The sequence below is a fragment of the Triticum aestivum genome, chromosome 6B, assembly GCF_018294505.1.
Source record: "Triticum aestivum cultivar Chinese Spring chromosome 6B, IWGSC CS RefSeq v2.1, whole genome shotgun sequence".
NCBI classification, from domain to species: Eukaryota; Viridiplantae; Streptophyta; class Magnoliopsida; order Poales; family Poaceae; genus Triticum; species Triticum aestivum.
Window position 1 is genome coordinate 230,904,018 of NC_057810.1, and position 72,089 is coordinate 230,976,106.

The window sequence follows — 72,089 nt, forward strand, 5'->3', positions numbered from 1 at the left end:
AGGGGTGAGAAGACAGAATAGAAAAGGTCAATGAGAGATTTCACTACCCAGATGCATATGAGGAAAATACATTCAATTCACACCACTCAACATCAAACAAGATTCACACAATGATCTAACTACTATTAAAATCGATCGATTCTAACTACTTGGAAGAATACTACTAGTAACAGGGGGTCGTCTAGAAGTTTTGATCGGTGAAGGACTCCATAATATCAGCTTCAGCTTCATCTTCATAATCATCACTGCCATCATCATCATCACTGTCTGTGTCGGTGTCATCTAATATGATGTAGTCCTCCAAACGAATATCCACTTCAGGTTCTGGTTTTGGTTTCACCACGGGTATTCCTAGTTTCTTCTTCAGATCTTCATTCTGCTCAAGTAGCACAGCAATTTCCTCTTCATATCCATCGTGGATTGACTTGAGTTCCTCTTCTAGCTCGATATTCATGGTCATCACCTTCTTGGTCTTCTTCATTATAGCGCACATCTGATTCTCATATCGACGAATGTGCTAATCCATCTCCTGAATGTACGCTCCAATTGATCCATCCTTCCTGGTGCGAATCATCTCCCATTGCTCATCACAGCGTCCACATATCTTACAGACGGTGTCTCCAAGATCCTTGCGGTACACCTCACAAATGTGTTCAAAGGTGATGTGGGCTGCCATGCTCTTTCCCAAGCTCCAAGTTGGTGCATCCAAGGTAAAATCAATGGGCTCGGTTGTTGGTGCAAATGTGAAATGTCCTTCCAGCTACACGAACTTTGATCCTCCAGCGCTCCTCATTTCGTAAAGTTGCAGTGAAGGTTCCAGTGAAGCTTGGTACGCCAATGTTCAGGTACTTGGTGACTTCCTTCAAGTGTCGTCCGAAAGGGGTGTCGTCATCCGGCTGAGTGAACTTATTCCTGGGGTCTGACATCTATAGAGTAGAAATAGAGGAGGATTAGAAACGGGTAGAGAAGAGTATCTTGTGGCTTTTCCTAATGGTCGCGTCCTACAGTCAACATGTGCTCTGATACCATCTTGTAGCAACCACGATCCCAATGGACCGAAGTCTCTGTGCTTAAGTGTCATCCCTGGATCAGTATGCTGACACACACGGTACTCGAGGAATTATAACAGAGTTCAATCACACACTTATTACATCAAGGTCCTCATAAAGAGTATTTATTACAAAAATAATATGGCTGAGGGCCATCTAACTAGAGTAGCTGCGGAAGTTTCGAAGATAAATGAGTCCATCAACTCCAACGGCATAGCTGAGTGCATGACAACGACCTAGCGCACCTTATTCTTCGTTGGTAAAGTCTGCAACATGAGACGTTGCAGCCGTGTAGATCAGCACATGGAATATGCTGGCAAAGTTACACTATAGAGCAAATGAATGAAAGAGACTATATCTACATGCATATTTGGCTGGTGGAGGCTCTAAGTTTAATTTTTGCATAAAGCTAATTTTTTCCTACAACAAAGGAATAAATTTTTATTTACTACAAAGTTTATACCAATATTGAGAATGTTCCTCCAACTCAATCCCACCATTAAAATCAAGTATCATCATTAAACCCAATACATTAATTAAAGAGTGATGAGATCATCATAAATATCCACTTCTAGATACTCAAAATTGTCCATAACCAGGGACATGGCTAACCATGATTAGTTTATACACTCTATAGAGGTTGCGCACTTTTCCCCACAGGACTCGACTGCATCCATGATCGGAAGATCCAAACATTGTCTTTTTGAAGCATTGACTCTCTACTCTGGGTAGACCGGTACACCTACTTTCCCCTACATCTGCTAGTCCACCTCTTCAAGAGCTCACGCAAATTACTCAACTATGCCAGAGCCCATAATGGCTTGTGGCTGCACACGGAAGTTTCTAGGCATGAAATATCATATGATCCCTTTGAGCCTGGGTGGCGAACCGAGGGAAGATCACACGGGTACTCCGGGATTCCCATGGGAAAGAACTGGTTTCTCTAGGTGCCCCAACCAATCCACCCATATGTGTATTAAAGTTGCCACCTTAAAGTTGTCCAAAATTATTATCTCTCACAACTTTCATGAACCATAAACCAATCCCCGTCTATGAGCATGGCTAAGCAATATATGAACATAACATATATTTCTGGGGTGCTCAAAGGTAATGGGTTCCTACCTCAAGTACTACAACCAAACCACATGTTCCCAATCCTACTCATGCAAATCTTTGAGGGGCAAAACTAAGGCATAGTAAAAATTGGGTATTGAAAAGTATGATCAAAGTGTAACTTGCCATGCTGATGATCGGAAACTCTAGAGATCCGTAGTAACAAGCTTCGCACTACGGAAAATCTAGCGTAGACAAACAATAGCATACATAAGCACTCAAGCAAATGATGCAAAGAGAAAACAAAAAAATCCAAAAAACAAGAAAACAAGAAAAAACTAATATAAATAGAAAACAAATTTAAATAGCATTATATTTATGTGGATTAGATATTAACAGAAGGTACATGAGATTAGCTACGATTTGCAAAAAGAATCAACTAAAACGGAGCTATGAAACTCAAGATACGAACAAAACAAGATCAAATTCAAATCTGAACTAAACTCAAATTTTAAAATGTCAAAAACATGTTCAAGTTGGTTTACTGGATAGATGAGATCGCTCTGAAGATTTTGGCGTTGGTTTCGTCAAATTTGGACAAACTATAAAATCTGGCGTCATTTGTGCTCACCAACGAACACAGGGGCGGAGCTCGTCGAACGCACGGGGAGGTCGTCAAACACCACACCCTCGCAGCGACGAAACAACTGCCCATTTAAATCCACCCGATCAACACAAATATATATGATGTTTTGCATAAAAATCGAAAAATATACAACGTAACTCATAATTCACAAATATATGACCCCGTCGGGGTCGGGGTTTGGGTGTGGTGTCAGGGTGTCGGGGTCGATCCGGGTGTCAGGGTGTCGGGGTCGATCGGGGTGTCAGGGTGTCGGAGTGTCGGGGTCGGGGTGTGGTGTCAGGGTGTCGAGGGTCGGGGTGTCAGGGGTCGGGGTGTCAGGGGTCGGGGTGTCGATGGTCGGGGTGTCAGGTTGTCGGGTTGTTGGGGTCGGGGTGTCGGTGGTCGGGGTCGGGGTCGGGGTGTCGGTTGTCGGGGTGTCGGGGTCGGGGTCGGGGTGTGGTGTCAGGGTGTCGGGGTCAGGGTGTCGTGCCTGGGTGTCGGGTGTCGTGTCGGGGTCGGGGTGTCGGTGTTCGGGGTCAGGGTCGGGGTGTCGGTGGTCGGGGTGTCAGGGTGTCGGGGTGTCGGTGGTCGGGGTCGGGGTCGGAGTGTGGTGTCAGGGTGTGGGGTCGGGGTGTGGGTCGGGGTATGGTATCAGGGTCGGGGTGTCAGGGTGACGGGGTCGGGGTGTTTTTTTCTTCTTCTTCTTTTTCTTCTTCTTCTTCTCCTCCTCCTCTCCTATTTCTTCTTCTTCTTCTTCTTCTTCTTCTTCTTTCTTCACCTCCTCCTCCTCCTCCTCCTCCTCTTCTTCTTCTTCTTATTCTTCTTCTTCTTCTTCTTCATCTTCTTCTTCTTATTCTTCTTCTCCTTTTTCCTCTTCTTCTTCTTCTTTTCTTCTTCTTCTTCTTCTTCTTCTTCTTCTTCCTCTTCTGCTTTTTCCTCTTCTTCTTTTCTTCTTTTTCTTTCCTCTTATTCTACTTTTTTCATCTTTCTTCTTCCTCTTCTATTTATCTAATCCTAAACCTAAACCTAAAAACTAAAAACTAAACCTAAACCTAGCACTAACCTAAAACAAAACAGGAATAAACAGAACAAAACAGGGGAAAAATAGGAAAAAAACTAACCTCCAACTCCGGCGAGGTCGGCCGGTGGGGCCGGGCGGCGTAGGGGCCGCGGGGAGGAGTCCGGCAGCGGGGCGGAGCGGCGCAGGGGCCGCGAGGAGGGGTCCGGCACCGCGGCGGGCCGGCACAGGCCTATACGGTGATGGGGCGCGGCGGGGCGGCCGCTGCGGCCTGGCTCCTGTTGCCGCGGGGGCGGGAGGGCTCGACGGTAACGGGGTGGCGCAGGGGCCGCGGGGAAGGGTCTGGCACCGGGGCAGGCCGGCGCTAGCCTCTCGAACGACGGGGCGCGGCGGGGGGAGGCAGGGGCGGGAGGGATGGACAGCGGCGGGGCTGGCCGGAGGTGGGGGCTGGGGCCGGGGGGCGGGGCTGGCCGACGGCGGTGACTGCAGCGGCGGCGATAGGAGGAGAGATGCGGGCGCACAGGAGGGAGAGAGAAAGAGAGAGAGAGAGAGAGAGAGAGAGAGAGAGAGAGAGAGGGAGACGGCCACGGCCCGTTAAGTGGACCTTCTTTGTCGTCTGCAAGCAGACGGCAAAGAGGGCGACCGTTATGGCTGGCCCACATCTCCTCTTTGCCATCCGCTAGCGGACAGCAAAGGAGGAACATTGTCGTACGCTAGCAGACGGCAAAGTTTTCACCTCTTTGCCGTCTGCTAGCAGACGGCAAAGAAGCTGACCTAGCCACGCCGTGCCCTATGGGGCCCACCTAGCTCTTTGTCATCTGCTACCAGACGGCAAAGAGGGCGACCATTAGGGCTGGCCCATGTCTCCTCTTTGTCGTCCGCTAGCGGACGGCAAAGGAGGAACATTGTCGTCCGCTAGCAGACAGCAAAGTTTTCACCTCTTTGCCGTCTACTAGCAGACGGCAAAGAAGCTGACCTAGCCACGCCGTGCCCTTTGGGCCCCACCTAGCTCTTTGTCATCTGCCTTTTATTTCTTTGCCGTCTGCTAGCAGATGGCAAAGAAGCTGACCTAGCCACGCCGTGCCCTATGGGGTCCACCTAGCTCTTTATCGTCTGCCTTGTATTTCTTTGCCGCTGACGGCAAATACCCTTTTTGCCGTCAGCTCTTTCTTTGCCGTCAGCTTCCTCAAAGCGGATGGCAAAGAACCTCTTTTCCATCAGCTGGCAGACGGCAAAATGCCAGATTCCAGTACTGTATGATCATGCAAAGCAATATGACAATGAATGCTCAAGTCATTAAAACGAGAGTGGTGGAAGTTGCATGGCAATATATCTCAGAATGGCTATGGAAATGCCATAATAGGTAGGTATGGTGGCTGTTTTGTGGAAGATATAATAAGGCTTATGTATGATAGAGCATATCATATCACGGGGTTTGGATGCACCAGCGAAGTTTGCACCGACTCTCGAGGTGAGAAAGGGCAATGCACAGTACCGCAGAGGCTAGCAAATTGCAGAAAGGTAAGAGTGCGTATAATCCATGGACTCACATTAGTCATAAAGAACTCATATACTTATTGCAAAAGTTTATTAGCCCTCGAAGCAAAGTAATACTACGCATGCTCCTAGGGGGGTTGGTAGGAGTTAACCATTGCGCGCCCCCAACCTTCACACAAAGATACACAATCAAGGATAAATTGTGCTCCGACTTCCCGGCATAACGAGACACTATACGTGCATGCTTCAGGAATCACAAACCTTAACACCAATATTCTTACTAACCACAAACGTTTACTAGTACCTCCCACATATTCCATCTCTATATTGCAAAACTATTGCAAGGAATCAAACATCTCATATTCAATGATCCATAAGTTTTATGTAGGATTTCATGACTAATCATGTAATTGACCAATTAATCTTGACTCTCTAAATAGAAATAAGTGAAGCATGAGAGTTTAATTCTTTCTATAAAAGATCATGCTCTAACAAATATAAGTGAAGAAAAAGATCATTATACAAACAACGGTTTTCTATGTGAAGAGAAACAGGCAATCCAAACTTCAAATGATATAAGTGAAGCACATGAAGCATTCTATAAAGCCATATTCAAAATATATAAGTGAAGTGCAATGAGCATTGTATAAATCAACCATGGACTATCTCATACCATCATGGTGCATAAAAGAAAAGTCAAAACTAAGCACAAAAGACGCTCCAAGATTTGCACATATCACATGAAAGAAACGAAGACGAAAACATACCGATACTTGTTGAAGAAAGATGGGATGTCTTCCGGGGCATCCCCAAGCTTAGACGCTTGAGTCTCCTTGAATATTTACTTGGGGTGCCTTGGGGCATTCCCAAGCTTGAGCTCTTGCCTCTCCTCCTTTTCCTCATATCGAGACCTCCTCGATCTTTGATCACTTCATTCACACAAAACTCAACAAAAAACTCGGTAAGATCCATTAGTATAATAAAGCAAATCACTACTCTAAGTACTGTTGAAAACCAATTCATATTTTGTTTTTGCATTGTATCTACTGTAATATAACTTTTCCATGGCTCATACCACCGATAAAAATCGATAGTTTCATCAAAACAAGCAAAGCAATGCATCAAAAAACAGAATCTATTTTAAACAGGACAGTATGTAGCAATCTGAAAATCTACCATACTTTTGGTACTCCAAAAATTCTTAAAAATTTAGGAATAAAGAAACAATTAGTATAGAAATAGTTTGCAAAAAGTTTCAGAACCTTTTGACGTTCCAGTAAAAAATGAAAATTCACGCGCTACAGCCAAAGTTTCTGTTTCTGCACCGCACATACCAACAAGCAATCTACCCATCCTAAAGGCAAATCTGGGCACATTATTTTTATAATACAATGGAATTGTACAAGGGGATAATTACTTTTGTGAGAATCTTCATGAAAAATTCTACATTGTTTCCATGAGCATGAACAAGTGTTCAAGGTCGACCCTCACTTCTCCAATGCATCACCTTTCAACCGCTTCTCTTTTTATGAAGTTTTAAGTTCCCCTCTATATTTTCCTTTGTTTTTAAACTTGATAAAAGCACTCAACATACATAAATGACTCTCTAAAACTTCCGGGTTGTCTCCCTCGCAGCGCTTTCTTTAAAGCCATTAAGCTCAAGTAATGGATCCACGCGGATCCCAAGGTATATCAAAGCCAATTTTAATTAGCAATGATTTGGCATTTATTAATGAGCACAAAGCAACATATATCATGCAATGACGAAGTCTAACTCTCTTCCTATGCATCGGCATATCATAAAAGAACAATTCATGCACATCAAGTAATGGCCAATACATATCATAAGTAGTTTCTTGCAATTTTATCGTGTTGGAAACATAGAGAGGTGGAGATGTAGTTCCTCTCTCATAATAATTGCAAGTAGGAGAAGCAAGCACATGCATATTATATTCATCAAAATCATCATGTGCAATGGTAAAAAGCAACCCATCAATATAATCCTTAATAAGAGCAAACTTCTCTGATATAGTGTAGTTTGGAGAATTCAAAACGATAATAGGACTATCATGCGTGGGTGCAATAGCAACAATTTCATTCTTAACATAAGGAACTATAGCAAGTTCATATCCATAAGCATCATTCATATTGGCATCATGGCCACAAGCATCAAGTTCATCAAAAAGGGATATTTCAAAGGAATCAATGGGATCATAGCAATTATCATAGCATTCATCCTTCGGTAAGCATGAAGGGACATTAAATATTGTATGAGTTGGAGAGTTACTCAAATTAGAAGGTGGGCACGGGTAGCTAGTCCGCTCTTCCTCCTTTTGTTCTTCGCTCTCCTCATCATCTTTTTCATCCAATGAGCTCATAGTTTCATCAATTCCTTCTGCAAAATATTAGTCTCTTCTTGGACAGCGGAGACTTTCCCAATAAATATATCAATATCGGAATTGTATTTGTAATTATCATAGCAATATTTAAGGATGGCAAAAATTTTAGGTCTATAAACATCATCATTAAAAGCTTCATACTTTAAAAACAAAGATTCAATTTCATAAGCACCCTTAAAAGCAACAAATTCTTCTATTCGTTCCACATCATAGTAATCATATCTACCATAAGCATAAGAATCTAAGGTTTCATTATCATTAAATTTGCATGAAAAGGGAAGGTGTGGAGCATTCATCCTAGAACAACAAGTAAAATCATATCTCTGACATAAACTCCAAGTGTACCAATGCAACATATCAATTTGATCCCATAATAATTTCCCTTTTTGTGTCAAGCGATAATCCCTAAAGTATTCACGTTGATCCAACGTTACTCCCATTATCATGTTGAATGGGGTTTTCTCGGGATTATCAAAGTAGTGCATATTTTTCACATAATGATCATCGAGGGTTTTAGGAGGTTCCCCATCTCCATGAGTAGCAAGTACAACAAATTTTTTTGGTGTTTCATGTTCCATATCCACAACTAAAGATAGAGAACAACTTAAAACAGGAAATAAAAACTACTTAGTGATAAAGCAAACAAGCACACACGAGAATATTCACCCCTCGATGTTGCTCCCCAGCAACGGCGCCAGAAAAAGGTCTTGATAACCCACAAGTATAGGGGATTGTTTGTAGCCTTCTTCGATAAATAAGAGTGTCGAACCCAACGAGGAGCTAAAGGTAGAACAAATATTCCCTCAAGTTCTATCGACCATTGATACAACTCTACGCACACTTTCACGTTTGCTTTACCTAAAACAAGTATGAAACTATTTTACAAGAATAAAACTATGAGTTCTTTGCGAGAATAAAACTACGGATAAATTGTGAGTTAATAAAGGTAGGTACCTTTTGTCAACAAGAAAGTCATTGGTCCCTAGGTAATCGATAACAACTACCGGTAATCATTCTTGTAATTTTATATGAGGGAGAGGCATGATAACATACTTCCTCTACTTGGATCATTTACACTTATGATTGGACCCCTAGCAAGGATCGGCAACTACTAAAGATCATTAAGGTCGTGAAACCCAACCATAGCATTAAGTATCAAGTCCTCTTTACTCCCATACGCCATAACCCACTTATCCGCGTTTAGGCTGCTGTCACCCCCGCAACACTAACAATAAGCAAACCATGAATATATTGCAACACTCTACAGCGGGGGGCCCTCACGTTTGCGCGAGACAGAGGGCACCGTAGGACAGCACCAAAAATAAAATATACAGTCATACCAACCAAGATCACGATTAACCCACGGGACAAAATGGATCTACTCAAACATCATAGGATAGCCAAATATCATTGATAAATAATATATGGAGTTGAGCACCATGTTTAAGTAGAGATTACAGCAGGGAGAAGGGGTGTTACACCGCTGCGTAGAGGGGGAGAGAGTTGGTGTTGAGGGTAGCAAGATTGTTGATGTAGATCTTCATCACGATCCTAACCGGGGGAGAGAGCCCCCCTCCTCCTTCTTCTTCTTCCTTGGCCTCCCCCTAGATGGGAGGAGAGTTCCTCCTTTGGTCCATGGCCTCCATGGCGACGGAGGGGCAGGAGCCCCTCCGAGATTTGATCTCCCTCTCTGTTCTCTTCTGTGTCGTGTTCCCCAGATCTGACCTTTCACGGTTTCTTAAATTTCCGGAGATCCGTAACTCTGATTGCGCTGAAATTTTTACATGATTTTTTTCATAAATTATCTTTCTTGCGCCAGAAGAAAGGCTCCAACCGACGTTCTAGGAGGGCACAAGACACCAGGGCGCGCCTGGGGCCTATGGCATGCCCTAGTGGGTTGTGGGCTCTGTGGGCCCCCATTTGCGTTGATTCCACCTCCCAAAAATCACATAAATTCCAAATTAATTCTACGTAAATTTTTATCACGTTTGGACTTCATTTGGTATGAATTTTCTGCGATACAAAAACATGCAAAAAACATGAACTGGCACTGGGCACTGGATCAATAGGTTAGTCCAATAAATCATATAAAAAGTTGCCAAAAGTATGTGAAAGTTGTATAATATTGACATGAAACAATCAAGAATTATAGATACGATGGAGATGTATCACGCACGCACAAAAAACACATTTTTTTCAGCGCGGTGCTTATATAGCGCGGTTGTTGGAGATGCTCTTAGCATGGTAGATGTTGATCTTTTTTCATATAAATAAGGTCAAACTTTATGAAGTTTAACTTTAGACAATTCTTATATGCAGAGTAAAAGGACCGGAGGAAGTATTTAACATGCCTTTCCATTTGATTTAACAATGGCACTGTTTGGATACTCTAACTTAGCTAGAGGTTAGAGTTAGTTTCTAGCTCATGACAGTTAAAAGGGGGGGAAGGGGAGAGAGAGAGAGAGAGAGAGAGAGAGAGAGAGAGAGAGAGAGAGAGATTGGTGGAATAGTTGATTGTATTTCTTGAGCCTCGTTGGCATATATATAGGACTACATGGTCATCTTGGAGTACAAGTCAAGGTAGAATAAATCCTATGCTATCCTACATTTCCTAAATAACAATGATACTCAACAATGACTAACCCTAAACTAACTCTAGACAAAGAGGTGTTTGGATGACCTGACCGAGTTCATGTGTTAAACAACTTGTAGATCTTGTGTCATGGCCGTGGGCTTTAAAATGTTGTTTCCCGTGTCTTTTTGGGTGCCAGTAGCAAGGAGGAATTATGGTAAAGACCTTTGTATTTTTCTTATATGCGTGTTAACAAGGCTGAATTAAAACATCCAGTAATTCCCAAATTGAAGTTATCTGTGCTATTTGATTTAGATATTTCCATGCAGATGTGCATTTGGTTTTGTAGAGGAAAATAAAATTGTAAATATATATTCTTTGCCTGCATCAATTTGTGTGCAATGACAACCCTTTCTTTAGAAGAAAAAGTGAATACATAGGTCATGGCCTTTTAGGTTGTTAATAAATTTCTTCAAAGCTTTTGACAATTGTTGACAAATTACATGTGTTTTTCCTTTTCTATATTAACAATTTCCCGTGTGTGTACCCTCAGTCTGAATCATACCACGATGTACCTTGTCATTAACTTTCTTTACTGAGAACTACTTATATTTCATACTATTGATCATATGAGCAAGATGGGCCATTGAGTGCGGCAACGAGATTGGATTTGATAGATAGAGATGGTGGGCAGAAGAAGAACAAGGAGGGTGATATAATGGTAAAGAAAAAACTTGAACATCTTTCAATACATGTTTAGTATAATTGGTTATGCCCCATTGCAACGCATGGGCAATTACCTAGATCCAAACTTGTTGGTTTGGTATGTGCTTTTGATTCATTTTCCCCATGGAATCAGAATGTTGTAATGGCATAAGTATAGCCCGATGTTTTTGCATCTTTGATTGGTAATATGACTGCATTACAGTGCTTCCCATTGGAACCTGCGATTTATGGTGATGCCATGTACTCCCTCCGTTCCAATTTACTCGTCGTGGTTTTAGTTCAAATTTGAACTAAAACCACGACGAGTAAATCGGAACGGAGGGAGTAGCTGAGTTATGATTTGTTGGTCATGCAATTATTTTTTTTCCTTGTGTTTTGTATAGATTGATGGAAGATCTTTGTACAGAACTGAAGATTAGGAGGAACAGAAACATAAGAAACAGTTCAGCAAGACTTGTGATGAAGGCAACATTACTTTTCTGGTCCATTTTTGTCATATGATTGCTGTAACATCAATTGTACATCCGTTCCAAGAAAAATAGCAAATTGTACATATGCAAATGGTCGAGTGAAATTGTGAATTGATTTTTTCAATGAATAAAAATGTGGGCTTTTCTATACTTATGCATGATTACATCATATTTGTTTTGATCATTTCCACGGATCTGGACAGGGAAGTTGGATTCTTCCTTACTAGAGCCAGAGGACCGATAAAGATGATTGAAAGGCTCTTTCCAAGCACAAGGTAAATCTTGTGCATTTAACTTTTTAGTATAATTTTTCCAGTATGATGTTTATTTTCTGAAAACTATATCGCCGTTGTAGTTTATCTGATGAAAATGACATTCTATGCTTGGTACTGATTTATATCTATACCTTATCTAGACATATTAATTGGAGAAATTCATGCTAAGTTTTGATCTACAGATGTCTAAGCCACTAAACTTAATTGTAAAACTGTCATAACTTAATATTTATGTAGAAGAAGAGCGGAAAGAAATCAGCAGCAGCATGCATGGCTTCTGTAAAAAGGTGATGGCACTTTTAGTTCTTTAGCAAATCGGTCGAGTTTTGCTCATATGTTGTTAGCCCGATGCATCGATCCGTGGTGAGCAAAACTCGACCAATACATAAATCACAAAATAATATACTATGCACCTCTGCCTTACCCAGTGTGTGATCCTGCTGGAATTCTGCCTGAGCGTGCTGCCAAGTAGATTGTTTTTTTCATTCTGATGGGCAGTTGTGGTTTTCAGTAGCAAAGTCTTGGGGTCGGAAATGAAAAGTACTTCTCTTTTTTATTTCATTTGGTTGTGCTGCTTCATCTTCATAGCACAAATGGGCTTGCGCTAATGTCTAAGACAGGAGCAATTATGCATTTGTCACGGGTTGTATTGTATATATTTCTTGGTATTATTTTTGATGAAAATGCATGAGTGAGCTGGATTCATTACTTTTTGAGAAGGAAATAATGGTGCGTTTGGTTGGCGGAAAAATGTGTTCCAGCGGTTATGATGGAAAACTATAGCGAGCGGTTATTTCGGCCACGATGGTTGTTGTAAGAGCGCTTTGTCTATCCTTTTGTAATGCACAGACATGTTTGCTATATATTATTATTGTGGACAACGGAAATTCAAAAAAAATATTTCAGGCAAGATTCCAAAATCAATGAAGTATTTATGGGCTGGTTAGGACGGTGCTCATATTGTTTGAAACTGAACTATTTTAATCTCAAGTTGTGCTACCGATGGGTGCGCTGCTGATCATGCGAGAGAATTAGGACAAAACAAAGTAGCTATTGTTAGCGGTGTGCAAGGGTTGTGGAGCGTCTCTATGAATTATAACAAATCAAACTCTGCCATTGGTGTGCACTATTAGCTAGGCAAGCATGAAGATTAATTACAAAGCCTGACAGTCTATGCGCAATAGTGTTAAAAGCAAGATACTATCCAGATGGTAAACTTGAGGATACCGTTTTCGCCGGAAATGCTTCTTCTTCTTGGCAAGCTATTAGCTACGGTCTTGAACTCTTGAAAGAAGGGTCTGATTTGGAGAGTTGGGAACGGAAGAAATATACGCGTTTGGCACGACAATTGGATACCCAGACCCTTCTCCTATAAACCATTCACTTTACAAGGGAGGTGCAGAATCCGCTCCGTCTCAGATTTGCTTAATGAGAACGGTTCATGGAAGGTTGGCTTGTTACATGAATTCTTTATGCCAGCGGATGTTGTGGAGATTTTGAAAATCAGGGCGTCGCCAAGACAGGAGGATGATACGTTGGCGTGGGGCCCTGGCAAGTTTGGGGCCTTTTCAGTGAGGAGTGCATACCAGTTTGGCTTCGAGGAAGCTCACAGAAGCACTTCGACGGGCTCCAGCTCATGTCCAGATGGGTGTCGGGACTGCTGGAAATTTATATGGTCGACTGATGTTCCTCCCTCAGTTCGTAATTTCGCATGGCGGGTCGCTACAAACTCTCTGCCTACATGGAGTAACAAGCATATAAGAGGGCTGGAAACTAGTGATTTGTGCCATGTGTGTTCGATAGAGTCTGAGGACTGCTTCCATGCACTATGTCGCTGCACCCTTTCGAGAGCTCTCTGGGATGCTATGTCAGAAGTATGGACTCTACCGAATATTACTACCGTGCAGAATACAGGTGTCGAGTGGCTGCTGCATGCTCTTGCTCCTCTGCCAGATATTGAGCGTTCGATGCTTCTCATGACATTGTGGAGGGCGTGGCACATACACAATGAAATTGTCCATAATAAATCCCCGCCACCCATGGAGGCTTCTCGAAGGTTCTTGATGAGCTACTTGGACTCTCTAATTGGCATTAAAACTGATCTAATTGCTGATGCTAGCAAAGGGAAGTCAACCATAACATATATTCCAGTTCGGCCACATGAGGTAATGGTCGTAGCAGACCCCAAGTGGTCTGCTCCTAAGCCCGGCTGGGTTAAGTTGTGTACTGATGGTTCATTTGTTGTTGATGGATCGGCCGGTGCCGGAATGGTGTTAAGAGACGACAAGGGAGCTATCATCTTCTCTTCCTGTAGGCAGTTATTTTTTTGCCGGGATGCACTTGAAGCTGAATTATGTGCATGCATGAAAGGTTTATCTTTCTCCATCCAGAGAAGTGAGTTACCAGTGCAGATCGACATGGATTCTATAATTGCAGTGAATTTGATCCAGGCTTCAGAGGTTGACAGATCGGTATATTCGTCTATCATCAAGGAGATTAGATATCTTATGTCTCTACGTGAAAATTGTATTACTCATGTAAGTCGTAGCCAAAATAAAGTTAGTGATAGCTTAGCTAAATTTGCTCGTAGTGAGGGTAGAACCATAACTTGGTTAGGTTCTGGTCCTCCTGAGGCTTTGGAACTAGCTGCGATTGATTGTAAGGACTTTGGTGGATGAGCAATACAAATTTCTACCCGCAAAAAAAAACTCTGCCATTGGTGAGTAGCATATGTTTTTCTTCAAAGGCATGTGGCAACGCATAGTGTCACATACTCCCTCTGTTTCATAATGTAAGAAGTTTTTTGACACTACACTAGAGTCAAAAAGCGTCTTACATTATGGACCGGAAGGAGTAGTATATAAGATGATCTCAAGAACTTAACTAAAACATAGATTCATACATTAATTTTTCCACCTCCGCGTCTGTCGCAGCAATACCTCTCTGGCCACCGTCAAGGCAATGTCAGACGTCTGCAGTCCCCATCCGCTGTCCTGCCTGCCTTGGACTACGCCACCATTCATCTAGGATTCGTCTGCAGCTAGGTACTCTCCGCCCCCTGTTGACGTCGTCCATGGTAGACAGTGATGGAGGATGAGTTGATGTGTGACGTGTGGAAGGTCTACGGACTTTGTGGGCATGAGGCAAGGGGGCTCTACGTTTTGGCAAAACATGCATGCTTTGTTTCATGCACTTCGCGCCCTACGACTTGCCAGTCATTCATGATCGCAAAGTGAAGTCGCTAACCCATCGATGATACACCATCTTCAACTCGGTCATGAAGTTTTACGATGCGATTGCACAAATGGAGAGAAGGTGGCCACCTGGCTCGCACACCATTGACATCATGAGTTTTGCTTCTTGTTGCTCCACATATTGATCAATTCTTTGATTCACTCAATGTTGCAACCTGATAATCGTCACATTGTATAGCCTGGATGTGCTTGAATTGTGTTATTTTCTATAATTATTTTGAGAGTTTGACTTAATAAAAATAAGGACGGGTGTTTAAGCGGAGATGCCCTAAGTCGTGTGTTCATATGTGTGAATTATATACTTGAGCGGTTGCATCTCTGAAAAAGAAAACTGCGGAGCTATTGTCAATAGCAGCGGCAGCTAGTCCGGACGTGTCCGCCGGGCACGGCTGGCTGTTGAACTCGCGGTCAGGGCTGATGCTAATCCCGTGAACCGGTCCTGTCCAAGTAGTACTTCAACATGCACGTCGCACTTTTCACCGTTCCACGGCGTCGACCCGTAGGAGCCTGGTTGCGAATTGGTCCATAGAGGGGTCTCCGCATACCCTGAGCGAATCACCACCGTCAAAAAGAAGAAAACCCTGGGCAAGAGAGCGGCTCGTGTGACTTGCGCGCCAACGGGACAGCAGCGATGCCGCCCATGCCGCCATGCCGGCGGCTAAGGTTCGACTTGGACCCAGCTCTATATAATAGCACGCACGCCGCTCTCGTGCATCAGCTGCACACATTCGATCCAACGCCCAACCGTCATCGTGCTAGTTGCTTCGCTCTGCTGTATTTGGTGCGCCTGATCTGGCCATGGCAGGGCCGGGCGAGAAGCCGTCGTCCACCTCCGCCAACGGCACGAAAGCCCCGCTGCCTCCGGCCGCTCCCGGCGGCTCCGGTATGTACCACCGCCTCCTCTCTCCTCTCGCTCGCTTCTGGATGGTGAGTTCGTGAAGGTCTCGCGCGTGGTGATCGGCTTTCTTCCCAGAAATTTGACGTCTGGGTACCGCGGTCCCGTTGCCATCTCTGATTCTTTGGCTTATTTCCTTGTTTCTTGTCCACGTTGCACTTTGCTGTAAGAAGAGGCTCTTGCCGCACCGCGTGGTTCTTTGCATTTTTCCTGCCGTCGGCGCCTCGAGATCGACCGTCCGTCAGACAGGGAGACATGGGGATATTGCTAACGGGGGTCCGCCGGTCGAGGCGATTTGTCCTTTTGTTGACTTGGGGCGGCGATCTCGATGCTTTGCGTACTTCCAAATTTTGCGCAATTTGCGTCAGCCACGAAATATACTGTCGGGGGTCGGTTGTCTTCTAGCAGTAACTTCGCAAGGCACGCAGCCACACGAATGTTTTCTTTCCTTTTACACGGTACACACCCATATACAGTCACCTATATGAATATACACATGCATATCCTACCTCTATAAAACACGAGATTGATCCGGTACATAATTTTAAGATTGGCAAAGTCAGAATAGACACCTCATAATCAAGGGAAGCGTCTCCTCTGACTGGACGAACATCACCCAAGGAGTTGAAATAAATTAAGGAGGCTACGACCACCAATGTACAGTTTAGAATTTAAACACGAATGAGCTGATTTCATCCCAATAAAGCTAACCATTTGATCAGGTTCAGTCCGCGTTTTCCTTTTATGAATTACAAGTATGAATTCTGCATCGAGCACCGTACGACAAAACTACTTTAGCAAACGTTTGCGGGTAGCAAGTCTCGGTGGCAATTAGTGTGGACGTTCTAGGACAGTTGACCTTTAGGCTGGGGTAAAAACCCTTTTCGAAAAAAAGGACAGTTGACCGTTATTAATTAGTACGCCTATACTCCATCAGCATGTTTGACTTCCCTATATGGAGGTAAAGAAAACCCCAACTTGTACTTTGAGTTTTGAACAATGCTAGTATATAATTTTGTGATAATATACTTTTCCCAGCATATGTGTATTCTTTTATAAAATTTGTTTAAGATGTTGCTTTCTCTAGACGGATATACATAGGGCTTACTCCATCGATAAGATCAATAGTAATACATAAGATGTATGATACAAAAATTATACCATTGGTAACTCCTTTTTTACCTCTCTTTTTTAAAATTTCTTTTAAATCAAACACATTAACGTGCGGGAGAATGGCGGCCAGCCAGCATGGCCACGTGGTGCATGCTGGTTGGTCGCGGTGGGAAACTTTTTGATTTTTTACTTTGGAGATTATTTTTGAAAAATGAAAGTGAGACTTTTTTTGAGAAAAAAAATTTAGAGATTATTTTTGGAAGTGGCATTTTAATATATATTTTTTAGAAACTTTTTAGGCCTTTATCTTGAGATGGATGTGATGTCCATATTTTTTTAGATTTTTTTGGTAGATGCGAGTGAGACTTCTTTTTCCTTTTTGAGTAAAGTTTTTTAGTTTTTTTTTCCTTTTGAGATGGATGTGATGCCCACGTGATACGAGATTTTTAAAAATAAAAATTGAGATGAAGATGAGTTTATTTTCTGATAACATACATTCAAGTAAGGTCATTTTTTTCTTCTTTTTTTTCCTTTCAGAGGAAGAAATGCGTGCACAACTTCCTCTAAGGCCCGCAATGGCGGGCCCCAACCACTGGTAAACACAATTGTGAACCTTTGTGACGCACATGTCATGTATTATTGGTCTGAGTGATCATCAAAATAAAGTTCAACATACGTGTTAGACTCTATATCAGGCTGGGGACGTATTTGTTATGGAATGATGTTCAATATAATTGGTTTTTAGTTGTAATAATTAATTGTTATTTGTTGTGAAAAACATTATAACTCTTGGGTCCTGAGAAAACAAAAACATTTCAAAACTAAGGTACGAGCAATGACATCAGTGTAATAAATGGTGCCTTTAAAACTTCAAAATGTTTTAATCCTCTGATCGCATATTTGATTTACTATCCATCTTCACGGTCAGCTTTCTCTTGAAGAGCGCTTTGATAATTGAAACTATATACCATATATGTATGTTTCGATGAAGAAAAATCATCTTGAAAGTTGTCACCTAGTGATTAAGGAATTAGCCATTCAATTGGCACGATACAATGACAAACTCATTTACTAGAGAAAAAATGTCTATATATATCCAAGTACTCCCTCCGTTCGGAATTACTTGTCGCGAAAATGAATGTATCTAGACGTATTTTAGTTTTAGATACATCCATTTTCGAGACAAGTAATTCTGAACGGAGGGAGTAGTTTCTAAGTCAACGGCGAAAACAACTTTTAGATGAAAAGACTGACGATTTAGTGTTAATTTGCGGATTTGAAAAAAGTTCACATGGCAAATTCATTTACTACTCCCTCCGTTCCTAAATGTAAGTCTTTGTAGAGATTCCACTATAAAACGCATACGGATGTATATAGATGCATTTTAAGTTTAGATTCATTCATTTTGCTCCGTATATAGTCCATCTAGTGGAATCTCTACAAAGACTTATACTTATTTAGGAACGGAGGGAGTATGGGAACAACGACGGCAACGAAAATCAACACCGTCAGTCTATCTAGTTTTCGGCCACCATGTGGCCCATTCTTGTTCCAGGCCTGATTTATGGGGAAAAACTAATGGATCGAGACTCACCCATAAAAAGGGTCCAGCTCCTATTTGGCGCTACTTTTAGTGTTATTGGTACATGGCGCCCACGTCTAGTTAGGGTCGCTGGTAATGGGCTAGAGACAATCGCCATCGCGTTTCTGGTTTTGTGTATATCCAACGCCGGTTTTTTGGAAGCTTCCAGAAGTTTTTGTTGTTTTTTTCCTTGTTTTATATTTGTTTGTTTTTTCATTTTCCATTTCCCTCCTTTTGTGTATTTTTTAATGTGTGAACTTTGTTTTCCAAATCCATGAACTTCTTCAAATGCATGACTTTTTTCCAAATTTGCATATATATTTTTAATTCATGAACTTTTTCCAAATTTGTGAACCTTCTTTTCAAAATTTATCAACCTTTTTAAACATCCGCATACTCATTTCAAATTCTGTTCACTTTTTCCAAAATTAATATTTTTATTTTCCATAGTCAACTGCCAATGGTCCTAGGTCAACGGTCAATTGGTCAAACGACGGTCGGGTCAACAGCCACCCGATCAACCGGTCCACTAGTTACTTGGGCCGGCCCATAGTGTAGTGATCGTATGAGAAACACCGGGTCTTAGACCTCTCATGATGGGTATTATCATAAGTTATTTTTTGAAAAGGACAAAGGTCATATATTAAATAGTACAAACCCACAAAAACATCCTTATAGAAATTGAAAAATACATCTAAATCCTTGAGGATGTCAAGCTGTTCTTCCTCTTACATCCATAGGCGGCAAACCGTGAGCAAAGCTTATGATGCCTCTGGGGCTCTCTCTTAGCGAACCAATATTCTTTAAGCACTGGAGCTTATAGAAGTAGCGGTTGAAAAGTTGTCGATGTAGATCAGAAGACGGTTGTGATCACGATCTGTGTAGCAAATATCAATGCATATAATGTTAGTGCATGATAACTCTATGGTGCATAGTATCATAGGGTACTTTAGATGATGTAATTGATTACTTTGTTGACTCATACTAACACCTCATTATTATGATATGGTATAATAATCTGATACTAGTACCTTCTCTTTCTTAAATTAGTGTTTTTTCTTTTGCGGGGGTTCTTAACTTAGTGTTACGATCATGCCGACTCTATAGCGAAGTCTTATAAGGCATCGCCGCCTGAAGTCCTTCCGGGGCAGCCAATTTTTTTCTCTCTATTTCCTTTTGTGTTTTCTTTGTTTCTTTTATTCCTTTTTGCGTTTGTGATGTTCTTTTTCTGTTTTCTCCTATTTAATAGGGAAAAATCTAAATAAGTTTTTAAAAATTATGTGAACATATATTAGAACACACATGAACAATTGTTTTCAAATGTATAATATATATGACATTTTTCGTCTGTAGTGGATTGTTTTAAATATGAGATGAGCATCTTTCGAATATACGAACATTATTTTAACGCACATTAAGATTTTCAGTTTTTATGTACATATGTATTTTTTTTCTGTATTTTAAAATTTTACTGATATATATAATTTTAAAAACAAAAAAATACAGTCATCATACAGGAGATCCGACTCTACACAGCTCACTTAATGTTCATTTCTCATAGTCAACCCTTTTTCTATTAAAAAAAGAAAAATCAACTTGCCTTACTATAATCACTACATATAATTCTTTCTGTGGGTTTTTTTTCTGTATATTGTACACATGACTATCACAATTCCGTATATTGAACCAGATGTGTGCCTATTTCCTCAAGTGTTTGTGGCATTCTCCATCTGAAACAAGTTCTGGAGTCTAACAAAATGATATCCTCTCATAGGTATAGCTAAAAGGCTTCCCCGCCTTGCATTTGTGTTCCTGCTTGCACTTCTGTACCGTCAGCTTCAGGCTCCGCCTCCAAAAATCTGCGGATCCCCAGACGGCCCTCCGGTCACCGGGACAAGGATCAGGCTCAGTGACGGCAGACACTTGGCTTACCACGAGTCCGGTGTCCCGAAGGAACATGCCAACCATAAGATCATCTTCGTCCATGGATTCGACTCATGCAGATACGACGCCCTGCGAGTATCACCCGTACGTCAGAATCATCAGTTGAATTGAACCTGAATGCGCTTTTCGTGCACATGGAACAATTGATCATACAGGAGTGTTGCTGCAAACTGTGACATGCAGGAGCTGGCGCAGGAGCTCGGTATCTACATTCTGTCCTTTGATCGACCTGGATACGGCGAGAGTGACCCTCATCCTGCAAGGACCGAGAAGAGCATCGCCCTCGACATCGCGGAGCTAGCTGATAGCCTGCATCTCGGGTCCAGGTTCTACCTCGTCGGGTTCTCCATGGGCGGCGAGATCATGTGGAGCTGCCTCAAGCACATCCCCCACAGGTACCACCCGCCAGACTTCTTCTCTACTTGACCCCACTGCACAGTGACAACTACGTCACTAATTGGAAAGCTTAGGGTTTTTTTTTTAGAATAATTGGAAAGCTTAGTGACAACTGCACTTTCATGACAGGCTTGCTGGGGTGTCTATCCTCGGCCCCGTGGGCAACTACTGGTGGTCAGGCTTCCCGTCGAACGTGTCGTGGGACGCCTGGTACCAGCAGATCCCTCAGGACCAATGGGCCGTCCGTGTTGCGCACCACGCACCCTGGCTGGCCTACTGGTGGAACACCCAGAAGCTCTTCCCGGCCTCGAGCGTCATCTCCTTCAACCCCGCCATCTTCTCCAGAGAAGACATGGCCATGATCCCCAAGTTCGCGTCTCGACCTTGCACGGTAATACTTACAGACCAGCGAACCAACCCCAGCGCTTGCATCTCTGAGAGCCACAGTGTGTGCTCCTTTGTTTGTCTCAATGACACACCCGTTGTTTGCATTTTTATTTTGTGTGTGCATAGAGCCAGGCGAGGCAGCAGGGGGAGCACGAGAGCCTGCACCGGGACATGACCGTCGGGTTCGGGAAGTGGGGCTGGAGCCCGCTGGAGATGGAGAACCCGTTCCCGGCCGGCGAGGCGGATGTGCACCTATGGCACGGCGCGGAGGACCTCATCGTGCCCGTTAGCCTGTCGCGGTACATCGCGGAGAGGCTGCCATGGGTGCGGTACCACGAGCTGCCCACGGCCGGGCACCTCTTCCCCGTCGCGGACGGCATGGGGGATGTCATCCTCAGGACGATGCTGCTGGAGGAAAACTAAAGTGGGTGTAAGCTAGAGGGAGTGACAGCGATGTTGTTCTGCGTTTTCTTGTCTTCTTTGTACTAATGTTGTTGGTGTTTTTTCAACAACGGGACTCTTTTTCATTGAACAACGAGGCTGCTCCTATGTAGAAAGCTCATGACAATAACTCCATGCCTAGTTTCCCCCCAGCAGTTTTTTTTTTTGTTTTGAAGGAAACAGCAGGGCTCAGCTGCGTATTCCCCTGAGCAGCATTACCCTATCTGAATGGCAAGTTAGCAACAAAATCAGCAATACATGAGTTTAATTTTAATGGTATTTTTAGAATCAGGAATGAGCGAGCTGTATCATATCTTATGTTACCATCTTTTGCAATGAACTACTCCCTCCGTTCCTACATATTTGTCTTTCTAGAGATTTCAACAAGTGACTATATATGGAGCAAAATAATCGAATCTACACTGTAAAATATGTCTATGCATCTGTATGTGCTAGTCCATTTAAAATCTCTAAAAAGACAAATATTTAGGAACAAAGGAGTATAAGAATATTTTACAATATAATTGATGTGTGCATCACTCAATGCAGAGGACAACAATTCCTCCTTTCCAGAACAATGATAATCTTGTTTACCAGACTATATTTTATCTACTTCCATAAATAAATAACACAGGCCAATTTTTTTTGTTTACAAGTGCATTTTGTACCAAAATAAATTCAGCATACCATGGTTCAACAACCAGTGTCCATCGCAGAGAAAAAGGTTCAACAACAATAGAGCCGCTGCCCAACCGGATTTGGTTCGATGGACGATGAATGGATTTTAATTGATCATCATGTCAATAAAAAATATAAAGCGAACGAAGTCAAATTGGACCTCCTACACCCGACCAAAAAAAAAAATCTCCTTTGATTGCATTTTTTTGTTGGTAGCTTACCAAGCTGACCGCTTGGTAAAAAGAAAAATCCCCCTTGAGACGACATAAAACGTCAGAACTGAGACGTGCAAATGATGACCGTGGAAAACAATGCACCCTTTCATTTCGCCAAACAGGCACCGCAACTTACAACATCCACGGCAACATCTGGCCACCCAGAGACGACGGCGATGATCCATGGGCGTGCCCGCCCAATGCTCACAGCCCTTCCGTGCGGCCGGATCACACGACCGTGGCACTATAAATTACATACGTAATCACCTAGCGTTAGTTACAGCTCCCTGGGTCTTCGTCAGGATCTTCACGTCAGTCGGAACCGGATCAGTGCTTAGTGTCAGCTATAGTTGCCGTCCAGATGACGATTGGGTTCGCCTGTGACGAGGAGACTGCCCGAGGCACATCCTCAGGCGCTGGGAGAGGCTGTCCCCCATCTCCTCCCTCTCGCGCTTGAGCTTCTTCCACAGGGCATGGATCTTCTTCTCCTTCGTTTTCGGGGGCGATGATTTGGCCAGTTTCCTCTGTTCGTGTCTCCGCGGCGTGGCCAGAGCATTTACCGTCATGTTCTGCGGAGCAAATTACCAGGTCAGGGAGTCTTCCTTTCTCTGAGTGAGTTAGCTAGTCGACATTATTTTGTGAAGTGACTAACGGTTATGGAAATCTTGATTTCTTCTTGTGTCTAACGTGGCTACTTTCGCCTTAGGTAGTGAAGGCAAGAAACTCAAGAAATGTACCTCATGCTTATCACCAACGCCGCGTGAGAATGATCCATCACTTGCCGCACCTAACGATGAACATCTGCCCCAACTTTCTCTGTTTGAGCTTGTGTATGAGCAGGACTCCTCGTTGTGCCTACTGGTTTTATCCTATTAGGAAATGCATAATTATTACCAGCACGGCGCTTACAAAATGATATATTTTGCACAATGGAATTGATCACGATTCAGGAAATGCATGAAATAATGCACGGAGCAGACAATATGGTGTTGATAACCTGTGATGAGTACTGACCACCCATGTCAGTACTCTATTGATCAGAAATACTCACAATGAAGTAACTTAATGCATTTCAAAGCCAATAAATAGAAGGATCACAACGGATGGTCAGAGGATGAGTGGAAGATATGACAATGAACTTGACTGCCAAAAAAGGAGCAGCTAAAGCAATTTATACACTTTACCTGCAAATGCAGTCCAACACTATCACCATCTGCACCAGATAGGTTATGATTCTCATCTAAGAGGAAATCCTGCATTCAATGGAAATGTATCAGGAAAGTATCTTTCAAAATAGATACTAACATATCAGCAACAAACCTACCAAGTCATTGTCATTCTTAATGGACAACTGATTCGCGCTCTCCGATAGTAATTCAACTACCGAAGTTGTAGCTGGAAGAAAAAAGTGAAGGAGTTAGTGAACATTGAACAACACCAAGTTAAAAACTTGCGAGGAAGATGAGAAGGGGCCTGTGCCAGACAATTTCGAAAGCCATGTGCATTTGTTGATGAACTGCCTGCATCGGTTTTAGCTGCCCTCAGACCATTGATGATCTCAAAGAACAAACTCTACAAAAAAAAAACAAGAGTGATTTCCTTGGAAATACTTCATATCAAACGCCCCAAATCAGGTCACAGAGTGATATTTCATGAAAATTACCTCATTGGCCATGGTACCAATTTTTACATGTAGCTTATTTGAGCCTGATGCAGGCAACTGGGGAGGACGCAGAGTATTGTAGAAAAATATCGAAACCGAATCATAGTAAGATTGAGGTCTTGGGGAATTATGGTCACCCTCAAATTTTACCATACTTTTATCCCCCTGTACATAAAAACATGTGTTAAATCTTAAATGTACCATGCTCTTTAGCAAGGAAGATCGTCAACCAGCCCTCCATAAATTATTTTAGTTGTGGTGCGACCGCTCTCCCTCTGTCCCAAATTAGTATGATTTTGTTTAGGTACGGATGTATCTAGACACGTTTTAGTGTTCGATACATCTGCATCTACACAAATCTAAGACAACTAATTTAGGATGGAGGTAATATTTGCCAGTGAAACTTTATAAAGCAAGCCACATATGCATTTACCCCATATGCTTCGTGAATACGATCACAGTGGTGAGGCTGAATAAACATGTCACTCAGACCATGTCCAAATAATGCAGGAATAAATGTCTTGGGAGCAAGCTGGTTAAGAAAAAAGAGAGCATTAAAGTTAGTTGCAGTTTGAAATATGCAGCTAGTTTTGAAGTTGCTGAAATGAAACATAAATCCACAACACTTGAGATGTCAAGGTTGAATAATCTATGCTGGTAAAGGATCAAAGAAGGTATCGCCCTTCAAACCCCAGCAATAACAAGACAATCAGTGTTGGACTGCCGTGAAAATAGAAACTCTGAGCTTTCAAAAACTAGAGAGGAAGAGATCTAATTTAGTTATCTTCGGATCAATTTAAAATAATGTAGAAGAAACTCGTACCAAATCCAGGCAAAGCTGAAAGTTTTAATAAGTGGGCTTCTCTGAGATTTGCTGACATTTGCTTAATTACACTGTATCCACACTAGGACCAGATGGGTTCCTAGAGTTTTGCTTGTATTTGGTTAATCAATAATTACATAGTATCCTTTTTAAGGATAATTATAGTATCCTTGGTGGGAACTGGAAAATGCCAGTTCCAAAATCTAACGCTGGGGCAATGCAACAAATAACAGCAACAACAGAAACAAAGCCTTTAGTCCCAAACAAGTTGGGGTAGGCTAGAGGTGAAACCCATAAGATCTCGCAACCAACTCATGGTTCTGGCACATGGATAGCAAGCTTCCACGCATCCCTGTCCATGGCTAGTTCTCTGTTGATACTCCAGTCCTTCAGATCCCTCTTTACGGACTCCTCCTGGTTACATGATCATTACACCTTATGAGTTACTCCCTCCGTCCGAAAATAAGTGACTCAACTTTACACTAATTTTAGTACAGAGTTAGTGCAAAGTCGAGTCACTTATTTTGGGACGGAGGGAGTACTAAACACACATTGTTGTGCCTGCATGAACCTTGGCCAGGCCTGCCAAATGCACACAACAGTTATAAAGGGCTGTTTGGTTGCCTACACGAGAAGCTCAAGCAAGGCCAGCAGGAACCCTAAAGCACCCACAGCCAGGCTATGAGGAAACAGAATTATTGATATTGAGTATTTCTCCATGGCCAGGCTGAGCTGATTCAACTACCATTGGTCATCTTCCTCCTCTATCTCCACACCCATGGTTGCCATGGTGGCAAGCAAATCCAAAATTCTTCCACCAATCCCAATGACAAAATTGGGATCGTCATTGCCGAGAAGACATCTGATCCTGCGGCTCGCCATATAGGAGTAGCTCAAGCTCACTACCGCAAAAAGCTCCAGCCAGATCCTGGCAAGCCAGGCTACGGCAATACACCATAGCAGGCTACGCGCGCCACCTCCTAGACATCCTATGACCACGCTCAAGCCCAATCCCGCTACTGCATAGGATGGCCATGTCCAAGTCCTCTCCGGTCACTGCGGCCACGTGAGCGGCATGATGCCCTCCCCAACACTCCACACAACCTCCTTGTCCATGACGAGCCGCACAAGCTGTGGCATGAGAGCACCGTGATGGTGAGCTAGGACAAGCCACACCGTGCCTTGGCAAAAGCGCATCAAGCTCAAGTCGACTATTGCGCGTGTCTCGCCAACGTGCTTCAGCTGCATGGTTTTCGACTCGCGCGACTAGTCGTCGACTAGTCGATGAGTCGCACAAAAATGTCGACTCAACTTAGTGTCGACTCATGACTCTAGTCGCAACTAGTCGCAACTGCAGGCTCGACTTTTTCCGAGTCGCTACCCCAGAACGACTCATCGACTTGAAAACCATGTTCAGCTGTTCGACGAAAGGTAACCATATTCAATCCCATGCAGGCAAGTAGACAAGATCTCTCCAAATGAGCCTGTTCAACAAGACCATGTGCCTGGATCTTCTAATGAAGGCAACCGAATACTCACTTATGTATTGTCGTAGCCTGGCTTGCCAGGATCTGGCTGGAGCTCGCCCCATGACAGCCTAGCTCATGGGGCCTGGTAGCCAAAATGATGCAGGCAGCCAAACATGCCCGTATTTGATTGTCGTTTACCAGAACTTATCTAATCTGAGACATAACCCTTTACAGTGAGTCATGGGCAATGTATTGCAAAGTGTACACTGTTGCAAAATGGTTCTCTTATGATCTTTCACGAGTTCAGTCATATCTGGCTATATGTTTGTGACAAGGTATAGTTTATGAAGTGCACCTTTACAACATTAAGGTCCATTATGTCAAACTTCGCTCTTTTCTGAATGGTTCGTCGCATGTACTGTACAGCCATCTTAACCTGAAAAGGCAGAAGACCTCGTTAACACTACGCAATTACGTCAACACTCATTTGAAAACTGTTTACGTTAGTGAGAATGAAATAAGCCACCAAAATCTAAGTATCTAATAAACACATCGTCCTTCTATACATCACAGTGAGCAAACAGATTCCTCAACTAACTCAATGATAGAAATGAAAGCTCAAAATGTAGGAGTCACTTATGTCCTAATATTGAGTGTCTGCAAATTATATTTGTAGCAGAATAAGAGTGCAGTAAGATAAAACTTCACAAACTTTTGCAAGTTGCAACTAGAGGATGTGTGTCCAAGCTAAATTCGGATGGGTATACTCTGAAGGAGGTACTACTTGGCAAATTCTGTTAAAGGTATAACCTTTTGTCTCATACTTATTCCGAAACTAACATCACATCTAAGGAAACTTCAAAATGCAGTATCACGATTTTCTAAAATTAAGGCAATACATTATGCATTTTCTTCCATGATCATTTCACAATGGTGGGGAAGCAACAGACTCTGCAGTAGATGCACCTACCGTGAATTTAGGAACTCGAATTTTGTAAACATCCACAAGTTCCAACATCAAGCCATACAAGTTGGTGAAAGCACTATCCAATACCATGCCAGCAATTGAGGGATCTTCTGCTCCATATAGTAGGCTGTGTTACATTTATACAAAACATGAATTAAAGGCCTGAAGATGTACATAAATATCTCAATCTAAGAATTAAACGGAAGAACCAAGAACCACTTGAACACACACAGTTCTGTTCAGGAACCATCTAGTGCATTGTGATCTAAAAATATTGAATCATGTAAAATGAAATAGAGAGATGCCCCGAAGGAAATGGAGCACGCATTGTATACAAACCAGAAAGTACCTTGTAACAGCACCCATCGATCGCCCCCAAAGGCCTATACGGGAAACTTGCTTGTTGGTGCGCAGGAATGATACTGCACATTTGAGGTCCTCTTTCTAGAAGTAAATTACTGTGAATTTCAGAATACAGTGAACAGCAATATGAATGCAGAAGAACAAAATGTATACTGATTATATACCTCATGCCAACCAAGGCTGACATGATCTCCGTCCGATAGACCTGAACCGGAAAAGTCTAGTGTGAAAACTGTGATGTTTGAAGGAAGAAGTACTACAGCGGCTTCATTTGCGTCTGCTCTGCATCCGCTGCATTGAGTTAGAGCAAAATCCTGTTAAATATTCCAGATGATATTGGTGATTGCTCGAGGTGATAAGCTAAATCATAATTATTAAGTACATTGATTTATAAATTTGTGCTTTTAATCCAGTGCTACAGTTTCCAAAATCTACATGTATGTTATATAAAGCAAGTTATATTAAATAAGAATGCCAAAACTAACAAGTGCCCAATGCATGAACAAACATATGCTAGCAGTGATCACGCAGAGTAAGTACCTATTTCCATGGCAGTAGATCACACACGGGAGGGCAATATTTTCTGGAACGGAAGCAGGAAGATAGTGGCTGCATTTCAAGGTATGGCCCCTTGGATTTGTGAGCTGCCAGGTTAAGGTATACCAATAAGGTTATAAACAAACATGTCCCCAGTTGGGGTCACTTCTCATCAGCAAACTAAAGAAAGAAGAAACCTCGATAATTGGTCTCCTTACTTGCCTCCAAGTCTAGTCGTTTATACCTTCGCCCTGCGAGCATAAACTCTCTCTCCCATAAGTACTGATCTGGGTTATACTCTGACCTGTAAATTAGTCATTCAATCCCATCAGATCAGCTGCAGATGCTTGAAATATTTGAAGTTCAAAACCTTACCAATGGACATGACATTTCTGGTCTAATTAAACATCTATCATAAGACTCGGATTTTATAAGGAATGAAGAGACATGACTTGGTTCGAGTTGATACTGTAAAAAACTATATACATCATCCTATTAACAAAGCTAAACCTTAAACCTAAGTTTGAAAAGGAAGCATGGGCCATAAACATAACAACTAAAACAGAGAAGTGCAACATCAGAGACGGTGCAACAGAGGAACAGCCTACCATTTATCTCAGTCTCTCCTCCATAAGGATCTCAGTTCGAAATTTGAGCAGCATTAAGATTGCCACGAAGGTTAAAGTTACTTCTTAGTGCTATATGGACGGACATCACGTCTGAACAGATACAAGTACAGTTATTCGTAACATGACAACCTTAATTACAATTGCATTGTGGCTAGCTTTAACTGCACATGATAGTACTGATTTGCAACGAGCGAACAACATAATCAAGTCCAAGTACTAACTGAAACAACTGCCCCCATCGTCCTCACAGATTTTAAGTGGAACTTGCAATTTCCAAAAGTACGGTTAACAAGGCAGGCAAAATGACTCGGCATTGTCAACCGTACCACACACAATGAACAGCTATATAGACGAGCATTAAAGCAATATAACTAATCCGGACCTGATGTCGCATGTGTACCGAACTATCGATTTGTCCCACCGACATTGTTCCAATTTACCACAACACGGGCACGGCCACATGCCAATGCAACGTCGTGTCAATTAGCACCAAACAACAAAAGCAACAGCACATCATGCGGGACGTAGGAGGGTACCGAGGCGGCCGGATGACGAAATTGACGAACTGCTCGATCATGGCGTCGGCGGCGTGCCGCTACAACGCGACGCCCGTGCGTCGTATGGGACTGTGGGTGGGTGGGCTCCAAGCGCTCACGGTGAGCACGCCCGCGGCCCGCCCGACTCTCACGGCCCCAGCTCGTCCTCTCCGAATTCCACCCCGCCCACCCGCGAGAACGCACCGGAGCCCACCACAGCCGCAGCAGGAGTCTCCCGGCGAGCGTAGGCGCGCGCGACGGATCTGCGCGAGACGCCGCGGGAGCTCGCTGCCGCGCCGAGTGCCCGCCGGATCCGGCACGGTTGCCGGCGACCCGAGGCTCGAGACTCTCGCCGCGAGCCGCGGAATCCGGCGGGGAGGGCGGCGAGCGGAAGGGGGGAGGTGGGTGGGCTCTGGTTGGCGGAGGTGGTGGGGGTGGGAAGAGGGGACGAGCGAGAGGGAGGGAGCAATAGCCGTGGGAAATGGAGGATGGTAATGAAAGCCGAGGTAATCGGGACAATAAAAATAAGTATTCTTTATTTCTGCAAACAAATGTTGAGAGATACACGTGGGCGTACAAGTTTTCCTTTTTAGGCAGGTACTAGAAGGTAAGTACTTCGAATTATGATCTTGCTCCCGTTTTTGGGAAATAATCGTACATTTAAATATTGAACATCAAAAAACAAAAATCTGATTGTTTGTGACCGCCAAAGCGAAACAAAGAGTCTGGTGGTTATCTTATTTTAGGTCAAGGTCATGGGGATTGAATGTACAATCGCGCAGGGATTTAATCTAAAAGGTTATATTATACAAAACACAAATGTGTTTATGTTATACAGTACATTATATACTCCCTTCGTTTGAAAAATCTTGTCCTTCAAATAAATGTATCTAGCGCCAAGTTAATGCTAGATACATTCATTTGAAAAAAATTGGGACAATTTTTTTCGGACGGGAAGTATCAATGATTGTTCATAAATGTGAAACACTATACTCTCGTGGCTTTATATGAGTTCACTCTAGTTTATCCTCGATTCCTCAAAAATGAATTCATTCTAGTTTATCCTTGATTCCTCAAATATTGATGGTGAATTGATTAGGTTTTACTAGCAAAACATGCCCGTGCGTTGCAAAGGGAGAAAAACAATATCACACATCCCTGACAAGCATTGCTTAAGACCTCACGAATGTGCACCTCTCTATTTCAGCACCACGCCATTTTGAAAATAATATCTGGCTCAATTTTATTGGATCAGATTCTAACTGGTCAATTAGTTTTATGTGTGATAAACAATTTAATACCTCTAGAAATTATTAATAGTTTTTTCATCCTTTTGAATAGTAAGGCTTATTTTTTATGATGCTTGGATTGGAGAACTTTAAAAAGTCGCGTCATCTCTTCTTTCTAACGTCTACCCCTTTTCTAGTTTGATGAAGATGAGATCTTGTTTTAATTACAGATCTAGCACCAGTCGAAAGCACCTATACGCATGCACATGTGCTCACACTTAATAATCTCAGACCACGATTACATCAACATCCAATTGTTTTCAGTCTGCTACACAAATTAACTTTTTTGGAATAGAAATAAATGTCATAAGATAAAAAATTCAAGTCTAAAAATACCCCATCAAACTATTGGATGGGATGAATTGCTGTAAAATCTAGGAGAACTATTCGATTGAAGCTACCAGAAATGATTTGCGCAATGCCCTATGTCAAGTTGGCAAAAAGTGAATAAAATCATCCAGTAGTTCGGCTCACATGAATTAAATCCACATATTTGGCATGTTGCGGACGTTTTCCCTTTGTTAACTAAGAAATTGATATTACCAAATAGTTGTATTCTTTTTGTAAGGAAAAGCAAACAAAATCTTACCACAGGGAGGTTACTTTCTGCAAAGAAAGAGAAATATGAGATTACTTCCTACAGAGAAGGAGAAATTTGTGGTTACTTTCTGCAGAGGAGAAATCTGACCTCAAAAGAACAATGTTGTTTTGCACATACACAGGCTGATTGATCTTTGCAGCCGATTGGAACACACAACCACGCACGCACACGAATACGGCAAATTGATCCTTTCGTTTGCAGGACACACGTAAATCCATCTTTCCTTTAAATGTACAGCGTACACATCCCTTGTGAACTCCATCCTATCTTTCCTATTCCAAATCCATCTGTCCTTTCCTTTAATTTGCAGCGTACACATCCCTTCTGAATATTTAATACCACCTGAAATCAAGCAGCATCCAACATCCCTCCCTGGGATCCATCTTTCTTTCCTATATGATTTGGAGCGTGCACAATTCACTCCTCGTGAATTCATCTTTCCTTTAATATCTTGTCCTTTTTAGGTGTCTTGCTCATATTCTGGGCAACTCTCTATTGTATATAAATTGATGAAAATTGCTCTGAAGGAGCGATGTGGGACTAATAACGTGACGAATCATTGCTCCATTGGTAGTTAATCTATATCTATACCTACTATTAAAGCAAGGTGATATTCTTAGTTTCGTCCCGCAATTGATTTTTTTTTATCATTAGTTTTGGTCACGTGCGAGATGGCGAGGTGGTACTAAAGTCACGTACGAGGTGACGAGGTGGTACTAAAGGGCTGATCTCAATTTTAAGTCCGTTGCTTTAAGTCCGTTGATGGGTGCTGGGCCTCCTGCACAAAGAGCAGGTCAACAAGCCACGGACAAAGCGCCTTCCCGGGCCAGGAGTTCGTTTGGGCCGCTGCACTATGCTGGGTATTTCGGCTCAGTACTCCCTTTCTATACGATTGAAAAAAAAGGCAGGTTTCTCAAAAAAAAGAGGCACGTCTTAACCTTGTCCGACTCTGCATCAAAATAACACCAAAAAGGTATACACGGGAACTGAAAAGTGAACACGCTTATAAAAGAGAGGTACAACAGTCCGAAACCTACTTGAGATAAGGTACAGTTGGTGCTACAAATACACCCATATGTCCACGCTGATTCTCACACAATCCCGTTCTTTGGTTCAATTAACCAGAATCAGTTTCACACGTGCCTTGTGAGCTTCAATTCAAGTAAGCTGTTTGACAAGTCAGGTTTACATCAGGTACTTTTCTTATCTGTTTCCATGCATGACAAATTTGCATCCCGTTTTCATTAAATAGAGCCAAAGGCACATACTTGGCAGCAGTATGTTAATTTGACAGAACATATCACATAGGTCAATGACTCTTACGATGAAGATAGCAGAAACTTTACTTTTAGGCAGTCTGTTTCTTCTATGAGAAAGGAAAAGTAAACTAACACAAATATAGTTTGAACTTCTAGCAGCTAGATTCGCCTATAGCCATACCAAATTCTCCCCTTTTTCAGTCTGGGTTGTTTGCTCTGTCTGTGCGCGCTTCTCAACTCACCTGTATGCCCCTACACCCTGATCAGAACATGTGCAACAGATCATTGGTCAATGATACTGAAAGTAACAATTCAGACTTGTAGGACATTCTATTTCTGCTATGAAAAAGGGAGTGCAAACAATATCAATACAGTCTGAACAGCCTCAAAGATTTCCCCAGAAGAAATATATAATTCCTTTGTTTGCATTGCACTTGCTAATGTCAGTGTTGTTTGAAGAATAAATAAATAATAATTACTTATAATTGAAAAATCTCATGCAGGCAGGCATTTCTGACAATCTCCAGTAATGGATGCTAAGGAACAAAGAAGAAAAAGAGACAGAGAGCGTTATGCACAGATGACCGATGAAAAGAGGCAGGAGCAACTCAAAAAACGCCGTGAAGCCTATCAAAAACAGAAAGAAAAAATAGCAGAGCACAATGCACAGATGACCGATGAAAAAAAAACAGGAAAAACTCAAAAAGCGCCGTGAAGCCTATCAACAAAAGAAAGAAAAAATATGCGCCCAACAAAGGCAGATATATGCAAATATGGAGCCAGCACAAAAGAAAGCTAGAATAGAAAATATAAATGAGTTGAAGCGCAACACGGCAAGCAAAGACTCAATTGCAATGGAGAACCCTGCATATATTGCAACCGAACAGGAAGTTAGTACTTCTAACTTTCCTGTAAAACACAAAAAACATGTGACGCCAGGAGAAAGACAAGCATTGCTACACCGTCGTAACGAAGAATTCATGACAAGACGGCCGAAAACTGCTTCTGAAGACGCTTCCATGACGGAAACCGGCAACGATGACACAGAACCTCTACAGCAACCAGAAGTCATGATTTACGGTAATACTCTAAATTTTATACAATAGACTGTCATTCAAAATAGATATACACATGTCTGGACAACTAATCATCTTTTCTGGACAGACATCCCCTCATCAATGTTTCCAAGCATCAAAGAAGTGGATGCCCCAACACAAACATCTAATGTAGCTTCGTGGGACGACATTCCCTCTTCAATGTTGCCAACAATCAAAGAAGTAAATGCACGAATACAATCATTATATAATGATGATCACGGTAAGATTACCAATATCATATATACTATTATCCAATACAAAGATTATATGTATGTGTGTGTATGACAATAAAAAATTACTACACAGGTAATGATGAAGTAATATGTGAGAGAAATGCAATCATCAAAGTGGTAGATGCACCAACACAATCAATTTACAATGAGGATCACGGTAATGATAAAGTCATATTTGAAGAAGACACAAACGAGTATGAATACATGTTTTCGGGTCAAGGTATGCTCAGTACAATTTAAATATATTTGCATCTTATATTGACCCTATACTAATTTTTTGATGCTACAAAACAAACTAGAATGGGAAAGAGAAGTGGAAACCGAAATCACAGAAGATGATGAATTTCACAACTCCGACCCGTATGATTTCGTCTATAGCAACATACCGAAGAACACACATGTGCTCAAAACGGTACCAAATTGCAGCTTCTGCCATGCAACAAAATTCAAGAATGAAACTAAGGGGCTATGTTGCAGAAAAGGAAAGATAAGACTAGCCAATCCAGATACACCACCTGAGCTCAAGAGACTTTGGACAAGCAACGACTCTGATGCAAGACATTTTCGGAACAATATAAGATTTTTCAATGGACACTTCTCGTTTACTACTTTATACTGCAACCTTGATAAAGAAACAACCGACATACGAACATCTGGTATATACACGTTTCGAGCACATGGTCAAATCTACCATAATATACACTCATTCGGTAACAGTCACTCAGATCCAAAGCATCTGGAGCTATACTTCTACGATGATGATCCAAGCTTGGAGCATCGGTACCGCCGTTGCCGCGAGGAAATGTACGAGCAAGACAAGCAGGTGATTCGAATAATAACCGACATTCTACGCGATAACCCATACTCTCAACAGTTTAGGAGTTTGGGACAAGCCCAGAACCTTGAGGACTATAGACTCATATTGAACCTTGACCAAAGATTGGACCAGAGAACTTACAATGCACCAATCAATTCAGAGGTAGCTGCAGTGTGGATTGAAGGAAATGAAAGAAGAGATACTTATGACAAGAGTGTAATACTACATGGGAACAACAACGAAATAGAGCACATTCGATCATATTATGGGTGTTATGATCCATTGTCGTACCCTTTGTTCTTTCCAAGAGCTGAGCTGGGTTGGCATAGGAAAATCCCAAAGAAGGATACACGAGAGGAAGGTATTGATGCTGATGATATCAATGATGATGATGAACCGGGTAAATTTTCAGACATTGTTCTATCCAAAATTAAATTTACATATACCAAACATTCCTACATATATATGCAACTAACTTTTCATTATTTGCACAGATTCAGTCAATGGCCTGTGGGTAACGATGAAAGAATACTATTGCTATAAATTGCATACACGGCCAAACATATTCAACCCAATATTGCATGGCGGACGACTTTTCCAGCAGTTTGTTGTAGATACATACATCAAGATTGAAAGCTCTAGACTAGATTACATCTGGCATCATCAAAAGGAAATAAGGGCAGATCTATATCAAGGCCTTCTAGACAGCATTCAAGCTGGAGAAGAAAAGGGAAACGCAGTCGGAAAACAGAGGGTACTTGCATCATCATTTATTGGAGGACCACGCGATAAACTTCGCCGGTATCTAGATGCTATGGCTTTGGTTAGAAAATATGGAAAGCCAGACATATTCCTCACAATGACCTGCAACCCCAATTGGGACGAGATCACACGTGAACTACAATCCGGGCAAACACCACAAGATCGCCCAGATATTGTAGTTCGTGTTTTCAGGGCGAAGCTAGAAGAAATGAAGAAGCAACTATTTCAGAAGGCCATTCTCGGAAAGGTTAAGGCATATACATATGTTGTAGAATTCTAAAAGAGGGGATTGCCACATGCTCACTTTTTGCTGATCATGACCGGAAAATATAAGTACACATGTCCAGAACAGTATGACAGAATCATCTCCGCTGAGCTCCCTAACAAACACAAGTACCCAGAACTCTACAAAATGGTAATCAAACATATGATGCATGGTCCTTGTGGTGCATTGAATAAATTATGTCCATGCACAAAGAATCGTTCGTCATGCAAGAAAATTATCCAAGGCCATTTACCGAAACTACGATTCAAGGCAAGGACTCCTACCCAATATATAGGAGACGCAATGACGGTCAGACTAAAACGGTCCGAAATTGCAAACTGGATAACAGGTGGGTGGTTCCTTACAACCCTTATCTATTAAGGATGTTCAACTGCCACATAAATGTTGAGATATGCTCAAGCATTAAAGTCGTTAAGTACCTATTCAAGTACATCTACAAGGGTCATGATCGAGCATCTGTATCTGTAACTGACAAAGCAAATGAAGCCGAAATCGACGAGATTCAACAATACCGAGACGCACGCTGGGTGACGCCACCAGAAGCACTGTGGAGAATATATGGCTTCGAACTAAGCAAAATGCACCCGCCAGTCTTGCAACTACAGCTGCATCTCCCAAATATGCACATGGTTTCATATCATGGCAAAGAAAAAATAAAGAATGTTATCGACCGTGAAGGCACAGATATATCAATGTTGACAGCATACTTTCATGCAAACAGCTTACATGAGAAAGCACGAGGCATACTATACAGAGACTTCCCGGAATATTATACTTGGCAAACACGCGGGAAGTTTTGGCAAGAGAGAAAACGGGCCGCTCTGTTCCAGGTTGGCAGAATCGTCTCAGCACACCCGGCTGAAGGAGAACGATACTATCTTCGAGTTCTCCTAAACCATGTGACAGGCGCCACCAGCTACGAAGACCTAAGAACAATTGAAGGACAACTAATGCCAACCTTCCGTGAAGCTGCAGAAAAACGGGGGCTCATTGAGGCAGACAACACATTGGATGATTGCATGACAGAAGCGGAGTTGTTTCGAATGCCATCATCGCTACGAAGGCTATTCGCGACAATCCTGGTGTTTTGCGAGCCTAGCAACGTCCGTAGCCTCTGGAACAAACACCTTGAGTCAATGTCAGAAGACTACAACAGAAACTGCAAATACAAGCACACGGTCGAACAGATGGTGCTTAGAAATATCAGAGACATGTTGCACTCAATGGGAAAAGACATAAAATCATTTCCTCTTCCAGAGATCGAGAAACAACATGAGACGGCAGACGACGTACCTAGGGAGATCATCGAGGAGACCTCAATCGAGGTGGACCCGGAGGACGCAACTTTACATAGAAACCTAAACAACGAGCAGAGAAAGGCCTATGATGAAATCTTACACGCAATTGACCGCCAAAGAGGAGGCTTATTCTTTGTCGATGGACCGGGAGGCACAGGAAAAACTTTTCTTTACAGGGCACTCTTGGCCACAATACGCGGACAAGGCAAGATTGCTGTGGCGACGGCCACTTCCGGTGTTGCTGCTTCCATAATGCCCGGAGGGAGGACCGCACACTCGAGGTTCAAGATTCCACTAAAAATAGATGATGGAGCTATTTGTGGATTCACAAAACAAAGTGGGACAGCCAAGCTACTCCAAGCAGCATCACTAATAATCTGGGATGAAGCATCTATGACTAAGAGGCAGACAGTGGAGGCGCTAGACAAAAGCATGCGGGACATAATGGACAGACCAGATCTTCCATTCGGTGGAAAAACAGTCGTATTTGGAGGAGACTTTAGGCAAGTGCTCCCCGTTGTTCGAAAGGGAACAAGAGCCCAGATAGTAGATGCATCACTATGCAGGTCCGAGCTCTGGAATTCCATGCGTCAATTGAAGCTTGTGCACAACATGAGGGCTCAAAATGACAAGTGGTTCGCAGAATACCTACTACGCATTGGAAACGGAACCGAGGAGACAAATGATGATAGTGAAATACTTCTACCTGCAAGTATATGCATGCCAAATAAGACGGATGATAATGGCCTGGATAGACTCATCAACAGTGTCTACGAAACGGACAATGCTTCCCTAAAAGATCCAAAATACATCACGTCAAGAGCAATTTTATCCACAAGGAACGACTCTGTAGACAGAATAAACCTAAAAATGATTGATCGCTTCAAAGGAGAGGAGATGGTGTACCACAGCTTCGACTCTGTAGAAGACGACCCACATAACTACTATCCACCAGAATTCCTAAACACCCTCACCCCAAATGGACTGCCTCCACATATGCTAAAGCTGAAAATAAATTGTCCAATCATACTACTGAGGAATATTGACCCCGCTAATGGACTCTGCAATGGCACAAGATTGGTCGTGCGTGGATTCCAGAAAAATGCAATTGATGCAGAGATTGTAGTAGGGCAGCACTCTGGGATGCGAGTTTTCTTGCCACGGATACCATTATGCCCATCTGACGACGACATGTTCCCGTTCAATTTCAAGAGGAAACAATTTCCAGTGAGACTAAGTTTTGCAATGACAATAAACAAATCGCAAGGTCAGACAATACCAAATGTCGGTGTCTACCTGCCTGAACCGGTTTTCTCACATGGTCAACTATATGTCGCTCTTTCTAGAGCGACCTCGACATCAAACATAAAAGTATTAACAGCAACACATGATGAGAACAAGGGGACGGATAAGAAGATCAGTGCAGGAGACACAGACACAAAGGAGAACAAAACGAAGGAGAAGAAGACGGGAAATAATAAGAAGATCGGTACAAAAGGCACAAATACAAAGAAGGACAAAAAGAGGAATAATCAAACAATTAGTACAAACGGGGCATACACAAAAAATATTGTCTACACAGAAGTCCTCACCAAATAGGTAATGCAACCTTTGAAATCTTTTTTCAAAATTTGTAAGTTCATTTACTAACAACTTACGCATTTAAGTTTCACATTACATTGCTAATTTTCTAACCTTACATTCATTATTTCAATTCTACAGAACCATTGATTCTACATAAGAATCCAAAAGTCAACTTCAGAGTTAGAATTTGAAACTACTTCAGCATCTTCAAGGAGCATATCTTCATGTCTGGAACCACTCACTCATTCATAGTTATTTCTTTATGATGTGTCCAATTACTACATGGATTAAATTTTGATCACATTGATGATCTCCATTATGATTGTGCAAACTATGTGTGCAAATTTAGCACCTCTGAGCATGTATACTTGCATTTGCAACTTGCAGTCCTTTTTTCATACTATATTGTGGCTCTGGATTGCTGTATCAACCAGACTGATTTGAACCTACTATGTGAAGACGAGGCTGATGCTTTTGGTTTGCTACTAACATTGGTTTAAAATTTGTTCAAATACTACACGGTGTTATTCAGACCTAGAGCATACAAAGAAGTTAGTGTGCTTGAAACAGGCAGACGGGCCTGCAGAAACTGGTGGCAGAGAAATGTGTACCTCCTTGAGATGTAGCCTCTTAGAAATTAGTATTGTATAGTAAGCACAAACTGGAACTTCACCAAGCGATTGATTTTGGCTCATTGAAGAAGATGCTCAGCAGACATTTGGAGCAGAGACCTGCAGATTTGGAGCAGAGACAGTTGAACTATCATCGATTGAGGTGAGGTTCCCACTAAATCTACCAACTGAGACCAAATCGGTTATAAAACACTAAATTAGATCCATGATGTAATTAATTAATCTCCATTGCAATCAGAATGGGGAAGAGAAGAGAGAAGAGGGTAAATTGCAGGAATTACCTTTGCAATATTGGAGGCCACGTCATGGAAGCAAGGGGAGGCGGAGGGTAGACAGGCGCGACGGAGAATGGAGAGGCCAGCGGCAGCTGTCTGGAGGCTCGCCGGGACGGCGGCAAGGTGGCGGCGTTGGTGTGAAGGGGCAGGCGGCGCACACGCGAGGTCGGCGTGGAGGACGCGCACTACAGAGAACTGGGAGGAGAGGAGGTCGGCAGGAGGGAAGCGAGCGGCGTCGTGGTAGTCGCGCCGCTGTGCGACAGCAGGAGGACGGCGAGCTGAGGCAGATGAGAATAAGTCCGCCGCGTGCAGGAGGCTCTCAGGCAGATCGGGGAGGCAGAAGAGTGCCATTGCTAGGGAAAGAGCAATGGAAGAGGCTGGCGTTGAGAGTGTGCCGACTACGTATAGTGGGCTTAGATAAAGATGGGCCGGGGCTGCCTCTTCAGTGTGTTTCTCTTTTTTACTTTTTTTTCCCTATTTTATCGTTACTCACACAAAAACAATTTTAGTTTCAGCATATAGATTTTTTTCTGACTAGGATTTAACAGAGGTTCAAATATTTCGAAGTTTTACAAACTTTCATGAAAACTGAGTTGGAATTATTACAATATCTCATCATCATAAGTTGTTATTAAATCTTATTATTCTCATCTGTTTCTTGAGAAATATTCACAACTTTTTTTGAGAGTGTGTGTGTTATGTATACCAAGTCCTTATGTTTCGTCCAAGCCCAAACGGTGCAAATTGTCAGTCGTAGTAAAATAAATGGATTTAAAAATATTAAAATTTGAAATAATATTTCTGAAAATGAAAAAGTAGTGTTATTCTAAACTTTTAAAAAATTGAAAGACCATTCCATACACCACTACATTGTCATCGGATGAAAGTGTGGACCTGAAATACATCCCGACAAACGATGTTAGGGAGGCTTTTACTGAAAAGTGATACTTAAGGATACATGTTTACTGACACTCGTCAAAATTGAATATAAAAATTGTTGCAGAATGACACAAGGACTGGGTTTTACTAATTTTATTGCCCGTTGCAACGCACGGGCATTTGTACTAGTAATGAAAACAATTCCTATGTTCATACGTGAAAATTGGATGGATGAGATGGTTGGTGGTTTGAAGCTATGGTTGAGCTAGGAAGGTTCGAGTCCGGGTTCTATTGGCAGTTTATTTTTAAGCTGACTATTTTTTTTGGAAAACCAGGACATGGCTGCCGGCCCAAGGCCCAGTAGCTCAGTTATCGATAGAGTCTCACGTACGACGGACAAAATTTTCTTGATGTACGAAACGGACGAAAATTTAGGAGGAAGAAGCGATCACCCTTTTATTATTATAGGTAAAGATATAGATAACAAGTTAAGTCCTATAATGCCTTGTACAATGTAAGGTGCTTAGGGAAGGTGCTTAGAGAAATAAATCATGTTTTTCTTAAGCACAGATGCTTATTTGTATAAGGTAGACGCTTAACTAGGCATCTATTATGTAGAAATAGGCACCGGTGCTTCAGAAAAACTCAATTTATTTTCCTAAACAGCTCCCTAAGCACCTAGCATTGTACAAGGCCTAAGGACACCAAAGACTCGCCAATTTTACCACACACGTAAAAATCCACTTCTTGCTCAAGCAAATCGCCAGCCAAAGTGAGACACTCAGAACTCAAAAAAAAAACAAGTAGTTCGTTGTGGAAAAGGCATGTGTGTGAGTATGAAATGCCCACATTAACTAGATCAACTAGATGACCCATTACGCTCATGCCGCAAAGGCCAAATGCAACAGAAAAGATGGACAAACTATTGTTGGAAATATGCCTTAGAGGCAATAATAAAATGGTTATTATCATATTTCCCATTCATGATAAATGTTTATTATTCATGTTGGAATTGTATTGACCAAAAACTTAAATACATGTGTGAATACATAAACTACACCGTATCCCTAGCAAGCATCTGTCAGACTAGCTCATTGATCAAAGATGGTTAAGGTTTTCTAACCATAGACATGAGTTGTCATTTGATAGTGGGATCACATCATTAGGAGAATGATGTGATGGACAGACCCAACCATAAGCTTAGCATCAGGTCGTTTAGTTATTTGATATAGCTTTGTTCATATCAAGTATCAGTTTCTTAGACCATGAGATCATGTCACTCCCGGATACCGGAGGAATGCCTTGTGTGCTATCAAACATCACTTCTTAACTTGGTGATCATAAAGGTGCTCTACAGGTATCTCCAAAGGTGTCTGTTGGGTTGCATGGATCGAGACTGGGATTTGTCACTCCGTGTGACGGAGAGATATCTCCGGGCCCTCTCGGTAATACAACATCACAAGAAGCTTGCAAGCATGTGACTAATGAGTTTAGTCACGGGATCTTGTATTACAGAACGAGTAAAGATACTTGTCGGTAACGAGATTGAACTAGGTATGGAGATACCGACGATCGAATCTCGGGCCAGTAACATATCACCGGATAAAGGGAATTGAATACGTGATTGACTGAATCCTTGACATCGTGGTTCAACCGATAAGATCTTCGTTGAATACGTAGGAACCAATACGGACATCCAGGTCCCGCTATTGGTTATTGACCGGAGAGGAGTCTCTGTCATGTCTGCATATTCCCGAACCCGTAAGGTCGCACGCTTAGCGTTCGGTAGCGCTAGGGTAGTATTGAGATATTAATAGTGGAAAATCCGAAGGTTGTTTGGAGTCCCAAATGGGATCCGGGAAATCACGAGGAGCTCCAGAATAGTCCGAAGGTAAAGATTCATATATTGAAAGTTGTTATCGGGGTTCCGAAAAAAGTTTGAGTTTGTCGGTATTATATCGGGAAGGTTCTAGAAGGTTCCGGAGTGGGGCCCACTTGCATGCGGGACCCACAAGAACGTGGGTAGTGGGGAAAGTCCCCATAATCCTGGTCTAGGCGCACCAAGATCCTCCCTTAAAAGGAATATTATCATATCCCGGAGGGATAATATCATGATCCCTAGAAAAGGGGATAGCAATCGGTGGGGAAGGAAAGGAGGAATTTCCTTCCTTCCACTTTGACCAACGACCCTAGGGCCTTGGAGGGCAAGCCATCTGCCCCTCCACGCCAATATAAAGGTGGGGAGGCATTGGTGGCTGCCCCCGTTTGACCCTTGCCCGTTACCTCTCCCAACTCCTCCCACGTTTCACCAGTACGTGCTTGGCGAAGCCCTGCCGGAATTTTGCTGCCACCACCACCACACCATCGTGTTGGTTCAGATCTCATCTAGCTCCTTTCCCTCCCTTGATGGATCAAGACGGAGAGGACACCGCCGAGCCATACGTGTGCTAAACTCAGAGGTGCCGCACGTGCGGTACTTGGATCGGATTGGATCGCGATGCGAGTACAACTATGCCAACCACGATCTCTAGATCGTTAACGCTTTCGGTCTATAAGCACTAAAAAAATACACTTCCGTGATGATACATGTTTGTCACAGTAGGTCACTTTTTTGTCATGCATGTACATCCATGACGATTTTATGACAGAATCGGGATAGGCATACCTGTGCTGTCGTAGAAGTGTTCCATGACAATACCAAAATTATCATTACGGAAGTGTCCACTTACATGACGATAAATGCCGCGTCATGGAAGTGCTTTCGTCGAGGGTAACCGACACGTGGCATCCACCGTAACGGGTCGCCGTTAAGCTATCGGGTTCCGGTTTGGATCTGATAACCCGTTAACAGCCCGGACCAATGGGGATTTTCCACGTGTAAAATCATCATTGGCTGGAGGAAAGACGTGTCGGCTCGTTGGTGGGCCAGATGTCGTCCGTCCAATGGAGGAGACATGCATATGATACGTCGACACATGGCAGGGCCCAACCAGGCCCATATAGGTTAAAAAGGCCGGCCCAGTCAAAGGCATGTAGTATTTACTCAGGTACTAGTGGGCCAACCCAATAACGACATGTTTAAACATGGCCCATTACGGCCCGAAGCCAGATCTGGCCCGTTAATTGTTCTCCAAATATTTCGGCCCAGTTATGGCCCAGTAACATTACGGCCTGTTAGAGGCCCGATGTAGACATGGGCCCATTTCAGCCTGGTGTGTCTTTCGGCCTGGGAATGGCCCGTGCTGCCCATGGGCCATATGTGGTCCGACGCGACATCCGGCCCTCTAACGGCCCGTGATAGAGGTGGCAACAATTCAGCCCAACGTGACTTTGGGCATGTTAAAGGCCTGTCATATAATTCGGCCCGTTGATGCCTCTACTAAGCTTTTGGCCTCTTAAAGGCCCATGATATCGGTGGGCCAACTAAGGCCCGAGATATGTTTCAGCCTAGTAATGGCACGTCATATAACTGGGCTAGAAAAGGCCCGATCTACATTTCAGCCTGCTAAAGGCCCATCGACGACTAGTGAAAATTGAGGTCCAACATGCATTTCGGCCTGCTAAAGGCCCATGATTTCTTCTGGGCCATAACAGGCCAGCAGAATATTCATCCTGTTAATGGCCCAAAGCCACATGGGCCCAACTAAGCGCTGGGTCCACTAAAGGCCCAACTAAACTTTGGGCCGAATATAGGCCCATGTAAGTTGTGGGCCTGGCACAAAGTGTGAAGGCCCCAATGGCCTTTTAGGCCCAAGAAAGTTGCAGGCCGGCCCAATTGTGGCCCGCTAAAAAGCAGGCCAGTTAGAAGCGAATGTTTTGGCACGATCGACTACATCAGATTTTCTTCATTTTTTCCAGATAGTGAATGATGGCAGTAGCTAGTAGGAATTAAGAACAAACACACTCTATACAATAAAGAAATTACGGCATAGTAACTTAGAATAAACCTACACTATACAATAAATTTTTTATGGTATATTACATCCACTGGGCATCGAAGTTCGCCACCAATGATCATAAAGCGCAACGAAGAAGCAGATTATAAAAACTGGGCGCCATTGTAGTGTAACAAAATAATACTGAACTAAGTCCACTTACAAGATAGTTCAAGAAAGGTTAGCCTTGCGCGGGAACTGCTACGCAAGCTGCTGAGCAAGGCTGTGAGACCGACCTAGCATGTCGGTCATAGCTTCCAAGTGTAGCTGTTTAGCAATGAGGTTGTCATTGGTGTTCTCCGCAATCTTTCTTGGAGATAGGACTTCGAGTCGAAGTTGAGTTGTAGAATGCCTTTCTTCTAGAACTTGGGACTGGTGAAGTCGAACTGATTCAGACAGCGAATTATGTGAGCTTGTCTGACTGCTAGTCTCAAGTAACTTGAACACTGCATCAAGACAAGAGGGGTTGTCTCGCTATCTTCAAGATGTTTTGCCTTCTTTGCTGCAATATATGTTGGGTTTGTCTCACAACCTTCAGCAGACTTGTGCATGCCATCAGGCATCTCATCCTGAAACAAGCAGAGAGATGACATGTTTTGCACGTGTATAAACAAAGATGATAACTGTGTTGTTAATTCCATCCAATTTCAACTTAGAAAATAAAGAGTAAGTTCAAAATATCAATAGCATAATTTGGCATTGTTCATAATGCAGGGAGCTTCACCACACTACTGGATTACCATGTCAACATAACAAGCATAGATGAAGGGCAAAGACAATCATTGTATCTATTTTGATTAATGTGCATGGCATGTTGTTCATATCATCAGCCACATCAGTAAGATAAAACAGGAGATGACAAGGTGCAAACGTGGGCTGCTTCACCACACACTGGATTATAGATCCACAAAAACAAGCATACATATAGGGAGTATTGAGTAATATGCATGGTACAAATAAGGAATTTAGTTTTACAAGTAAAACTTGGAACTTACGGTTGTTGCGAACATGCATTTTGATAGAAACAACAAACTAAACAGTAGTTAACGGTAGGGGGTATGAGCAAATTAAACAACAATTGAGGATAAAGGCTTTAGAAGCACTGACTTACATTAACAGTTAACACCGACTTTATAATGTCCTTCTCCATGTCAAGGGAAGGATCACTCAAGAAATTCAGCACAAAATCTTCTTCATAAGCATTGCCTATTGATAACCCACAAGTATAGGGGATCGCAACAGTTTTCAAGGGTAGAGTATTCAACCCAAATTTATTGTCGACGCAAGGGGAGCCAAAGAATATTCTCAAGTATTAGCAGTTGAGTTGTCAATTCAACCATACCTGGATAACTTAGTATCTGCAGCAAAGTGTTTAGTAGCAAAGTAGTATGGAAGTAACAGTAACAGTGGCAAAAGTAACAGTAGCAGTTTTGTAGTAATTGTAACAGCAGCAACGGTAAAGTAACTAAGCAAAGAGCAATATGTGAAAAGCTCGTAGGCATTGGATCAGTGATGGATAATTATGTCGGATGTGATTCCTCATTTAATAGTTATAACATAGGGTGACACAGAACTAGCTCTAGTTCATCAATGTAATGTAGGCATGTATTCCGAATATAGTCATACGTGCTTATGGAAAAGAACTTGCATGAAATCTTTTGTCCTAACCTCCCGTGGCAGCGGGGTCCTATCGGAAACTAAGGGATATTAAGGCCTCCTTTTAATAGAGTACCGGACCAAAGCATTAACACTTAGTGAATACATGAACTCCTCCAACTATGGTCATCACCGAGAGTGGTCCCGATTATTGTCACTTCGGGGTTGTCGGATCATAACACATAATAGGTGACTATAGACTTGCAAGATAGGATCAAGAACTCACATATATTCATGAAAACATAATAGGTTCAGATCTGAAATCATGGCACTCGGGCCCTAGTGACAAGCATTAAGCATAGCAAAGTCATAGCAACATCAATCTCAGAACATAGTGGACACTAGGGATCAAACCCTAACAAAACTAACTCGATTACATGGTAAATCTCATCCAACCCATCACCGTCCAGCAAGCCTATGATGGAATTACTCACGCACGGCGGTGAGCATCATGAAATTGGTGATGGAGGATGGTTGATGATGACGACAATGACGGATTCCCCTCTCCGAAGCCCCGAACGGACTCCAGATCAGCCCTCCCGAGAGAGTTTAGGGCTTGGCGGCGGCTCTGTATCGTAAAACGTGATGAATCCTTCTCTCTGATTTTTTCTCCCCGAACGTGAATATATGGAGTTGGAGTTGAGGTCAGTGGAGCTACAGGGGGCCCACGAGGCAGGGGACGCCCCCACCCTCGTGGTCAGGGTGTGGGCCCCCTGACATTGATTCTTTCGCCAATATTTTTTTATTAATTCCAAAAAGTTGCTCCGTGTATTTTTAGGTCATTCCGAGAACTTTTATTTCTGCACAAAAAATAACACCACGGCAGTTATGCTGATAACAGCGTCAGTCCGGGTTAGTTCCATTCAAATCATGCAAGTTAGAGTCCAAAACAAGGGCAAAAGTGTTTGGAAAAGTAGATACGACGGAGATGTATCACCTGTACTCTACATTTTGTAGAGAGTAATTATAGATATGATAATACTGGAAGGGATAGAGGATAATGAAGATAAGATGCAGATTGACGCTACATAATCAACTACCAATCCCTGGAAGTACAAGCGTTACATGACAAAATGTACTGACAAGAGCAATGGGCTACACTTCTGCACTGGCATTGTGTGTGTATTCAACTTTTTGGTAAGATTAAATATAGATCTGATATTTCTTTAGTAAATGGTGGGCGAGGGAGATAAGATGCAGAATGCTACACAATGAACCAATCTCTCTTCCCATAATATAAGTGTTTTGAACACTGGTGTACTGTACAAAACGTTCTTATATTATGGGACGGAGGGAATAGCTGTTAATGTAAGTACAGTGATAGACAACATTCAACCCTTACAAGAGGACTGCAGAGCTAAACCTCTTCAAAAGCATTGGGTTGATTCTAAATTTATGTAAGAGTCCGTACGGATCTTATAATGTCCACCAAATGGAGGATAACAAGGCTAACATGTGCAATGATGCTACATAATCAACCAGCTATGAAAGTAAGTATAGTCATGCAGGGCAAGAGGTACTCACAAGAACAATGCAGTATGCAGTATAGTTATGAGATTCTATGGTCCCTTGAGAATGAATGTTCTTCTACAAACAATTTTCGTACAAGTGAGACGTTAAGGCACATGCAAAAATGTAGTTTAAATTGTGATGTGATATCATAGACAGTACCTTACGCTGCAGACGAGACCAATGTGTAACAAGATTATTTCAGTCACTGTCTGATAAATGTAGCACCGAGGACTTTACAGAAAAAAAATTAGAGGATTGCCATCAAAGTGCGCTTGCCTCAAGTAGGAACGATACTTCATCAACGAGTGCTTGAAAAGCGCAACCAACCCTTGCTCGTCTTGACAATCCAGTTTGGTCCTTGCCTATTTAAAAGAATGAAATCTTGTGTCTTCTATCAGCAGAAATATATGTAGTAATTACCATGAATAACATTAGTACATTACTTACGCTTAAGTTGCGGAGGAAGATTGGAAATTGTCCTTTTGCCTGTGCTATAATCTTTCCATGAAGGAAAAATGTGCACAAAGTTCCTGACAACAATATAAGCTTCATCTTGTACACTGGGAAGAAGTAGAACAGGAGTCCTATTTGCTGTAATTGGGGCTCTCTCTCGTTCAAAAAGGGATCTGGCAACTGGATTTGGTGTACTCTGCTGTAATGGGGGTTTTGCATCGTAGAGGTGGTGCTTTGCCAACTGGCATCATCATACTGTTTGCGGCAGTTGGGGTCTGCTGAGTTGGGGCATCAGAGATGGCCAGTGTAGTAGGGCTAGAGTCTGCTAGAGTTGTGGCCGTGTTTTCTGGGTCTGGTGATATTGCAACTTTACCTAATGGGCTATTTGATTTATCAGGTGTCACTAATTTTTACAAATACTTTGTTCGTGCTCCTCGGCAATCAGCAATCGCCCTCTTCCTTTTGAACGTCTGATACACAAGAACAATATTTGAATGGATAAATATGGTATGATGACAGATGGAACATGTACTGAAAATGGATAGGCAGGGCGTATTCACATACACAATGTGTAAACTAAGCTAATGGTAGTGCAACAAAGTAGAAGCAATGCAAAGCATCAGTTGCAAGATATGTGCAACCAATATAACCTTGGAAAGTTAGAACAAGTACTTTGATGGGTGAATAAGATAGGGCATCTGCCTCTAACCCCTCCACTAGGAAGCTACATTGACTTAGGTCTCCCTCTAGCTCAAAATCACTGTTAGGATCATATTCTGAGCATGAATCTGTAGGTGGAGAGCATTTGTATTGCATTGCATCCAGACTTGATTTCAGTCCCTTAATGTCAAGTTTGACAACCATGGCATTGTTCTGCTTTATTCTTTTCATGCGTGCAAGCTCATAATCATTATGATGATGTTTAGTATATGAAATTCATGAGAACATAAAAAGTAGTCAGATTATCTATGGAATGCATTGCGGATTCAACTCGAAGAGTGTCTCCTTATAAACCCTTGCATATGCAAAGTTCACCCCCAACCGTGCTGACCAGACCACACACAGAAATACAAACCTCTTATGTCTCTATGACATGCAGACACACATTTCAAAACTGAAGTAGGAACATTAGAATCATATCAAATTCGTATTTGAACAAATAAACTGAGGAATTATGAGCGGCATAATGTTTAGCTTCAAGGGTGTAGTGCTAGTAGTGCGACACAAAACAAGTAGGCAGATTGTATTTCATGTAAAAGATCGTAGTCTATGTAAAAGGTGGAAATGGCACTTTCTTTCTATATAATGCAGTGTTCGTTGCCCACACATGATGGAAGAGATCACACAGAGAAATATTATTCACTCATGTCTGCGGTTCCAATATTTTGAAATAGGGCGATCCACCCTAAAAGAATATTGACAACAAATATGACAAGGCAAGCATATAGATGTAGAATTGTAACTGCAGTAAGAGACCGTCCAAAATCTGAATCAAGAAGTTGGTCTAGCACTTATTGTTTGCAACTAATTGACTTGAATAATTGGATATCGAATCAAATGAGTAAGAAAGACAAGTAAAATTGTCAATAAATCTGGCCTATAGTAGTAATCTGAGTCAATGTCATTATGACCAACAATCCAAAATGACTAGTGTCTATTCCTAGGGTCGGAATTTTGAAACCCTGTGAACTTTACAGGCACTAAAGATTACCGAAATACATCCGAACCATCAAGTGTAGGTAGCACTCAGTACACAACAAACCCTAATGACAGTCCTGCCTAATGAGTAATGAATCAATTAAAAAATCGGTGATGAGGAGTGGCTACTGAGTGTTGAGGACGTATCTCAGGATAAATCGGGTTGGCTTAGTGGTTGTTCCACGCCTGAGCCCTGAATGGACTGGGAAGGTAGGCACGGCGGCGCGCCCGGGCAGCGGTGAGCTGTTGGGCGAGCGGCTCCTGACCTTCTGTTAGTCTGGCTTCTCCTCCTAGAGTCATGCCGTCCGGGGACGGCAAGTCATCGGCGAGGTAGGCGGCTGGGGCGAGTAGAGATCGAAAACGCATCAGAATAGAGGGGAATCAGGGCCTGGGCTGAGCCAAAATCCCAGGGTGGGCCGCGGCCCACCATGGGCACCCTATAGATACACACCCGAGCGGCGTACATGCATTTTCGAAACTAAATTAGGAACATTTAGTTGACCAATCAAACGACTCTGTTTTAATAATATCAGATTCGTATTTGAACAACTAAGCTTGTTTAGCTTGATGGGTGGAGCAGTGCTATTATGACACGAAGCACGTATGATGATCATATAGTGATCATAAAAGGGGGAAACCCTAAGCATTTTTTTAGCAAAAGAGGGTTTCCCCTCCGATTTCTATTAAAGAAACCACCACGGAACCAACATGATCAATTAAACCCTAAGCATGATCAATTAAACCCTATTATGGCTGTGCCACGGCAGATTTAAAGTTGCAAACCGCAAAAATGTTATTTACCATCCATTGTTTGCTTCGAACTAAGAACTAAATTCTAAGAGCTTAAAAGAAAGTACAGTAACCAAGTTATGATCTATTTTTTGGTTGAGATAAAAAAGTTGAGCAGATATGAAGTACCACCTCTCTTGCGGCGTTGTGTAGGCATCAGGGGTGCGATGGCTGTCGGTGGCGTTGAAGCAGATCTATGACGGTAGACGGGTGCATCGGGGGTTAATTCCCGTTGCAGTGGACGAGAAGGTCGTGTGTGCTGCCCCGGCAAAGAGGAGGACGACGCTGATGAAGCGAGAGGACGCGATGCAAGGCTCCTGGTCCGTCGCCGTGGATGAGAAACATCCATCTCTAGCAGTGGACGACGCGGTCCTGGTAGGCGCTCCAGCGTGGTGGAGGACGGACGGTGGCGATGGATGGGGTGGAGGATGGCGATGATGGATGGGGTGGCGGATGGAGGAGGCTGGTGTGGGGATGGTGTTCTAGCGCAGACGGTTATGAATGGGAAAATGGAGGGAGAGGTACGGGGAACCATGTTTTTGGGACGCGCCTGTCTGATATATGGGAAAGTTACGAACTTAGCCCCCGTTTAAAATTTGGACATTTCGTTGGTTGGGGATAGGAAGGTAATCTCGCATCTCCCCAATATTTTCCCAGAGTGATTTCGGGCGAGGAGAGGGCGTTTTGGCGCCCACGGTGTATGAACGGGGCTGACAGATAGGGCGGTTGTGTCACGTCTGAGTGAAGTTATGAACATGCCCCTATTGAAAATATTTGCCTACATCGATTTCGGCCGAGTCAAGTTTGTTTTGCCGCCCACCGTGTATGAATGGGGAAATGAAGGGAGAAACAGACGTCTTTTGGACGAGCTTGAATCAAATGTGTTTTGCCGCCCATGTTTGGCACCCACCGTGTTGGAATGGGCTCAAAGGCGGTCGTGTCACGTCTAGTTGAAGTTACTAACCTACCCCTATTGAGAGTAGTGGAAATCGGGCCGATGGATTGTCCGTGTAAGGGGTAGACAGTAATTTCCATCTCCCAAACACTGGCTTTGGGCAGCCGACATGGGAGTGGATATTTTGCCGCTTCTTTCGAATTTTGGGACAATAAGCATGCACGTTTACCCTGGCAACTAAATTTGAATCCATTTTGTATTCCTATAAATCATTCTATGTGTTTTTATATATCTTCAAAAGCACAACAAAGATGTATTCCACTGTCATATATGAATATGATTTACAAATGCCGAAACTCAAATTCAGAAGCTAGAATCCAATTTAAGGTGAATTCAAATATTTGAAACCACTTTATGTCCAACTCAAGTGTCACCACAGCATAATGTGTACTCCCATTTAGATATGCACGCAAGCGATGTCTCAAGAATGAAAATACCGAGTCAATCAACCAATAATTTACAAAACTAACAGACATATAAACACTTATAGAGTATATGGATCAATAATATCAACTAACATACATAAGCCAGGCCACTGTACTTTTTTGGGTAGAAGAGCATCCTTTTTTTAGCGAAGCTAGTACAACATCTTGGCCCTTTCATATGCGTGCCACTTAAGGACCATTTATACTACTATTATTGTTGAACGCACATTCAGCCCGATTGGCACATTTGTAAGTCCGGCACAGCAATCAAAATGAAATGTCTCAGAGTCTTATCAATTAATACAGACTTGTGCTAAAAAAAATTACAACCCCAAAAAATAAAAAAACAATTATTACATGATCTCTAAAACAAATGGTTTGATCGATTACATGAACAAACAACACAAAGGTTATTCAATGATGGAAAGAATATTGCACCTATGATTTGCCAAGTGGGAATTTAATTTCCTTTTTTCCTTCGGGACCTTAACAATGCGGTCAGTCTCATCTTGCTTCATTTTGAAATCCACCACATATTTAATGGTTGTCTTGAGTACTGCTTGTGATTGTGTTGTTTGCTTCCTCAACATGTCAACTTCATCTCTAAGTGCAGAAGCAGAATCTCTTTCTACCAATAGTTTAGCCTCTAGAGCATCAGCAGTTTGCAATTCATGATGCACGATTAGGCCGGTGCCACTGCTGTGGGATGATAAAACATCCATGGGGACCTTGCTCTTTGATCTTGGGCTAACCTGTTTTGCCATTAAAGTTCCGATTGGATTCCGAAAAGTTGAAGTTAGCAAAACATCTCAACTAGGAGTTATAACAGCAAACCAGTTAAACAAACAAGGAATTAAAGAGTTTCAATTGGATGCTGAAAGTAGTTATTAACATCATTGTAACCGGTTGCAGCAACAAAGCAGTTAAACAAACAAGTTATGAAAAAGGTACCTGTTGTGGCATTGGAGTTTCTCTTGGATCCTGAAAAGTTGAGTAGCCAGTAACGTAATTAGAGCAACCGGTTGCAGCAGCAAAGTAGTTAAACAAACAAGTTTCACAAAAGGAACCTGTTGTGGCGTTGGAGTTTCTCTTGGATCCTGAAAAGTTGAGTAGTTAGTAACTTGATTAGAGCAACAAGTTACAACAGCAAACCTGTTACACAAATATTTTTTGAAAATATACCTGTTGTGCAATTGGACTTCCAATTGGATGATGAAAACTTGAAGTTGGTAAGATGATTACAACAACAAGTTACAACAGCAAACCAGGTAAACAAGGAAGTTTCTGAAAACATACCTATTGTGCCAACAGAGTTTCAGTTGGATCGTGCAAACTTGAATGTTAGCAATCATAAATAAAGTGTTGCAAGAGCCATACGAAACTAACATCAAACTAGTAAAACTAACCAGTTTTGGCAACGTAATTAATTACACATGAACTAGTAAAACTAACAAGTTCTTGGCAATGTATTAAAGTAACAAGTCAGTACCGTTTACCAGCAACACATACATCTGTAAATTTCTTGGACGTAAGCAAAATGATTCCAACACATATATAATATAAGTTAAAAAGACGGTGTCCCTCGTATAAACCTGACAATTGTCTATCTATGGACATGCAAACATTACTAGTGCTACAAGTGATAACAGCAAACCATTTAAACAAACATGGTATTAGAACGTAAATTACACGTGAATTCTACTGCACCCTAGAAGTACATATGACCAGCTATCTATGTGCTTAAGTAGCTATTTAAGTTCAGACAAACAGGTAATTCTTAACAGTAAATATGAAACACATAGATAGGCGCAGTCTATAATAGGATTAACAGGCTATGGCATTATGTAATCAGTAGCAAACTAAATTAAGCCAAACAACATAATTGAACAATTTTGCAATAAGTGGCTAACTAAAATTCCGAGAAGCAGGTAACTGAACTTACGCTAGCTCTTTGTACAGGCACACTACAACTTCTTTTTCTCTTACAAGGTTCTACGAAGGAGTCCATGTCATTAACTGCTTGGATACGCTGTCCCAATACTTCTTTCTTCCCACACTGCATTGGTAAGTCGAATGGTTAATATGATAAGATGGTGCGTCCTTGATATGTTATATGAGGACGGGTTGTCAGACTAGTTGTAACCACACACATCAAACTGGCCTTTACTGTATATTTCATGCAATTACATTTGGCTTATCGAGATCTAAGCAATCTACAATAGGATGAAAAGACTGGCATCCTTCACATTATTGGCGAACTTAGTTCATAGAAACAAGCAATTCAACCATTCTGTGGGTAAATCAAAAGCGCCACTGGAATATTTTTCACTACCCCAATCATACACGTAAAAAGGGGCGACACCATCATAGGGGCTGTTATGGGCAGCCGCCGTGGGTGGCTGGAAAGTGTGCACCTAGTTTGAGTCGTCCAGGTTGGCCCAAGCTAGTTTTGTTCGTCCCAACACACGAGCAGGCAATGTAAAAAATGAAGAAAAACGTTTCAGTTTGGATGGGCCAATAACGTAAGTGCAAAGCAGGCCCTATAGCAGGCTCGCGTCCCAAACGAGCGCCTCCCATATTGATCGACAGCAGGAAAAATCCCAATTCGTTCGCTCCAGCCTCCAGCCTGGTAAGCTTCTAACCTAGCCGCCGCTGGACAGACCGACACAGCACTTCCTCGCGCCCTTGTTGGATGCTGGTCGCCGGGCTTCAAGCGAATGTAAGGACAAGAAGATGAAGATCCAACTCTGGGTGTAGCCTACGTGGGAGGCAGTGGCGGCAGCACGGGCATGGCATCGAGCTTGTGAAAACGGACAGTCGCAGCTTGCAAGAGCAGCATGCGCAACAAGCAGGTACATCACATCCCTGATTATATCTAATTTAACTGTTCAATTTCTGGCCAATAGTTAAACCTGACGGTGTTGTAAAACTACTTGTATGTAGGGAATCTATGAGAAAATGAAACTAATTTCTGCTTATTTTATAAATCCCCCAATCAATACTGAACTGACTGAACCTGATGTATCTAATCAAGTTTACGGTGCAAACATACAAGCTCATGTTGTTCTTGAGCCTGAAGTGTCGAACGAACAGACTGCTAATGAAGGATTTCATGCAAACATTTTACATGCTCCTCGTGATGGACATATAGGGTGTTTTTGGTAGGGTGCATGGAGGGTGCATGAGGGCAAAAGTTCCCAATCCGACCCACTTTTGCTTGTTTGGTAGGGTGCATGAGCTCACATGGGCTATGCTCATGTGATGCATAAAAGGGCCCTCAACTATGCTCATCTCATGCACCCCAGAAAGGGTGCATGGAGGCAACCATGCTGGCCCTGACACTCGTCCCCACCCACTAGATCCAGACCACGTCCAGATATGTTTATATTTTCAAAAATGTTCAGAATTTCAAAATTTGTTTAAATTTTCGAAAAAGCCTAGAATTTCAAAAAAAATTTGAAAAAGTTTAGGATTTCAAAATTGTTTAAATTTTCAAAAAACTTTCGTAATTTCAAATTTTGTTTGAATTTTCAATAAATGTTCAGAATTTCAATTTTTTTAAAAAAATCAACAATGTTCGGAATTTCAAAATAAAATCAAAAAATGTTTGAATTTTAAAAAAGCAGAATTTCAATTTTTTTTAAAATATACAAATTTCAAATTTTTCTTTAAATTTTCAAAAAAGCTTGGAATTTCAAATATGTTCAAATTTTCAAAAAGTTTAGAATTTCAAATTTTATTATAATTTTCCAAAAAATGTTTAGAATTTCAAAATAAAATCAAAATATGTTTAAATTTGTGTTCATATTTTTCCATTTTTGTTCATCATTCTAAAAAAATATTCGAAATTGGAAATTGTTCAGCATGTCTAAACACATGCATGCTGCCAAACAAAGTGTCAGCTCAGCATGTCTCGACGCATACATCGCTGCCAAACAACAGCAACTGCATGGACTCATCATGTCTACACTCAGCATGTATGAGAGGAGAACAACTAGGCTAGGTCCATGCATGCTACCAAACACACCCGTAATGTCTAATGAGGGATCTAATGCAAGCATTTTGCAAGCTCCCATTGAAGGATTTAGTGTCTAATGATGATATGCTATGTTGACAGAGACATAGAGATTTGCAGGCATTGATGACAAGCAAATTATAGTACATCTTCATGGCTTGAGGAAACGTCGAGGCCATCTACCAGAAAGTCCCCATATTATGACAACATAGCATAAATACTTTTCAAATCTGTTTTTTGAAACTATTGGCATAGTTGTGCGAGATAGATATATTGATATGCAGTTTGCACACTGGGTATGCAATTACACTTCGATATTTTCAGCCAGAGAACGAATAATTCAAGCAAGTACAGACCATGTTAGTAGTCCTTGTACACCATGTTGCATTTTGTGTTTTTTGGTTCTTACATCATTTAGTGCTTTATAATCTGGAACTACTTTGGATCATAAGCTGGTTTTTGAAGTGCATGCAGCTTCACATTTCTCAAGTTATGTTGATTTCCGGAGTGCAAGTGCCTTCATATTTTTTAAGTTAAATTTTCGCCTGTTGGGGAACGTAATATTTCAAAATTTTCATATGATCACGCAAGATCTATCTAGGATATGCACAGCAATGAGGCGGGAGAGTGTGTCCACGTACCCTCGTAGACCGAAAGCAGAAGCGTTTAGTAACACTGTTGATGTAGTCGAACGTCTTCACGATCCAACCGATTCAAGTACCAAACGTACGATACCTCCGCGTTCAGCACACGTTCAACTCGAAGACGACCCTCATGCTCTTGATCCAGTTGACGACGAGGGTGAGTTCCATCAGCACGACGGCGTGGCGATGGTGATGATGACGTTACCGGCACATGGCTTCACCTAAGCACTACACCGATATGATCGAGGTCTGTAACTGTGGAGGGGGGCACCGCACATGGCTAAACTTGGCGTGTTCTAGGGTGCCCCGCTGCCCCGTATATAAAGGAGGGAGGGGAGGCATGCCGGCACTTGCTAGGCGCGCTGCTACGTCTCGAGCTTGCGTTGGTTTTCCCCGAAGAGGAGAGGATGATGCAGCACAGTAGCGTAAGTATTTCCCTCAGTTTTTGAGAACCAAGGTATCAATCCAGTAGGAGGTCACGCGCAAGTCCCTTGTACCTGCACAACACGATAGCAACTCGCAACCAACGCTTAGGGGTTGTCAATCCCTTCACGGTCACTTACGAGAGTGAGATCTGATAGAGATAATATTTTTGGTATTTTTGATAGATAGATGCAAAGTAAAAAGTAAAGGCAAAGTAAAAACAAAGCAAGTAAATAAAGTGATGGAGATTGATATGATGAGAATAGACCCGGGGGCCATAGGTTTCACTAGTGGCTTCTCTCAAGAGCATAAGTATTCTACGGTGGGTGAACAAATTACTGTTGAGCAATTGATAGAATCGAGCATAGTTATGAGGTTATCTAGGTATGATCATGTATATAGGCATCACGTCCGTGACAAGTAGACCGAAACGATTCTGCATCTACTACTATTACTCCACTCATCGACCGCTATCCAGCATGCATCTAGAGTATTAAGTTAAAAACAGAGTAACGCCTTAAGCAAGATGACATGATGTAGAGGAATAAATTCATGCAATATGATAAATACCCCATCTTGTTATCCTTGATGGCAACAATACAATACGTGCCTTGCAACTCTTTCTGTCACTGAGTAAGGACACCGCAAGATTGAACCCAAAGCCATGCACTTCTCCCATTGCAAGAACTACCAATCTAGTTGGCCAAACCAAACGGATAATTCGAAGAGACTTGCAAAGATAACTCAATCATACATAAAAGAATTCAGAGAAGAATCAAATATTTTCCATAGATAAGTTGGATCATAAACCCACAATTCATCGGTCTCAACAAACACACCGCAAAAAGAAGATTACATCGAATAGATCTCCACGAGAGAGGGGGAGAACATTGTATTGAGATCCAAAAAGAGAGAAGAAGCCATCTAGCTACTAGCTATGGACCCGAAGGTCTGAACTAAACTACTCACACTTCCTCGGAGGGGCTATGGTGTTGATGTAGAATCCCTCTGTGGTGGATGCCCCCTCCGGCGGAGCTCCGGAACAGGCCCCAAGATGGGATCTCGTGGGTACAGAAGGTTGCGGCGGTGGAATTAGGTTTTTGGCTCCGTCTTTGGTCTATTGGGGATACGTAGGTATATATAGGAGGAAGGAGTACGTCGGTGGAGCTCTATGGGGCCCACGAGGTAGGGGCGCCCCCAGGGGGAGGGGGCGCGCCCTCCACCCTCGTGACCTCCTCGGAAGCTTCTTGGAGTAGGGTCCAAGTCTCCTAGATCACGTTCGGTGAGAAAATCACGTTCCCGAAGGTTTCATTCCGTTTGGACTCCGTTTGATATTCTGTTTCTTCGAAACACTGAAATAGGAAGAAAACATCAATTCTGGGTTGGGCCTCTGGTTAATAGGTTAGTCCCAAAAATAATATAAAAGTGGAAAATAAAGCCTAATATAGTCCAAAACAGTAGATAAAGTAGCATGGAGCAATCAAAAATTATAGATACGTTGGAGACGTATCAAGCATCCCCAAGCTTAATTCCTGCTCGTCCTCGAGTAGGTAAATGATAAAAAAGAATTTTTGATGTGGAGTGATACTTTGGCAAAATTTCAATGTAAATCTTCTTAATCATGGCATGAATGTTCAGATCCGAAAGATTCAAGATAAAAGTTCATATTGACATAAAAATAATAATACTTCAAGCATACTAATTAAACAATTATGTCATCTCAAAATAACATAGCCAAAGAAAGTTCATCCCTACAAAATCATATAGTTAGGCTATGCTTCATTTTTGTCACACAAAGATGTTCCCAACTTCTATACCCCCGATGACAAGCCAAGCAATTGTTTCATATTCAAATAATCTCAAACTCTTTCAACCTTCACGCAATATATGAGTGCGAGCCATGGATATAGCACTATGGGTGGAATAGAATATGATGATGGGGATTGTGTGGAGAAGACAAAAAAGGAGAAAGTCTCATATTGATGAGGATAATCAACGGGCTATGGAGATGCCCATCAATTGATGTCAACATGAGGAGTAGGGATTGCCATGCAACGGATGCACTAGAGCTATGAATGCTCAACAAAAGAAAACTAGTGGGTGTGCATCCAACTTGCTTGCTCACGAAGACCTAGGGCATTTTGAGTAAGCCCATCATTGGAATATACAAGCCAAGTTCTATAATGAAAAATTCCCACTAGTATAAACAAGACAATTTATGAGACTCACTATATGAAAAATGTGGTGCTACTTTGAAGCACAAATATATGAGACTCACTACATGAAGAACAAGGTGCTATTTTGAAGCACAAGTGTGGTAAAAGGATAGTAACATTGCCCCTTCTCTCTTTTTCTCTCTTTTTTTATTGGCCTTCCTTCTTTTTTTATTGGCCTTTCTTCTCTCTTTTTTTTATTTCGTCCGGAGTCTCATCCCGACTTGTGGGGGAATCATAGTCTCCATCATCCTTTTCCTCACTAGGGCAATGTTCTAATAATGATGATCATCACACTTCTATTACAACAACTTGATATTACAACTCGAAACTAGAACAAGATATGACTCTATATGAATGCCTCCGGCGGTGTACCGGGATGGTGCAATGAATCAAGAGTGACATGTATGGAAAATAATGCATGGTGGCTTTGCCACAAATACGATGTCAACTACAAGATCATGCAATGGCAATATGACAAAAGTAATGCATGTCATGATGATGATGGTGGAAGTTGCATGGCAATATATCTCGGAATGGCTATGGGAATGCCATGATAGGTAGGTATGGTGGCTGTTTTGAGGAAGATAAAAGGAGGTTTATGTGTGATAGAGCGTATTGTATCACGGGTTTGGATGCACCGGCGAAGTTTGCACCAACTCTCAAGGTGAGAAAAGGCAATGCACGGTACCGAAGAGGCTAGCAAAGGTGGAAAGGTGAGAGTGCGTATAATCCATGGACTCACATTAGTCAAAAGAACTCATATACTTATTGCAAAAATTTAGAAGTCATCAAAAATTCAAATACTACGCGCATGCTCCTAGGGGGATAGATTGGTAGGAAAAGACCATCGCTCGTCCCCGACCGCCACTCATAAGGATGCACAAGCCAGGTACACTTCATGTTTCAAATTTGTTACACAACTTTAACCATACGTGCATGCTACGGGATTTGCTAACTTCAACACAAGTATTTCTCAAATTCACGACTATTCAAATAGCACGACTTTGATATTATCACCTCCATATCTCAAAACAATTATCAAGCATCAAACTTAATTTAATTAACTCAAAAAAGAGAAAGTTTCACAAATCTTGAACACCAAGTATATTAACATTAAGCAAATTACCATGCTATTAACGACTCTCAAAATAATCTAAGTGAAGCATGAGAGATCAAGTTTCTTTAAAACAAATCCACCACCGTGCTCTAAAAGATCTAAGTGAAGCACTAGAGCAAAAAAATTATCACGCTCTAAAGATATAAGTGAAGCACATAGAGCAAAGCTATCAAGCTCAAAAGGTATAAGTGAATCACATAGAGTATTCTAACAAATTCCAAATCATGTATGGCTCTCTCAAAAGGTGTGTACAGCAAGTATGATTGTGGTAAACTAGCAAGCAAAGATACAAATAATACAAGACGCTCCAAGCAAAACACATATCATGTTGGTGAATAAAAATATAGCTCCAAGTAAATTACCGATGGAAGTGGACGAAAGAGGGGATGCCTTCCGGGGCATCCCCGAGCTTTGACTTTTTGGTGTCCTTGGATTATATTGGGGGTGCCATCAAGCATCCCCAAGCTTAGGCTCTTTCCACTCCTTGTTCCATAATCCATCAAAAGAATTCACCCAAATCTTGAAAACTTCACAACACAAAACTCAACAGAAATCTCGTGAGCTCTGTTAGAGAAAGAAAACAAAAGACTACTTCAAGGTACTGTAATGAATTCATTCTTTATTTATATTAGTGTTAAACCTACTGTATTCCAACTTATCTATGGTTTATAAACTAATTTACTAGCCATAGATTCATCAAAATAAGCAAACAACACACGAAAAACAGAATCTGTCAAAAACAGAACAGTCTGTAGTAATCTGTAACTAACGCAAACTTCTGGAACTCTGAAACTTCTACCAAAATAGGAAGTCCTGGAAAATTTGTTTATTGATCAGCAGCAAAAAGAATCAACGCAAAAGCACGTTCCTGTGATTTATCATAACTAAATTTGTGCGCGCAAAGTTTCTGTTTTTCAGCAGAATCAAATCAACTATCATCGTAGGTTATCCTATAGGTCTTACTTGGCACAAACACTAATTAAAACATAAAACCACATCCAAACAGAAGTTAGATGGATTATTTATTCCTAAACAGAACCAAAAACAAAAAACACAAAATAAAATTGGGTTGCCTCCCAACAAGCGCTATCGTTTAACACCCATAGCTAGGCATAAAAGCAAGGATAGATCTAAGTATTGCCATCTTTGGTAGGCAATCCATAAGTGGCTCTCATGATAGATTCATATGGTAATTTTATTTTCTTTCTAGGAAAGTGTTCCATGCCCTTCTTTAAGGGAAATTGGAATCTAATATTCCCTTCCTTCATATCAATAATTGCACCAATCGTTCTAAGGAAAGGTCTACCAAGAATAATAGGACATGAAGGATTGCAATCTATATCAAGAACGATAAAATCTATGGGCACATAATTCCTATTTGCAACAATGAGAACATCATTAATTCTTCCCATAGTCTTTTTAATAGTGGAATCCGCAAGATGCAAGTTTAGAGAGCAATCATCAAAATCACGAAAATCTAGTAAATCACATAGAGTTTTGGGGATAGTAGAGACACTAGCACCCAAATCACACAAAGCATGAAACTCAAAATTTTTAATTTTAATCTTAATGGTAGGTTCCCATTCATCATGGAGTTTTCTAGGGATGGAAACTTTCAACTCAAGCTTTTCTTCACAGGATTGCATCAAGGCATCAACAATGTGTTCGGTAAAGGCCTTATTTTGACTATAAGCATGAGGAGAATTTAACACGGATTGCAACAAGGAAATACAATCAATCAAAGAGCAATTTTCATAATTAAATTCCTTGAGATCCAAAATAGTAGGTTTAGCAACATCACGGTTTCTATTAATTTCAACCCTACTTTCATCAATTTCATCATCAAGATCTAGAAACTCAGAATTCTTAGAACGCCTTCCAGGTAAGGGAAGATCATATTCAGATTCATCAAGATTCATATTGCAAAACAAAGATTTAATGGGGGACACATCAATAACTTTTAGATCTTCATCTTGATTTTCATAGGGATTAGAAGAACACGCTTTAATAAAGGCATCTTTGGAAGCACGCATCCTAGCGGTTCTTTCTTTGCACTCGTTAATGGAAATTCTCATAGCTTTGAGAGACTCATTGATATCATGCTTAGGAGGAATAGATCTAAGCTTTAAAGAATCAATTTCAAGAGAAATTCTATCAACGTTCCTAGCCAAATCATCAACTTTAAGCAATTTCTCTTCAAGCAAAGCATTAAAATTCTTTTGTGAATTCATAAACTCTTTAACACTACTCTCAAAATCAGAGGGAATCTTATTAAAATTTCCATAAGAGTTGTTGTAGGAATTTCCATAATTATTAGAAGGATTGCTAGGAAAAGGCCCAGGATTAAAATTCCCTCTATAAGCGTTGTTACCAAAACTATTCCTACCAACAAAATTCACATCCATAGATTCATTATTATTCTCAAGCAAAGTAGATAAAGTCATATCATTAGGATCAAGAGGAGTATTTTTAGGAGCAAACATCTTCATAAGTTCATCCATCTTTTCACTCAAAACATTGATTTCTTCTATAGCATGTACCTTTTTACTAGAAGATCTTTCGGTATGCCATTGAGAATAATTAGCCATAATATTATCAAGCAACTTCGTAGCATCTCCTAACGTAATTTCCATAAACGTGCCTCCCGCGGCCGAATCTAAAAGATTTCTAGAAGCAAAATTCAATCCGGCATAAAAATGTTGTATGATCATCCATAAATTCAAACCATGAGTAGGGCAATTGCGAAGCATTAATTTCATTCTTTCCCAAGATTGGGCAACATGCTCATGATCAAGTTGTTTAAAATTCATGATATCGTTCCTAAGAGTGATAATCTTAGCGGGAGGAAAATACTTAGAGATAAAAGCATCTTTGCACTTGTTCCAAGAATCAATACTATTTTTAGGCAAAGACGAAAACCAAACTTTAGCACAATCTCTAAGTGAAAACGGAAATAACTTCAATTTGACAATATTGTTATCCGTATCTTTTTTCTTTTGCATATCACACAAATCAACAAAATTGTTTAGATGAGTAGCGGCATCTTCACTAGGAAGGCCGGCGAATTGATCTTTCATAACAAGATTCAGCAAAGCGGTATTGATTTCACAAGACTCATCATTATTAAGAGGAGCAATCGGAGTACTAAGGAAATCATTATTATTGGTATTCGAGAAATCACACAATTTGGTATTATCTTGCGCCATGGCAACAAGTAATCCAACACACGAGCAAACAGAAAGGCAAAGGGAAAAGGCAAACGGGAAAGAGAGGTGGAGATTGGGAAAGAGAGGGCGAATAAAACGGCAAGGGTGAAGTGGGGGAGAGGGAAACGAGAGGCAAATGGCAAATAATGTAATGCGAGAGATAGGGATTGTGATGGGTACTTGGTATGTTGACTTTTGCGTAAGCCTCCCCGGCAACGGCGCCAGAAATTCTTCTTGCTACGTCTCGAGCTTGCGTTGGTTTTCCCCGAAGAGGAGAGGATGATGCAGCATAGTAGCATAAGTATTTCCCTCAGTTTTTGAGAACCAAGGTATCAATCCAGTAGGAGGTCACGCGCAAGTCCCTTGTACCTGCACAACACGATAGCAACTCGCAACCAACGCTTAGGGGTTGTCAATCCCTTCACGGTCACTTACGAGAGTGAGATCTGATAGAGATAATATTTTTGGTATTTTTGATAGATAGATGCAAAGTAAAAAGTAAAGGCAAAGTAAAAACAAAGTAAGTAAATAAAGTGATGGAGATTGATATGATGAGAATAGACCCCGGGGCCATAGGTTTCACTAGTGGCTTCTCTCAAGAGCATAAGTATTCTATGGTGGGTGAACAAATTACCGTCGAGCAATTGATAGAATCGAGCATAGTTATGAGGTTATCTAGGTATGATCATGTATATAGGCATCATGTCCGTGACAAGTAGACCGAAACAATTCTGCATCTACTACTATTACTCTACTCATCGACCGCTATCCAGCATGCATCTAGAGTATTAAGTTAAAAACAGAGTAACGCCTTAAGCAAGATGACATGATGTAGAGGAATAAATTCATGCAATATGATAAATACCCCATCTTGTTATCCTCGATGGCAACAATACAATACATGCCTTGCAACTCTTTCTGTCACTGAGTAAGGACACCGCAAGATTGAACCCAAAGCCATGCACTTCTCCCATTGCAAGAACTACCAATCTAGTTGGCCAAACCAAACGGATAATTCGAAGAGACTTGCAAAGATAACTCAATCATACATAAAAGAATTCAGAGAAGAATCAAATATTTTCCATAGATAAGTTGGATCATAAACAAACAATTCTTCGGTCTCAACAAACACACCGCAAAAATAAGATTACATCGCATAGATCTCCACGAGAGAGGGGGAGAACATTGTATTGAGATCCAAAAAGAGAGAAGAAGCCATCTAGCTGCTAGCTATGGACCCGAAGGTCTGAAGTAAACTACTCATACTTCATCAGAGGGGCTATGGTGTTGATGTAGAAGCCCTCCATGGTGGATGCCCCCTCCGGCGGAGCTCTGGAACAGGCCCCAAGATGGGATCTCGTGGATACAGAAGGTTGCGGCGGTGGAATTAGATTTTTGGCTCCGTCTCTGGTCTATTGGGGATACATAGGTATATATAGGAGGAAGGAGTACGTCGGTGGAGCTCCGAGGGGCCCACGAGGTAGGGGGGTGCGCCTAGGGGGAGGGGGCGCGCCCTCCACCCTCGTGACCTCCTCGGAAGCTTCTTGGAGTAGGGTCCAAGTCTCCTGGATCACGTTCGGTGAGAAAATCACGTTCCCAAAGGTTTCATTCCGTTTGGACTCCGTTTGATATTCCGTTTCTTCAAAACACTGAAATAGGCAAAAAACGGCAATTCTGGGCTGGGCCTCCGGTTAATAGGTTAGTCCCAAAAATAATATAAAAGTGGAAAATAAAGCCCAATATAGTCCAAAACAGTATATAAAGTAGCATGGAGCAATCAAAAATTATAGATACGTTGGAGACGTATCACGCGCCAGGGGAGGGGAATCCTACTAGGACTCCAAGTCCTAGTAGGTTTCCACCTAAAGGAGAAGGGGGGAGGAAGGGAGAGGGGGGCCGTGCCCCCAACCCCTTGTACAATTCGGACTGGGCTTGGAGGGGGGGAGCCACCTTCTGGACGCTGCCTCTCCTTCCTACTAAGGCCCACTAAGGCCCATCAACTCCCGTGGGGGTTCCGGTAAACTCCCGGTACTCCGGAAAATACCCGAACTTCTCCGGAACTATTCCGATATCCGCATATAGCCTTCCAATATATCAATCTTTATGTCTCAACCATTTCGAGACTCCTCGTCACGTTCGTGTTCTCATCCAGGACTCCGAACAAACTTCGGTCATCAAAACACATAACTCATAATACATACCGTCATCGAACGTTAAGCGTGCGGACCCTACAGGTTCGAGAACTCTGTAGACATGACCAAGACACATCTCCGATAAATAACCAATAGCGGAACCTGGATGCTAATATTGGCTCCTACATATTCTACAAAGATCTTTATCGGTCAAACCGCATAACAACATACGTTGTTCCCTTTGTCATTGGTATGTTACTTGCCCGAGATTCGATCGTCGGTATCATCATATCTAGTTCAATGTCGTTACCGGCAAATCTCTTTACTCATTCCGTAATGCTTCATCCTGCAACTAACTCATTAGTCACATTGCTTGCAAGGCGTATAGTGATGAGCATTACCGAGAGGGCCCAGAGATACCTCTCCAAAACACGGAGTGACAAATCCTAATCTTGATCTATGCCAACCCAACAAACACCTTTGGAGACATCTGTAGAGCATCTTTATGATCACCCATTTACGTTGTGACGTTTGATAGCACACAAGGTGTTCCTTCGGTATTCGGGAGTTGCATAATCTCATAGTCTAAGGAACATGTATAAGTCATGAAGAAAGCAGTAGCAATGAAACTGTAATGATCATAATGCTAAGCTAACGGATGGGTATTGTCCATCACATCATTCTCCTAATGATGTGATCCCATTCATCAAATGACAACACATGTCTATGGTTAGGAAACATAACCATCTTTGATTAACGAGCTAGTCTAGTAGAGGCATACTAGGGACACTTTGTTTTGTCTATGTATTCACACATGTACTAAGTTTCCGGTTAATACAATTCTAGCATGAACAATAAACATTTATCATGAAATAAGGAAATAAATAATAACTTTATTATTGCCTCTAGGGCATATTTCCTTCAGTCTCCCACTTGCACTAGAGTCAATAATCTAGTTCACATCGCCATGTGATTTAACACAAATAGTTCACATATGTATGTGATTAACACCCGTAGTTCACATTGCCATGTGACCAATACCCAAAGGGTTTACTAGAGTCAGTAATCTAGTTCACATCGCTATGTGATTAACACCCAAAGGGTATTAAGGTGTTATCATGTTTTGCTCGTGAGAGAAGGTTAGTCAACTGGTCTGTCACATTCAGAGTCGTATGTATTTTGCAAATATTCTATGTTTATAATGCTTAGCATGGAGGTACTCTAGCTAATAGCTCCCACTTTCAATATGTATCTGGATTGAGACTCAGAGTCATCTGGATTAGTGTAAAAGCTTGCATCGATGTAATTCTTTACGACGAACTCTTTATCACTTCCATAACCGAGAAATATTTCTTTAGTCCTCTTAGGTAATTAAGGATAACTTTGACCGCTATACAGTGATCCACTCCTGGATCACTATCGTACCCCCTTGCCAACATTATAGCAAGGCACACAACTGGTCTGTTACATAGCATGACATAGTTTATAGAACCTACGATTGAGGCATAGGAAATGACTTTCATTCTCTTTCCATCTTCTGCCATGGTCGGGCTTTGAGTCTTACTCAACTTTACACCTTGTAACACAGGCAAGAACCCTTTCTTTGACTGATCCATTTTGAACTTCTTCAAAACTTTATCAAGGTATGTGCTTTGTGAAAGTCCAATTAAGCGTCTTGATCTATCTCTATAGATCTTGATGCCCAATATGTAAGCAGCTTCACCGAGGTCTTTCATTGAAAAAATCTTATTCAAGTATCCCTTTATGCTATCCAGAAATTCTATATCATTTCCAATCAACAATATGTCATCCACATATAATATTAGAAATGCTACAGAGCTCCCACTTACTTTCTTGTAAATACAGGCTTCACCGCAAGTGTGTATAAAACTATATGCTTTGATCAACTCATTAAAGCGTATATTCCAACTCTGAGATGCTTGCACCAGTCCACAGATGGATCGTTGGAGTTCCCACACTTTAGTAGCACCTTTAGGATTGACAAAACCTTCTGGTTGCATCATATACAACTCTCCTCAGAGATATCCATTTAAGGAATGCAGTTTTGACATCCATTTGCCAGATTTCATAAAATATAGCAATTGCTAACATGATTCGGACAGACTTAAGCATCGCTACAGGTGAGAAAGTCTCATCGTAGTCGACTCCTTGAACTTGTTGAAAACCTTTCGCAATAAGTCGAGCTTTGTAGACAATAACATTACCGTCAGCGTCGGTCTTCTTCTTGAAGATCCATTTATTTTCTATGGCTTGCCGATCATCGGGCAAATCCACCAAAGTCCACACTTTGTTCTCATACATGGATCCTATCTCATATTTCATGGCCTCAAGCCATTTTGCGGAATCTGGGATCATCATTGCTTCCTCATAGTTCGTAGGTTCATCATGGTCTAGTAACATGACTTCTAGAATAGGATTACCATACCAATCTGGTGCGAACCGTACTCTGGAAGACCTACGAGGTTCTGTAGTAACTTGATCTGAAGTTTCATGATCATCATCATTAGCTTCCTCACTAGTTGGTGTAGGAATCACTGGAACTGATTTCTATAATGAACTACTTTCCAATTCAGGAGAAGGTACAACTACCTCATCAAGTTCTACTTTCCTCCACTCACTTCTTTCGAGAGAAACTCCTTCTCTAGAAAGGATCCATTCTTAGCAACGAATATTTTGCCTTCGGATCTGTGATAAAGGTCTACCCAACAGTTTCCTTTGGGTATCCTATGAAGACGCACTTCTCCGATTTGGGTTTGAGCTTATCAGGTTGAAGCTTTTTCACATAAGGATCGCAGCCGCAAACTTTAAGAAATGACAACTTTGGTTTCTTGCCAAACACAGTTCATAAGGCATCGTCTCAACGGATTTTGTTGGTGCCCTGTTTAAAGTGAATGCAGCTGTCTCTAATGCATAATCCCAAAATGATAGTGGTAAATTGGTAAGAGACATCATAGATCGCACCATATCTAATAAAATGCGGTTACGACGTTCGGACACACCATTACGTTGTGGTGTTCCAGGTGGCGTGAGTTGTGAAACTATTCCACATTGTTTTAATGAAGGCCAAACTCGTAACTCAAATATTCTCTTCCATGATTAGATCGTAGAAATTTTTATTTTCTTGTTACGATGATTCTCCACTTCACTCTGAAATTCTTTGAACTTCTCAAATGTTTTAGACTTGTGTCTCATTAAGTAGATATACCCATATGGCCATATCTGCTTAAATCATCTGTGAAGGTCAGAAAACAACGATACCCGCCATGAGCATCAACACTCATTGGACCGCATACATCGATATGTATTATTTCCAATAAGTCACTAGCTCGTTCCATTGTTCCGGAGAATGGAGTTTTAGTCATCTTGCCCATAAGGCATAGTTCGCAAGTATCAAATTATTCATAATCAAGTGATTCCAAAAGTCCGTCTTTATGGAGTTTCTTCATACGCTTTACACCTGTATGACCCAAACAGCAGTGCCACAAATAAGTTGCACTATCATTATCAGCTTTGCATCTTTTTGGCATCAATATTATGAATATGTGTATTGCCACGGTCGAGATTCAATAAACCATCAACATTGGGTGTATGACCGTAGAAGGTTTTATTCATGTAAACAGAATAACAATTATTCTCTATCTTAAATGAATAACCGTATTGCAATAAATATGATCTATTCATATTCATGCTCAACGCAAACACCAAATAAAATTTATTTAGGTTCAACACTAATCCCTAAAGTATAGGGAGTGTGCGATGATGATCATATCAATCTTCGAACCACTTCCAACACACATCATCACTTCACCCTCAACTAGTCTCTATTTATTTTGCAACTCCTATTTCAAGTCACTAATCTTAGCAATTGAACAAATATCAAATACCCAGGGGTTACTATGAGCACTAGTAAGGTACACATTAGTAACATGTATATCAAATATACCTTTGTTCACTTTGCCATCCTTCTTATCTGCCAAATATTTGGGGCAGTTTCGCTTCCAATGACCATTTCCTTTGCAGTAGAAGCACTTAGTTTTAGGCTTAGGTCCAGCTTTGGGCTTCTTCACGGGAGTGACAACTTGCTTGCCATTCTACTTGAAGTTCCCTTTCTTTCCCTTTTGCCCTTTTCTTGAAACTAGTGGTCTTATCAATCATCAACACTTGATGCTCTTTCTTGATTTCTACCTTCGTTGATTTCAGCATCACGAAGAGCTCGGGAATCGTTTTCGTCATCCCTTGCATATTTAGTTCATCATGAAGTTCCAGTAACTTGGTGATGGTAACTAGAGAACTCTGTCAATCATTGTCTTATCTAGAAGATTAACTCCCACTTGATTCAAGCGATTGTAGTACTCGGACATTCTGAGCACATGCTCACTAGTTGAGCAATTCTCCTCCATATTTTAGGCGAAGTACTTGTCAGAGGTCTCATACCTCTCGACACGGGCATGCGTCTAAAATACCAATTTCAGCTCTTGGAACATCTCATATGCTCCGTCACATTCAAAACGTTTTTGAAGCCCCGGTTCTAAGCCGTAAAGCATGGTGCACTTAAACTATCAAGTAATCATCATATTGAGCTAGCCAAACATTCATAACGTCCGCATCTGCTCCTGCAATAGGTCTGTCACCTAGCGGTGCATCAAGGACATAATTCTTCTGTGTAGCAATGAGGATAAACCTCAGACCACGGACCCAGTCCGCATCATTGCTACTATCTTCTTTCAACTTAGTTTTCTCTAGGAACATATAAAAACATAGGAAACTACCATGCAAGCTATTGATCTACAACATAATTTGCAAAATACTATTAGGACTAAGTTCATGATAAATTAAAGTTCAATTAATCATATTACTAAAGAACTCCCACTTAGATAGACATCCCTCTAGTCATCTAAATGATCATGTGATCCAAATCAACTAAACCATGTCCGATCATCATGTGAGATGGAGTAGTTTTCAATGGTGAACATCTCTATGTTGATCATATCTACTATATGATTCATGTTCGACCTTTCGGTCTCAGTGTTCCGAGGCCATATCTGCATATGCTAGGCTCGTCAAGTTTAACCCGAGTATTTTGCATGTGCAAAACTGGCTTGCACCCGTTGTATGAGAACCTAGAGCCTATCACACCCGATCATCACGTTGTGTCTCAGCACGAAGAACTGTCGGAATGGTGCATACTCAGGGAGAACACTTATACCTTGAAATTTAGTAAGGGATCATCTTATAATGCTACCACCGTACTAAGCAAAATAAGATGCATAAAAGATAAACATCACATGCAATCAAAATATGTGACATGATATGGCCATCATCATCTTGTGCTTATGATCTCCATCACCGAAGCATCGTCATGATCTCCATCGTCACCGGCATGACACCTTTATCTCCATCGTAGCATCGTTGTCATCTCACCAACTATTGCTTCTACGACTATCGCTACCGCTTAGTGATAAAGTAAAACAATTACATGGCGATTGCATTGCATACAATAAAGCGACAACCATATGGCTCCTGCCAGTTGCCAATAACTCTGTTACAAAACATGATCATCTCATACAACAATTTATATCACATCATGTCTTGACCATATCACATCACAGCAAGCCCTGCAAAAACAAGTTAGACGTCCTCTACTTTGTTGTTGCAAATTTTACGTGGCTGCTACGGGTTTCTAGCAAGATCCGTTCTAACCTACGCATCAAAACCACAACGATTTTTCGTCAAGTGTGCTGTTTTAACCTTCAACAAGGACCAGCCGTAGTCAAACTCAATTCAACTAAAGTTGGATAAATAGACACCCGCCAGCCACCTATGTGCAAAAGCACGTCGGTAGAACCAGTCTCATGAACGCGGTCATGTAATGTCAGTCTGGGCCGCTTCATCCAACAATACCGCCGAATCAAAGTAAGATGTTGGTGGTAAGCAGTATGACTATTATCGCCCACAACTCTTTGTGTTCTACTCGTGCATAAAACATCTACGCATGGACATGGCTCTGATACCACTATTGGGAATGTAGTAATTCAAAAAGATTCCTACAACCACGCAAGATCTATCTAGGAGATGCATAGCAACAAGACGGGAGAGTGTGTCCATGTACCCTCGTAAACCGAAAGCAGAAGCGTTTAGTAACACGGTTGATGTAGTCGAACGTCTTCGTGATCCAACCAATCCAAGTACCGAACGTACGACACCTCCGTGTTCAGCACACGTTCAGCTCGATGACGTCCCTCATGCTCTTGATCTAGTTGAGGACGAGGGTGAGTTCCGTCAGCACGACAGCGTGGCAACGGTG

The 72,089-nt window shown here is 41.8% G+C and overlaps 3 protein-coding genes across 3 annotated transcripts; 1 reads left to right on the forward strand and 2 right to left on the reverse strand.

Moving 5' to 3' along the window:
• The first annotated feature begins 15,582 nt into the window (after positions 1-15,582).
• LOC123136712 (uncharacterized) lies at positions 15,583-21,998 on the forward strand. Its single transcript, XM_044556187.1, has 5 exons — positions 15,583-15,821; positions 20,303-20,556; positions 20,656-20,867; positions 20,998-21,259; positions 21,382-21,998. Exons 1-5 carry the CDS (start codon positions 15,737-15,739, stop codon positions 21,676-21,678), a joined length of 1,110 nt encoding a protein of 369 aa, XP_044412122.1. The 5' UTR covers positions 15,583-15,736; the 3' UTR covers positions 21,679-21,998.
• Positions 21,999-22,670: 672 nt separating this feature from the next.
• On the reverse strand, positions 22,671-30,061 carry LOC123136711 (uncharacterized). Its single transcript, XM_044556185.1, has 14 exons — positions 29,577-30,061; positions 28,634-28,715; positions 28,415-28,518; positions 28,039-28,165; positions 27,861-27,955; positions 27,515-27,638; positions 26,900-26,980; positions 24,686-24,784; positions 24,253-24,417; positions 24,074-24,161; positions 23,914-23,984; positions 23,774-23,842; positions 23,327-23,458; positions 22,671-23,158 (listed from the first exon to the last, which is right to left on the reverse strand). Exons 1-14 carry the CDS (start codon positions 29,615-29,617, stop codon positions 22,934-22,936), a joined length of 1,503 nt encoding a protein of 500 aa, XP_044412120.1. The 5' UTR covers positions 29,618-30,061; the 3' UTR covers positions 22,671-22,933.
• Positions 30,062-32,618: 2,557 nt separating this feature from the next.
• LOC123136713 (uncharacterized) lies at positions 32,619-40,098 on the reverse strand. The gene is made up of 3 exons (XM_044556188.1): positions 39,716-40,098; positions 39,414-39,533; positions 32,619-32,984 (listed from the first exon to the last, which is right to left on the reverse strand). Exons 1-2 carry the CDS (start codon positions 40,058-40,060, stop codon positions 39,510-39,512), a joined length of 369 nt encoding a protein of 122 aa, XP_044412123.1. The 5' UTR covers positions 40,061-40,098; the 3' UTR covers positions 32,619-32,984; positions 39,414-39,509.
• Between the last annotated feature and the right edge of the window lie 31,991 nt (positions 40,099-72,089).

Excerpts from the sequence above, each read along its gene's own strand:
- LOC123136711 (XM_044556185.1), bottom strand. The coding sequence starts at position 29,617 with ATGATCGAGCAGTTCGTCAATTTCGTCATCCGGCCGCCTCG. Across the intron at positions 23,985-24,073 it reads TGCACATGGCTTTCGAAATT|CTACAACTTCGGTAGTTGAA; the intron begins GTCTGGCACAGG and ends TTTTTCTTCCAG. Across the intron at positions 23,459-23,773 it reads GTGTTGGACTGCATTTGCAG|GATAAAACCAGTAGGCACAA; the intron begins GTAAAGTGTATA and ends ATTTCCTAATAG.
- LOC123136713 (XM_044556188.1), bottom strand. The coding sequence starts at position 40,060 with ATGGCACTCTTCTGCCTCCCCGATCTGCCTGAGAGCCTCCTGCACGCG. Across the intron at positions 39,534-39,715 it reads TGGCCTCCAATATTGCAAAG|GTCTCTGCTCCAAATGTCTG; the intron begins GTAATTCCTGCA and ends CCAAATCTGCAG.
- LOC123136712 (XM_044556187.1), top strand. The coding sequence starts at position 15,737 with ATGGCAGGGCCGGGCGAGAAGCCGTCGTCCACCTCCGCCAACGGCACG. Across the intron at positions 15,822-20,302 it reads GGCCGCTCCCGGCGGCTCCG|GTATAGCTAAAAGGCTTCCC; the intron begins GTATGTACCACC and ends ATCCTCTCATAG. Across the intron at positions 21,260-21,381 it reads TCGCGTCTCGACCTTGCACG|AGCCAGGCGAGGCAGCAGGG; the intron begins GTAATACTTACA and ends GTGTGTGCATAG.